At 44.7% G+C, this 62,397-nt stretch overlaps 1 protein-coding gene across 2 annotated transcripts; it reads right to left on the bottom strand.

Moving 5' to 3' along the window:
- Window positions 1-3,593: 3,593 nt before the first annotated feature.
- Window positions 3,594-39,665, bottom strand: LGALS12 (galectin 12). 2 transcript variants are annotated; one of them, XM_073554532.1, is made up of 9 exons: window positions 39,523-39,665; window positions 23,520-23,608; window positions 22,562-22,775; window positions 17,978-18,097; window positions 17,750-17,788; window positions 16,186-16,212; window positions 15,843-15,931; window positions 8,372-8,534; window positions 3,594-4,801 (listed from the first exon to the last, which is right to left on the bottom strand). In XM_073554532.1, exons 1-9 carry the CDS (start codon window positions 39,565-39,567, stop codon window positions 4,655-4,657), a joined length of 933 nt encoding a protein of 310 aa, XP_073410633.1. In that variant the 5' UTR covers window positions 39,568-39,665; the 3' UTR covers window positions 3,594-4,654. The 2 variants fall into 2 exon arrangements, with proteins under 2 accessions (XP_073410633.1, XP_073410632.1); XM_073554531.1 differs by lacking the exon at window positions 39,523-39,665 and adding an exon at window positions 38,890-39,023.
- Between the last annotated feature and the right edge of the window lie 22,732 nt (window positions 39,666-62,397).

The raw sequence follows: 62,397 nt of genomic DNA, 5'->3' as shown, positions 1-62,397 counted from the left end.
GTGTTTCTGCAGCCCAGACAGTCCCAGAAAAATATCCCATCTGTTCCTGCTGGCCTAATATATATAATCTCATTTTTTTCCCCCATCAGAATCTCCAAAAAAGTCAATGCATTTACTAAACGTTTCAGAGTATATATTGGATTAAAATATTAAGTAAATTCAAAAATAAAAACATCTATAGGAAACGACTCAAAAATAAAATTATAGTACAAGAAGCGACATGATACAGATTATCGGTTGACCCTAAAACTGAATGGCGTGGGATGGACAATGGAGTAACGTGACCGCCGCCAAGCAGCTTTACCTTTTCTCTGTAGTCAGCAGAGTGTGGATCCAGCTCTGAGCTGATCGGATGATCTGTGTATGACGCCTGGTAGCCCTGGATCCATTGCGTACCATGGTCATGGTTTTCAAAGAGGTGGTCACTAGTGATGAGCGAATGTTCTCGGATAAGGTGTTATCTGACCATGCTCAGGTGGTAACCGAGTGTCTCCGGCGTGCTCGAAAAATATGTTCGAATCCCCGCGGCTGCATGTCTTGCAGCTGTTCGACAACCGCAATACATGCAGAGATTGCCTAACAGACATATCAGCCATATTTTTGGAAATATGGCTCTTCTCTACATAAAGGCATTATCATTAGTCATTTTAGGTCACTTTGTGAAATTACCAGTTACACTCTTCGATAGTCCAAAAGTTCTACCATGTCTAGGGTTAATCCGAAAGTCCTACCATGTCTAGGGTTAGTCCAAAAGTCCTACCATGTCTAGGGTTAGTCCAAAAGTCCTACCATGTCTAGGGTTAGTCCAAAAGTCCTACCATGTCCTGGGTTAGTCCAAAAGTTCTACCATGTCTAGGGTTAGTCCAAAAGTCCTACCAAGTTTAGGGTTAGTCCAAAAGTCTTACCATGTCCTGGGTTAGTCCAAAAGTCCTACCAAGTCTAGGGTTAGTCCAAAAGTCCTACCATGTCTAGGGTTAGTCCAAAAGTCCTACCATGTCTAGGGTTAGTCCAAAAGTCCTACCATGTCCTGGGTTAGTCCAAAAGTCCTACCATGTCCTGGGTTAGTCCAAAAGTCCTACCATGTCCTGGGTTAGTCCAAAAGTCCTACCATGTCCTGGGTTAGTCCAAAAGTCCTACCATGTCCTGGGTTAGTCCAAAAGTCCTACCATGTCCTGGGTTAGTCCAAAAGTCCTACCATGTCTAGGGTTAGTCCAAAAGTCCTACCATGTCTAGGGTTAGTCCAAAAGTCCTACCATGTCTAGGGTTAGTCCAAAAGTCCTACCATGTCTAGGGTTAGTCCAAAAAAGTTCTACCATGTCCTGGGTTAGTCCAAAAGTCCTACCATGTCCTGGGTTAGTCCAAAAGTCCTACCATGTCTAGGGTTAGTCCAACAGTCCTACCATGTCTAGGGTTAGTCCAAAAGTTCTACCATGTCCTGAGTTAGTCCAAAAGTCCTACCATGTCTAGGGTTAGTCCAAAAGTTCTACCATGTCTAGGGTTAGTCCAAAAGTCCTACCAAGTTTAGGGTTAGTCCAAAAGTCTTACCATGTCCTGGGTTAGTCCAAAAGTCCTACCAAGTCTAGGGTTAGTCCAAACATCCTACCATATCTAGGGTTAGTCCAAAAGTCCTACCATGTCTAGGGTTAGTCCAAAAGTCCTACCATGTCCTGGGTTAGTCCAAAAGTCCTACCATGTCTAGGGTTAGTCTAAAAGTCCTACCATGTCTAGGGTTAGTCCAAAAGTCCTACCATGTCTAGGGTTAGTCCAAAAGTCCTACCATGTCTAGGGTTAGTCCAAAAGTCCTACCATGTCTAGGGTTAGTCCAAAAGTCCTACCATGTCTAGGGTTAGTCCAAAAGTCCTACCATGTCCAGGGTTAGTCCAAAAGTTCTACCATGTCCTGGGTTAGTCCAAAAGTCCTACCATGTCCAGGGTTAGTCCAAAAGTCCTACCATGTCTAGGGTTAGTCCAAAAGTTCTACCATGTCCTGGGTTAGTCCAAAAGTCCTACCATGTCTAGGGTTAGTCCAAAAGTTCTACCATGTCCTGGGTTAGTCCAAAAGTCCTACCATGTCTAGGGTTAGTCCAAAAGTTCTACCATGTCCTGGGTTAGTCCAAAAGTCCTACCATGTCTAGGGTTAGTCCAAAAGTTCTACCATGTCTAGGGTTAGTCCAAAAGTCCTACCAAGTTTAGGGTTAGTCCAAAAGTCTTACCATGTCCAGGGTTAGTCCAAAAGTCCTACCATGTCTAGGGTTAGTCCAAAAGTCCTACCATGTCCTGGGTTAGTCCAAAAGTTCTACCATGTCCTAGGTTATTGAGGTTTTAGACTATTTCATCTCTCGTTGCAGATATGTCTCGTGAACAACTGGAAGGAGTGGTCCGCACAGTTGAGACCCTTTTAAGCGAGGCGGAGGCGCTGAGGGCACGGTGCCAAAAACAGAGCGATGACGTGAGACAACTATGCGAAGACCTGAGGAATGAAAACAGAGAACTCGTAGAACGATTTTCCCAGGCAGAAAGAGACCTGGCGGAGGTGAAACGCTCAGTCAATGAATTAATGGACACAAAGATTGCATTTGAAGCCAGGGAAAGGCAGGTGCGAAAATTGAGCAAGCAACTGTAAAAAAAAAAAATTCTTATCAGACGTGGATTATTCCTCAACGTCTGAATGGGTTAGACATGGGTGAACATAGTTTAATGCCAGCTTGTAAGGATCCATCATCTTCATCAACTCACTTCTACAACGCCAGAGCGGCTCCTCAGACAGAATTTAACTTTTCTTAATAGGATATGAGATTTTCTGGTTGCTTAGGCCTCCGTTATGAGAAACTTGGCAAATTAGAGCAATTTAGTACAGGAAAAAGATATAAGTAAAGTGCAAATAAGTCTTCTTAGTAGTGGCAAAGCTATGAGAAGATTTGCATCACATTCCAACTAGACATGCTTGCTCTACCTCAGTCCCCTTCTAGTGACCGAGGACAAAAAAGTCTAGTCGGCATATCGCATACTTGTGGTTACATGACTGACTGGTCTAGCGGCCAATACCAGAGAATCCTGAAAGCGATCGCAACGCTCACAGTCAGGATTCAGAGGACTGAACTCACATCGAATAACTGTATACTTTAATTCCAAACCTGAACAAGCCCTTTTCAAACTTATGTAAAAAATTTTTTTTTGCATGATGTAAATGCCACTGTTTTCCCAAATCTGACCTTGTTTTTCTTTTGCTCCTGTGCCTCTCCATTCCTGAGATATTGCCCCTTGTTTCTGAATAGAAATCTAATCTTTTTAGCCAACCGGGTGGGTTCCTAGTGGAAACGCCCACAGAGAACAGTTGATGGCCACTCCCACTTTACTAACAAGGCTTACATTTCTATAAAGGGAAGAAAGGGTCATATCTCAGGAACGGAGAGGCGCAGGAATAAAAGAAAAACATTGCCAGATTCAGGAGAACAGCGGCATTTACACCAGGCAAAGAAATGAAATCATTATGGCAAGTGACAGATTCTGTTTATAGACCGAGACACTGAGATTGAAACTGCTTGAGGATTGTTCTGCTAGCAGTGTAGGGATTAAACATGTCTGAAATTTAAGTAGGGATTTTTTTTTAAACTTGTTTATTAACCATTTTTATTTTTTAAAGTACGAACTTTAAGTGAAGGCAAAAAAAAAACATCTAGTAATAGATATGAAGATAAATAAATGGCAGCTATACAGTGTTTGTTAGTCATTAGGTATAGTAGGAACATAACATGACACACAATGACCGTAAAATATAACCAAAAATGCCAAGACTGGTGTGAAAAGCAATTATCCAGCATGATTGCACTGCCACTGCATGGTAGTAACCGCCGTCTTGTGAGGAGCACTGAGCCGATTAAGGACGATTAACTATGAATTTGGGACAGTGTGACAAAGGGGAAAAATACTTAACCAGTTCTTAGCCGATGCACAAGTGAATATATGCACAAAATGTAGGATTTCTTGCTTCTTATTTGTTGCATTTGACTTGTCAAAATTTAAAAAAAATATATCTCTCTAATATTATGTAGGGTTTTCCATGCTGTAGACGTTCGACATTATTTATAAAGACTAGTGGATGATTTTATTTTTTGCAATGAATGTATAATAAATGCAGTGAATTTAGCATATACCGTGTGCACCACTGTCAGAGTCAATTGTCATAAATAGCCAAGAGGAACAATGGAGGAGTTGAGGCGGCTGCTGCGGTTTAGGGTGCAGATACAACTGTCTCGTGATATTTGGCACATGTGTCTTCATATATTTTCTTAGAACGGTAAGTTGTTTGCTTCAGAGAAAAAAAGAATGTAAGAAAATTATTGCAAGCCCTTACACCCAGATATCTTCAGTGAAGGTCCTCTCGGGTGCGGTATCCAGTGACCTAGGACTGCAGAATTACATGGAATGTGGATGAAATTGCCTCCAATGTCTTGGCACGTTACATTAAGCTTCAAACATGGCACATTGTCTGCACCTACAGGACAACGGATGTCCCAAGGTGTGAGATCAAAATTGGTCAAGGCAGCATGGCAGGGTCTACCAGTCCAGATGGGTATTCTTGGTCTTCAGAGGCAAAGTAGAAGCGTCCATGGATCTAGCCACATTTAGATAAGGAAATCCACAGATACTTCAGATTAGCATTTAACAAAGTATACCAGGGCACTACCCTCTATCCGGAGCTCATCAATGGATTGCAGGTCTAGTTCTGGAGGACCAAAGTCACCAAGCGGAGCCCCGTTGATGGCAAGTCTCAACACGCCAGACTCGGGAAGGATTAGTATCTGAATTTAGCATAAAAAATAAAATCAAAATGGTTACTAAAAAAAGAAGCAAACAACACTCAAGAGGTGTCATCTTTTACTTGAACATTGTTTTAGAAGTATAATAAATTATTAAAATAACTTTTTGCATTGCCTACTATTCTATTAGAAGTATTTATCCTCGGAATGTGGCTCCTTCCCATGGCCGCTTAAAAAAAACAAACAAAAAAAAAACACATCAGACGGTCCATTTCTACTATTTGTGTGGCTTTCTGTTGGCCATCTGTGTGCCACGTACTAGAGCAGAGTGCAGAAAAGAAATGAGATAGATAGACAGAATCTGTGGCTTGCATGTGTAGCTTACTGTACATGTATTAACCTAATAAATGAATGAAGAAAATGACGTGGTGTCAACCCCATTTTTGGTAACCAGCAAAGGTAAAACAGACAGCTGTTGGGCTTTTCTTATCAAGCCGAACATGTTCCTGGATATTTTGTGCTTCCCAGCCTAAATACCAGCCCTCAACCTCCCCAGAAGTGGAGCATCATATGATATTGTCCAATTCTGGTGCTTCACCTTCACCAATGCACCTGGACAATCAGAGTAATGAGGTTTGAGGTTGATGTCAGCTGTAAATTGTCCAAAAATTCAGTGGGCATCAAGCCGTGGTGTTAGTAATAGAGAGGTGTCTATACTAACCCAGTAATAAAAAAAAATAAAAAACACATAAAATTCTTTAAATAAACACTCCCTGACACTTTCCCTGGTTCACCACTTTTTAAAAAGAAAAACGAAATGTAGCTCACCGAATCCGACGTAGTCCAGCGAAGTCCACGTTAATGACGTCACCACGGGCTGATATTGTTAGGCTGGGAAGGGCCCAATAATCATGGACCTTTTCAGCCTGATAATATCAGCTCTCAGCTTTACCTTTGCTGGTTATCAAAATTGGGACCTCAATTCATTTTTTACATTTATTTATTTACCTCATACGTAACTATCTTTAACACATAAAAAAATCTTTCATTTCTGTTCCAGTAGGTGTCACACGGACAGCACATGGATGACACACGGACAAGCCCTATAGATTATAATCGGTGTCCGTGTGTACGCGTCTCCAGTACGTGTGAAGATGGAAGACACATGTATCGTAAACACAGACGTGTGAAGGTGGCCCAAATGAGTACACCCCTTTGAATCAATATCTCACCAAATACAAAAACACTTTCAAAACTTTTGACAAAACTGCATTTCATAGCATTTTTTTCAGTCTGTAACAGTTTATACCCATGTAATCTGAGAGCAGCATGATGTAGGGGCAGAGACCCTGATTTCATTGAGGTGTCACTTGATAGAGACAATTTTCTTTGCTGCAGATGGCAGATCTAGCAGAGGTCAGAAAGCTGAGCTGTGTATAACTCCACCCACATGACCAATTGGCAGCTGTGTACACTGTGCATTGACAGAAAGCTGCTAATCAGTGGTGATTGCAGGGTGATACCGAGTAAGAGGACTAGCTGGCACGAGACACCTAGTCCTGTAGTGATGATCTCTTGTTGGTAAAACCATGATATTATTAAAACCACAAAACACAGATCAGTAAGTGACATCACTGGAATCAGGTTCTCAGCCCCTACATCATGGTGCTCTCAGATTACATAGGAACAACCTGCTAACATTTTCTTTAAGGCACATTAAAAAAAAACTATTTTATGTCAAAGGGGTGTGACAAGTTGCAGTCATGGTAAATTTGTTCATAGGAAGCAAAACGCTTAGGCTATATTCACACGTTGCCATTTTTTAGTTTTTTTGTGTGCAAATTTTAAGCTGCGTTTTCCATTACCAGCAAAGTTTATGAGACTTTCAGAAATATCATGCACACACATTGGTTTTATTTCCCTGACCGATTTGGAAAACTGCTGCGTTTTTGAAAACTGCAGCAAGTTACTTCTTTCAGCGGGTTTTTTTCTGCCTATTTGCAGCATTTTTTCATCCATAGGAAACAATGGGTAAGTGTAAAAGCACAGCAAAAAAAACACAGGTATCAGTTGTTGCTGCGTTTTTGGAGCAATAACCTTAAGGAAGTTGCATCATGATTTTTTTTTGGGGGGCACTAAACATTATCAGCATGCACAAGAGACAACAAAAATGCAGCAAAACCTGCTTTTATTGTAAGCAGCTTCGAGTAGGTTTTGCCTGCAGAAAAAAATCAGCAAAAACGCAATGTGTGAACATAGTCTAACTTCCTCTTCAGCTTCTTAGGCCTGTTTCACACTTCCGTTTTTTCAAATCCGTCAAAATCCGTTGTTTTCCGTAAAAAAACGGATCCGCCATTTTTTGCAGGATCCGTTTTTTTTGTCCCATAGACTTCCATTACGGTTACCGCGGATCCGTCAAAAAAACGGATCCGTTTTTTTAAAAACGGATCCGTTTGCATCAGTTTCCGTCAAAAAAACGGAAACGGATCCGTTTGGCGGACACAAAAACGGAAGTGTGAAACAGGCCTTAGGCTAATTTCACACTTGCTTTTTTTTGCAGCGCGTTTTTCCCGCAAAAAAACGCATTGAAAAAACGCATGCAAACGCATACAAATGCTGCGTTTTTTTCAAGCATTTTTATGAGCATGCATGAAAAAAAGCAGCGTTTTTATGCGTTTGTATGCGTTTTTAGTGCGTTTTTACCGCGTTTGCGTTTTTTTCCAACATTAGGTGGCCCCTCACACTAACCCAAACCATGACTTTACTAACCCTAACCCTGACCCTAACCCTAACCCTGACCCTAACCCTGACCCTGACCCTGACCCTAACCCTGACCCTAACCCTGACCCTAACCCTATCCCTTAACCAAACCATACTAACCCTAACCCTGACCCTAACCCTAACCCTGACCCTAACCCTGACCCTAACCCTGACCCTAACCCTAACCCTAAACCAAACCATACTAACCCTAACCCTGACCCTAACCCTTAACCAAACCATACTAACCCTAACCCTGACTCTAAACCCTAGCTAACCCTAACCCTAGCCCTAAACCCCCTTAACTAACCCTAACTCTAACCCAAACCCCTAAATTCCATTGTCCAACTAATGGTAAAAAAAAAAACGCATGCGCAAAAAAACGCATACATAAGCATGCCAATGCGCACATATGCGCATCCATAGACTTATAATGGGTGTCTTGCTGTAAAAAAACGCATTGCGCGCGCATGCGTTTTTTTGAGGCAAGTCGGACACCCAAAAAATGCAACAGGATGCATTTTGTGCGCCCGAGCGCATACCGCAAAAAAAACGCATGCGCGGAAAAAAGGATACAAACGCATGTGTATGCGCACATAAGCGCATCCCATGCAAAGTATAGGAAAAAAAAACGCATGCGTTTTTTAGCGCTAAAATCCCGCGAAAAAAAACGCAAGTGTGAAACCAGCCTAATAGACACTTATTATGAGCTGTAAAAATGATGCGTCAGGCATTACCCCAATTTGTATGTCATGGTGACAGAACTGCTCGCTGATAATTTTGGTAGGTCACAGACTTGTTGTTTGCTGTAAGCATCACAGGTCCACACCCCCATCTCATAGCCAAGGAGCTTACCTCAAAATATTTCTGTGCATGAAACACAAAGAAAGGCGTCTGGATTTGTTGTGGTTCGCCCCATGACTGTCCCATGGAATAATTGTAGCACAAAGATTCATCTTTGAAGCTCGCAGCTAGTTTAAAAGGGATGTTGTTCTTAGATTTCAATGAGAGAGATATCCTACAAGAGAATGCAACAAGCATGTCAGATACTGGTGCAAAACATCAGTGTTATCACCTCCAATACTGATCATATAAAAGGGATAACATTCTCTGTAATAAGGCTAAGTATATTTATTTTATTTATTAATTTTAGTTGACTCATTTATACAGCGCCATTAATTCCACAACGCTATACAGACATTATCGGCACTGTCCCCAATGGGGCTCAAGATCTAGAATCCCTATCAATAAGTCCTTGGAGTGTGGGAGGAAACCAGAGAACCCGGAGGAAACCCACGCAAACACGGGGAGAACATACAAACTCCTTGCAGATGTTGTCCTTGGTGGGAAGTGAATGCAGGACCCCACCGCTGAAAGGCTGCAGTGCTAACCACTGAGCCACTGTGCTGCCCCACTTGTGCATATGTTGTACATGAACTGGAGAGACAACATGGCTCAGTACTGCTGTACGATGTACGAGCTGCCACATCTGTACAATAAAGAGGTAAGGGAGCAAGATTCCCTCATGTCTGTGTTGTCCCGTGTATTGGAGATACCATGGCAGATTGTCTCAGTTGTCTCTGAGCTAGTGAAGACTGTGTAGAGACTTAGCAATAGGAATTGTATTATTCTGAAAAATTATCTGAAAAGTCTAATATGTATGGTTTAAAGAGTAAACGCTCAACATATTTTCTTTTCAGCCATTTTAATTGGATTTAGATCGGTGAGGATCTGTGTCCTGAGATCCCCACCTGTCGCTTACATGAGAAGTGTTCAGCTCAGGAGAGCACAGGGCAGTGCGGAAGCAGTCGAAAGCCATTGACTTTCTATTCTGCTATGTGTGTTCTCGGGCTGGAGAAATGTGCTGTCGTTTCCTGAGCTGAGCACTTCTTAGCGATCTTTTGAGCGATTGGTGGCAGAAGGAAAAGTAGGAATTAGTCCTACCGGTAATGGTATTTCCAGGAGTCCATCATGACAGCACCACCAGGAGGTTGTCCTTCTTATCCTTGATAGGGACAGGAACACAGAAGAGGTTAAATAGCCCCTCCCCACTACACCCTTCAGTCATTTTCTAAGTACCACACCAGGATGGATGCAATGCAATTTTATTGAACTTCCTTCTACACATGTTACATCACATATCAGACTGGAAGTCCAAGGGAGGGTATATAAGGGGTGCTGTCATGATGGACTCCTGGAAATACCATTACCGGTAGGACCAATTCCTACTTTTCAGGACATCCCTCCTGACAGCACCATCAGGAGAATTACCAAATTACTCCAACTAGGGCGGGATTACAGCCTGGAGGACTTTCCTCCCAAAGGCCGTTTGATGACTTGCCGTAACATTCAATTTATAATGTTTACAAAAGGTATTAAATTTAGACCAGGTTGCAGCCTTGCATATCAGGTCCATGGATGCTCCCACGCTCTCTGCCCATGAGGCAGAAACGGCTCTTAGAGAATTGCCCTAAGGTTTTCTGGCGGAGTTTCCCCCGCCAACACATATGCTGCACTGATAGTTGACTTCAACCATCTGGCCAGGGTAGCTTTCGATGCCTTCTTCCCTCTGTTCTTGCCTGCCATTTGGATAAAGAGATTAGAGTCTACTCTGCAGTCTTTTGTGAGATCTAAGTATTGGAGAACGGCTCTTTTAACATCCAAGAGGTGGAGAGAGCATTCTTTCTCGTTGCTGTTATTCTGGCAGAAAGCAGGTAGTACTATTTCTTGACTCCGGTGGAAGTCCGTAACCACCTTGGGAAGAAAGGCGGGATTTAATTTTAAGACGATGCAGTCTTACTGGATCTTTAAATATGGATGTTGTATAGACAGGGCCTGAGTCTCCCCTATGCGTCTCGCAGTAGTTATTGCTACTAGAAAGAGGGCTTTGAATGTCACTGATCTTAAGAGGGCCTGCTCTAGTGGTTTATATGGATCCTTGCGTAGCACATTTAGGACCAAGCTGAGATCCCAAGGTGGTATTGAGCTTTGGATTGTGGGTCTCATACACTGTGTGGCTTTTCTGAACCTCACCTCCCAGGGATGATTGTCCAGTCGAAAATCAAAGTATGAACCTAAGGCTGACACTTGTACTTTCAGCATACTAGGCCTCAGTCCCTTGTAAAAGCCTGCCTGAAGGAAGTCGAGAATATGTGGAATATCTGGACCCTGGGTGACTGATACTGGCACTTTACATTGAGAACAGAATATTTTCCAGATTTTCCGGTATATGGCTGAGGTTACTGGTTTTCTACTGTTTTGCATAGTAGATATTACTGGTTTGGAGAGCCCTTTTGATTTTAGGATCTTCGCCTCAGAATCCAGGCTGATAGCTGTAGCATCTCTGGTCTCTGATGTACTAGGGGTCCCTGAGTTAGAAGGTCTCGTCTCGCTGGTAGTAATATTGGATCTTCCCGTGCCATCCATCTTAGTAGGGAGAACCAGCTTCTTTTGGGCCAGTAAGGAACAATCAATATTACTGATGCACTGCTTTCCTGGATCTTCCTTAAGACCCTTGGTATAAGTGGCGGGATGGCGAAAGCGAGCTCCATGTTCCATTCGTGAGCCAAAGCGTCTACTCCTGTTGGGCTGTCTGTTGGGTTGAGAGAAAATAATTTTCTTGTTTTTGAGTTCCTCTTTGAGGCGAATAAATCGATCTCTGGTGTCCCCCAGCGTCGGGATAGCTGTCTGAAGACTTTCTCTTTTAGTGACCATTCTGAAGGTTGGACCTTCTCTCTGCTTAGGAAGTCTGCTACCTGATTTTTGGATCCTTTCAGGTGGACTGCCATAATTGACTTTATCGTCTGTTCTGCCCAGAGAAAGATTTCGTGAGCTAGGTCCTGCAGGTGACGGTGTCTGAGCCCCCCTTGATGTTGAAGGAAGGCTACTGTAGTTGAATTGTCTGAGAAGATCTTGACATTCTGACCCCTCAGTTATCTTTGGCATGTCTTTAGTGCCTCCCAGACTGCCCTGAGCTCTCTATAATTCGATGTCATGATCCATGCTGGATCAGGACACATAAAAAGCACAGGTAACCTTTTTTTTTTTTTTTCCTAAGCTGTGTTTAGGTTGGTTTTTGCCCCCGGTGGCCATTAGGATTATTGCACTGTGGTGTCGTTTGTTCTAAGTTTGCCCCCGGTGGTGGTGAGCGTCATTGCACTCTAGTTTCTTTAGTTAAGTGCACATGATTATAATGCAGGTGTGATTGCTGGCTCTGCTATAAAAGAGTCACAGGTGTTGCAATCAGTGTTGGTGATAGTGTTCATTTCAACCATCCTTGGTGGAGGAAGGAGCTGGAGAGCGTTCCTTGCAGCACTGTCTTAGCCCTGGTGTGAAAGGAGTCATAGGGGATTTCCTTGTCGCTCTGACAGAGCTTGTTGGCAGCGATTCAGGAGGAGAGCTGCATGCTGGTGGTGGACTCTGTTGCCAGGAGCAAGTGCAACAGAGTAAAGCTAAGTGGTGTTTCCCTGTTTGTGTTTTTCCTTAGTGTGTATTAGTACAGCGGTGGGGCCAGTGCCTGTGCCACCCAGCTCCCTAGCAAGGGATAGGTGTAGGGTGTGCTAGGGCGACAGGTTCCTGATCGGCGCCCGGTGTGGAACCGGCATAGGTAACGTTATGAGCGTTAGGGACACTGACTCAGGGGAGTGGCAGGAGGTCTCCACGTCCCCTTTTCCTATCGCAGGGCCCACCGTTGTAACTGTTTCCCTTCCCTTTGTCTTGTTGTTTTAGTTACCAGCCTGCGAGCCGTGTCACACAGGACAGTATCACGTGCCACGTCCTGTTGTTCTAGTTACCGGCCTGCTGGTCGCATCACACAGGATGGGTCCACGTGACATTCGAGGACCAGTTGCGTATTGATGGGCTCCATGTCCCCTGGAGGTATTGACCTTCCATGTGAGCCTCCCAACCTTTGAGGCTGGCGTCGATAGTGATGTTTACACACGGCAACGCTCCCCAGGGTCTTCCTTTCCAGAGGATTTGTATGTCCGTCCACCAGGAGAGAGCTCTGCAAAGGAATACGTGGATTTAGTCCACGCTGCCCAAATGATGAAATTCCACATATTCCTTTGCAGAGCTCTGTTTCAGATAGTCGGTGACCGACTCGTGGATCTGCAGCAGCCCTTATCTATACATGCTTTAAATACCTACTACCAGGTGAGCAGTTTTTTGTTAAGCCACTTACTTTATTTGTGGGATAAGACCCTATATTGCGCTTGTGTCTCCTTCTTTCCTCACAATACTTGTCCACCAGGATAGGGACAGCTTTCCTTCTTCGGAGACTCTCATGTTTGTGTCTAGTGATGATTCTTTGCTGTCCCAGGCCACCAAAACTTCTTTTTGCAAGATCCTTGAATGAAATTAGCTCCACTATACACTGGAAATGCACAAAGTCATGAGACCCAGGACTCTCATGGCCTTCCTTATGGAGACATACTTGCGCCCCTGGACTTTCTGGACCTCTTGTTTGATTGTCTGCTGTCTGTGCAGGGGAAGGAAGTAACATTCGTTTCCTGAGTTTAGGATGACTCCGAGAAACACTTTCTCTCTTTCTGGTTTGAGCCTTGACTTCTTCCAGTTTATTACCCATCCTAAACTTTGTAGGATTGATACGGTGTATGCAAGGTCCTGCTCCATTAGTTGTGGAGTCTGCCACTAGCAGCAAGTCATCCAAATATGGTATGATGAGGGGATTTCTTTCCCTTAGGCTATGATCTCTGCTCTAAGTTTTGTAAAGACCCGGGGCGTGGAGTCGAGTCAGAATGGTAAGCAACGGAACTGGTAGTGTTGTATCTTGCCGTGATCCTTTATCGCGAACCTGAGGAATTTCTGGTGCGATATATGGATGGGCACGTGGTAGTAGGCATTCTTTAAATCTAGGGTGCTCATCACTGAGTCCATCTTTATTAATGGTATGACTGCTTTTAGAAATTCCATCTTGAATCTCTTGTAGGTCACCCACCGATTTAGTGGTTTCAGATTTATTATCGTTCGATATTCTCCTCCTGTTTTTTTTTATGGAGAATAAAGGTTGATTAGTGCCCTTGAAACCTCTGAGTATGGGGTACCCGAGTTATGGCCCACATCTCTATTAGCTCTCATACGTCTTTTAAAAGTCTTTGGTGGGTCACCTGAGACTGGGTCCGGGTTATGCAGTATCTCCTGGGAGGTCGCATGGTGAACTCGATCTTGTACCCTTCTGCGACCATATTGCGAATCCATGGGATTTGGGTAATGTCCTGCCAGTTCTTATGGAAGTAACGGAGTCTCCCTCCTATCTTCCTGGCGTCATTCTCTATTAGGTCTTGCCTTCTGCTCTTGAGGAGAACTTCTTCCTCTTCCCCCTTTTGGGTAGCTCCACCTGCCGGACTTTCCCTTCCCTTTATATTCCTGTCTGGGGTGGGAGCGGGTCCTCTGAAAAAAAGGCATTCTCTTAGGCTTTTCCTCTGGGAAGCCCTTCTTTTTGTCGGAAGCATTCTCGAGTAGCTCGTCCAATACGGGTCCAAAAACGTGAAGTCCTGAGAATGATATAGAGCACAGTTTGTTCTTTGACTGAGTGTCTCCTGTCCATGACCTCAGCCACAGTGCTCATCTTGCTGCTTAGATAGGGCATTATTTCTTGTGGCGAAGCAGACCGATTCTGCCGAGGCATCCGCCATGAAATCGGTAGCCATTCTCAGGAGAGGTAGTGATTTTAGGATTTCTTCTCTAGAGGTTTTGTCCCCAACTTGATCTTCTAGCTCGCTCATCCATAAGCTCATTGATCTGGCTACCGAGGTGGCTGCTATGTTAGCCTTCATAACGGCTGCCGATGCTTCCCAGGCTTTCTTGAGGAGGTCCTCTGATCTCTTTTCTATCGGATCCTTCAGGCTGGACAAATCTTCGAAGGGAATATCCGTTTTCTTCAATACTCTGGCTAGGGGCATGTTGATCTTTGGGACTGTCTCCCACACTTTTTTCTCTTCTGGATCAAAAGGAAGGCGGTATCTGAAGTCCTTTGGGACTATCAGTTTCCCGTGCGCCGACCTGTCCGGGTCTGAATCCCCACCTCTCCTGATGCCCCCCGATGTACGGGGGGGCCAGAATCCATACGATGCCGGCCTCGGTGGAGTCCCTCCTGCCCCAGGCCGCGTCATGCTGGGTGCCATGTTTCTCGGCCCCGCCCCCGGAAGTCGTCACCGGCGCGCCCTCGATGACATGGCGAGCCGGAAGTCCAGGGCACGAGGCGCCAGCGTCCTGCAGCAGCTACTGCGCAGAGCCCTCTGAGGGGATGCAGCAGTATAGGGAGCAGCCAACTCGACCCCGCGCTGAGGGACCTCCAGCGGCATCAGCGCTGCTGCGGAGTGGGTTCTGGCTCCTGCCTCCTGCACTGAGAAACCTCTGGAGAGGGCACCGTTCTCCCGGGAGCTCCTGCTCCACCGGGTCCCGACATTTCGAACGCCGGCCTAAACCATGTGCCTTAAAGTACCTCTGCGCCTTTCCCTGATAGGGACAGGAAAAACACTAAAGGGTGTAGTGGGGAGGAGCTATTTATCCTCTTCTGTGTTCCTGTCCCTATCAAGGATAAGAAGGACAACCTCCTGGTGGTGCTGTCAGGAGGGATGTCCAGGAAAATAGCAATCGCTCAGGTTATTATGGTAAGACTTTCAATCATAGACCCAAAAGTAGGAACTCTGCAAAGATGTGGACTGACAAATAAGCAGCCCTATGGAACGGAAGAAAAGATACCTGGAGGCTGGAGGCTTCAACCAACCGAAGGTGGGGAAGGAAGCTGTGCCCTTCGGGGGGGGGGGGGTCTTAGCTTAGCCCACTCTTGAGCATTGGCGGATTGAAACCAGTGAACAATGGTATCCCTAGAGGTGATCTGACCTCTGCAAGAGTGTATTGGGAAGACCGATAAGGCATCCAAATGTCTGAACAGAGCTGTGAGGGTTGGGTAGAGCTGCCCAGCTCTGACACTATTCAGTTGGGAGCCAGCTGGCCAGGTGTAGGCTGCACTGGTGGACACAAGATTTAATCTTAGTGTCAGCTTCCAGGTGACCGATGGCTCCTGTGTCCCCCAATGAAGCATCATGGTCTTGGTAAACCATCCATACAGCCTAGATCACCAATAAGGGGTACAGAAGTGGCAGATGCACCCAGGCATGGATGCCTAATCTGAACCAATGGCGACAATGCAACGTTAGAAGGCCCGAGGATCATAAATATAAAATGGTAGGGTGCAAATTTTGCTTTGCGGTCAAACTACTTTTGAGCACAGAGAATATAACAAAATATTTTAGAAATACATGACATAATGAAAAGCAAAATAAAATCATAGTTAACTGACTCTTGTGGGTTTTTAGTCACCAAACCCCGAACTAGGATCACCGGACCTTTTGATAAGCCCATGGGCAACTGCCTGGACAGGGGGAGATTCTGTTTTCAAAGAAAATTAAGGTTATTCAATAAATTATGTCCTAAAATATGAATGTATTGAAAGATGAAATATGAAAAGATTATGTGGACACCAGTCATAGAGCAATAAATCATAGGACTGTACCCTTGTCCTGGTACAGTATAGTCCCAAACATTCAATGGCCGGATGCGCCTTCTCTCGCTGCGGTGGATGCACGTGCTACATTATTTTTAAAGTATTTTCTATACGATCACATATACATACAAGCACTTACCAGATCGGAATTTCCAGGTTTTAAAGGCTTAAAAGAAATAAAAGTAAACACATATTAATTTCAAAATTGTTATATTTAGTTTTGCACATAAAGATATAGCCATGATTGTTTGCAAAGGGGTGGACACAAGACAGCAATTGGTCCCCTTTGTATTAAAGTTAAGGGGGACCCTTAATCCTTATCAGCTAACTTAGGCCAAGTTCAAATGTTCGCATTTTTAGTATGAGTGCGGTCCAAGAAAAAGATCAATATACACAATCGGGCTGCTCAGATGAACTTTTTTATTTTTTTATAAACTTAACCTGGGCAAAAAAAATTTAAAATAATAATAATAAAAAAATAAATAAATCGCAGCATGCACTAGTTTCCTTCGTATGTCAACTATTCAAGTCTATGAGTGCACAAATTAAAACAAAAGCATCCCATACAGATAAATCCAATTTTTATAGATACATTGCAATTTTTTAACTTTGGAAACTGTCTTTGATCTAGTAAATGTTAATGACTGCTGGTGTATAAAAACGAATGCCATATGTATGTTACATGGATAGCGCGCAGATGACAACTGAAATGAAAATTGCCTTTTTTTCCTGGATGAAAAATGAAAATTGGACATTTTTTATACCCTTGTGTGAACGAAGGCCATCAGCGTTTTAGGTGTATAACATTGCGTCCACTCTACGTTTCTCTAGTGTACGACAATCCATTAGTGACTATGCGTCAATCATTGCCACTGTTGGGACATACAGTCTGTAGCACAGATATTCTATGGGCTAAAAACAAAATCTAGTGCCGAAATAATGACCGTCTAAAAATGATCAATCAATATGGTCCCTCAGATCAGAGCACAGTGGTTGGAAAATGAACACAACAGCACCATCATTTCCATAGTGGTCACAGCCAGGTACTGCAGATCCACCTCTATTTAAATTAATAGGGGTGGATCTGCATTACCTGGCCACGGTCACTATAGCTTTGATGGAGTCGCTGTGTTCTGGCAGCATACCAGAACGTCTGACCAGTGCCGGTAACTGCTGATCGTCAGAGATACCGTTTGTCGCCCTCCACCGATCACATACCAAAGATAGGCCATCAATATAAAAAAAAAAAAAAAAAGCAGTAGCCAACCCCTTTAATTCTCGAGTACAATTGCTTTTTGCACCCCCACGATCAGATAGGATCGGTCATAAATACAAAAATAGCGGCCAACCTCTCTTACTCTAGAGTACAAATACTTTTAAAACCCTGAAGATCAGGAACATTCACATTGTATTATCACACAGTGGCTCCATCGCGTGAATAAACTGAAAATTGCATTTTCTTATATTTCATACGAGTCATATGTAAATACTTTATGCCCAAAAAGACAAAAGTATTCTAGGAGAGAAACCTTTATTGGCTAACCAGAAAAATGATATTTTCTTTCTGGGTAGCTAATAAAGGTATCGTTCCTAGAACACATTTGTATATTTGGAGCATAAATGTATTTAGATTTTTCTGGCTAATGTAGCAGCATAAAATGACTTTTTACTATATATCAGAAGGTCAACATTCTATCCAGTACCTGGCAGAGGGGGTAATCCGTCATTTCAGCATGATAAGGCTATTAAAATAAGAAAAAAAATGTTATAACTTATAGAGATATTACATTTCCAATGTATAAAACACGAGTTAATAGAACAACACGGATGGACGCAATAGAGAAATAAGAAGTAAAGATAGTTACAGTAAAAGCCGGATTATAAGGTTTCAAAAAACAAAATGTTAGAATATAAATATCCCTATGACTTACATTAGTGCTCAGAAATGAGATCTCCTTTACAGTGACATCTCCATAAACCCCCAATGTGTCCACATCACGGAGGGGGAGACGATAGGAGAAGTCCAGGAAATGCTGTCCCCCAATGCTGACCTATACACACATACAAATATATACATATATTATTATAGTGCTATATACTGTACACTTACATATATTTGTTTGATATTTGTGGTTAATAATAGTTTCTGACTTCATTACAAATTTTGCATCATTTGCCTCCTATAACCTTCATGTTGGACTGTAATTCTGGCTGCAGAATGAGGCAACTAACAGTCGGTCAGGGAGCTCATTTGAACAGAGGGTTTTAAAGTCTTTTACTTAGCTTCTCTCAGAATATTTAAGTTTCAAACGATCTTTATTGTTTTTCTCAATAGGGGAGGGGAAATACAATACACGTGAGGGATTAAAAACATCCAAGTAACAAGAATAATAGGTCAATAGGAAGGCAGGGCACATGAGAGTTCAGCATTGATGTAGTTTGTGGTGTAAGTCAGCTGATAGGAGATCAGAAAAAGACAGATAAAGAACTTTATTATCTCACTGAAGAACACATATTTGCAAAAACTAAGTACTGGACAGTAGCGTAGATACCGGGGCTGGGGGAGGGTTAGCGGGAGTGATCACCACGGGCCCCGCGCTCAGAGGGGCCCACCCGAAGCTACAGCGCACTGGTATAGCTAAGCCATGTGGTAGTGCGGGGTGACATGATCTCCCTGCATTATCGCTCTCAGTTCTGTAGACCACAGGTCGGTATAAGCCTGTGGTCTACAGAACCGGCTGACACACCGGCAAACGCACAGGTCATCAGAGTCCTGGCGCGGTGACTTCATTACGGCGCACCAGGAGTCGCGTCCTATACGTGACAGCACGTTGGTCCACCTGAGCTTTGCCATAGGACTCGTCAGGATTGTGGATTAGGTGAGTACATGGTGATTTTAACAAAACTTATGGTGTTACTGTAGGGGCATCTGAGTATGGAGACCCCTCTCACATATTATAGGGACTACTGTGGGTGTCCCTTATACATTGTGGGGTCAATCATACAGTGTGGGTGGTAATGTTAGGACTAATATGCAGAGTGTGACCAATTATGGGTGCCATTATATAGCGTTGGAGCCAATGTGGGGCTTTTATACCATTTGTGGGTTAATGTGAGGTCATTAGACAGAGTGGGAACCAATGTGGGAACATTATACCACATGTGGAATAATGTGGGGCAATTATGCAAACTAACGTTGGGGCCATTATATAGTCTGGGGCTACTGTGGGTATCATTATACCGTGCTTTGATGTAGCAGTGGGGACATCAATCTGTATAAGGGAGCTGTGGGGGCATCATAATCTGTACAGGGGAGCTATGGGAACATCATACTGTGTACAGGGGAGCTGTGGGAACATCATACTGCGTATAGGGGAGCTGTGGGAACATCATACTGCGTATAGGGGAGCTGTGGGCCCATCATACTGTGTACAGGGGAGCTGTGGGAACAGCATACTGCGTATAGGGGAGCTGTGGGAACATCATACTGTGTACAGGGGAGCTGTGGGAACAGCATACTGCGTATAGGGGAGCTGTGGGAACATCATACTGCGTATAGGGGAGCTGTGGGCCCATCATACTGTGTATAGGGGAGCTGTGGGAACATCATACTATGTATAGGGTAGCTGTGGGCGCATCATACTGTATACAGGGGAGCTGTGGGCGCATCAGATATATAGGGGAACTGTTGGTCTATCATACTGTGCATAAGGGTGGTATGGGCACAGCATACTGTGTATAGGTATCTACAGTCTCACCACACTTTGTATAGCTGAGCTGTGGGCGCATCATACTGTGCACAGGGGAGGTGTGGGCCCATCATACTGTGTACAGGGGAGCTGTGGGCCCATCATACTGTGTACAGGGGAGCTGTGGGCCCATCATACTGTGTACAGGGGAGCTGTGGGCCCATCATACTGTGTACAGGGGAGCTGTGGGCCCATCATACTGTGTACAGGGGAGCTGTGGGCCCATCATACTGTGTACAGGGGAGCTGTGGGCCCATCATACTGTGTACAGGGGAGCTGTGGGCCCATCATACTGTGTACAGGGGAGCTGTGGGCCCATCATACTGTGTACAGGGGAGCTGTGGGCCCATCATACTGTGTATAAGGAAGGTGCACATGGGGAGGGACTCAGGGGACATTAGTAAATGTTAAGTGGTCAATTAAGTATTAGTGATATAGGGGCTTAGTGGGTACTATGATCATCAAAGGAACACATTTTTACTTTCTAAGGGCATTAATATTTTTTAAAGGACACATTTTCCATCTACAGGGTATAAAAGAGGCATTTTACTTTGTAAGGGGCAAAGTGGTTGGGATTATTATGTATGCGCAAACTAGTGAACATTATTTTGTGGGGCAGTAAGAGGAGCACTGTTAGGCCACTTTCACACATTCAGCATTTGATCAGCATTTTCTATCAGTATTTCTTAGCCAAAGTCAGGAGTGAGCAGTCAGAGGAAAAGTATAATAGAAACTCGTCACCACTTCTGTATTAATCACCCACTCGTGGTTTTGGCTTAGGGTATGTTTCCACGGTTAATTTTGGCAGCACTTTGGACGCAGCTCCGTCCAAAGCGTTGCCCCATCTTGTACGCGCGGTGATTCCGCATGTGTTCATTGTACCATGTGTTCATTGAACCATGTGGAATCATCGCGTCCTGTACATTGGACTGGTGATATGTATCTTGCGGAGACTGAGTGTCTCAACAAGATAAATAGACATGCTGCGGTCTATAAAGAGGCGCCACATGTGCGTCTACGCAGGTCTGCCGGATGCATCCCTGCACGCATAGTGGAGCTGGGATTTCATGAAACCCCCTCCACTATGCTGTAACATCTGGACGCTGCGGGTTGGACGCTGCATCCAATCCACAGCGTTTCCTGACCGTGGAAACATACCCTTATAAATACAGATGTAAAATACTGACCAAATACTGAATGTGTGAATGTAGCCTTACTGTGTTAAACAGCTGGGGCATTAATAGAGACACATGTGACAGCAGCGGCTTAGAATTAGGATGACAGCAGGATGAGCAGTTTGTGCAGGTTGGGAATAGATGGGGACAGTGCTGGAAATGTAAGAAGTCAAATGTGTCTTTGTTGTAATCTATGCAGCAGAGTCCTGGCTGGAGAATTTGACATGTTGGTCTGGGCCGGACGGAAAATTGAATGGCTCCATCAAAAAAAAATGTCATCTGTAAGTCATCCTCTATACCTGTACTATGGCACATTAGTATATGAGAGGGGGAAAACTTTTCAAGATGGGTGGTGACCATGGTGGCCATTTTGAAGTTGGCCATTTTGGATCCAACTTTATTTTTTTTTCAATGGGAAGATGGTAATGTGACACATCAAATGTATTGAGAATTTCACAAGAAAAACAACAGTGAGCTTGGTTTTAACGTAACATTATTCTTTCATGCGTTATTTACAAGTTTATGACCACTTATATAATGTGTTCAAAGTGCTGCCCATTGTGTTGGATTGTCAGTGCAACCCTCTTCTCCCACTCTTTACACACTAGAGAGCATTTGGTTATCCAGAAGAGTAATGGGAGAATGTCATATGGTCTGATGAAACCTAAGTAGAGCTGTTTGGTAGAAAAAAAGCTTGTCATGTTTGGAGGAGACAGAATGCTGAGTTGCATCCAAAGAACACCATACCTACTGTGAAGCATGGGGGTGGCAACATCATGCTTTGGGGCTGTTTATCTGCAAAGGGACCAGGACAACTGATCCGTGTACATGAAATAACGAATTGGGCCATGTATCGTGCGATTCTGAGTGCAAACCTCCTTCCATCAGCAAGGGCATTGAAGATGAAACGTGGATGGGTATTTCAGCATGATAATGATTCCAAGCACACCACCAGGGCAACAAAGGAGTGGCTTCATAAGAAGCAAATGAAGGTCCTGGAGTGACCAAGCCAGTCTCCAGATATCAACCCATAGAAAATCTTTGGTGGGATTTGAAAGTCCGTGTTGCCCAGCGACAGGCCCAAAACATCACTGCTCTAGAGGAGACCTGCATGGAGGAATGGGCCAACATACCAACAACAGTGTGTGCCAACCTTGTGAAGACTTACAGAAAATGCTTGACCTCTGTCATTGCCAACAAAGGATATATAACAAAATATTGAGATGAACTTTTGTTAATGACCAAATACTTATTTTCCACCATAATTTGCAAAATAAATCTTGCCAAATCAGACAAGGTCATTTTCTGGATTTGTTTTCTCATTATGACTCTCATAGTTGTGGTCTACCTATGATGTCAATTACAGGCCTCTCTCATCTTTTTAAGTGGGAGAACTTGCACGATTGGTGGCTGACTAAATACCTTTTTCCCTACTGTATATATAAACATACATACATATACACTGTAAGTAAAAGGAGACTCAGTAGACTCATGGATATACATTGGAGCAGATGAAGTTACGATTTGGGCTGCCATTTCTTTTTTCTGAAATTATGAAGCTTTGGCAGATTACATCCAATCAGTCTCTTACCTTTACTTTGTCGGCAAGAAAAAGAAAAAGAAGCACAAAAGCCTCTCCTTTTCGAAGTGGGAAACCTGAGTATTTCTGCTCATCTTGCCACTGGTCCCTGCGCATGGCATTACAGATAACATGTGCATCCGAAGAAGAAAAGCGTGGATTGAAGTGAAAGGCGACGTCAGAGCGAGGACGAGTGCTGCAGCCGCACTGAAAGTCAATTTGGAATCTGGGAATCATAAGATTTTACCAAAATCACAGTTATACCAAACAAAATGTCAGAAATGAACCGCCCCCAACTCCAGCATGCAGACTTGGACTGGCCAACAGGAGAATGCTTCGGTGGGTGGGCCCCTGATCAAGTGCGGACTGGCCTACAGGAGAATCCTCCGGTGGGCCACCACCCTCTTATATGAGCAGTACTTGGCACTATATACCTGAATCACTATGTAAAGGCAAAGGCGGCATCTTGTTATATAAATTTGTGATTGGGTATAATGTAGCTGAATAGTGGGACCCTGGAGTTGAATACTGGTGGGACCTTGGCACCCCAGTCCGACACTGCCAGCATGTCACCCCGACGACTCATCGAGTTAAGGACTGGAGTACATGTGCAGAAAAATGGTGTTATTTTTTTTTTTTTTAATTTACAATTGATGAATTGACTTCAAAATACCTGGAAAACATAAATCACACCTACAGTGTGATAACAAAAAAAAACAATAAACAAAATAGGCGTCTAAAAAACATCTAATATACTTCAAAAAAGCCTAAAATTAAAAGGCGAAGCTGGCGCAAGTCAAAAACAGGTTAAAAGTGAGAGAAACTAAGCAAAACCAGTCGTAGATACAATAATGAATCAGACCCTGAGAGAGCGAGAGACAATAACTAAATACGATAAAAAGGCAAAACAGGAACATCCTTTAGATAACAGAAAAATGGCAACAGAAGACAAGTGCACCGAGCCACATACCGAGCAGCATCGCTGGCAACACGTCCTTGTATTAGTATCATTCGTCCATGTTGCAGACCCCCAAATATCGTACATGCGTAAGGAACAACCTGTATAACCATAAAGCAAAGTAACACAATCACTACAAAATTGATTGTTTTTACATATTTACTATTAACATTTACAAATAGTTCAAACAAACAAAAGTTTTACATTATATGATGCCAAACGTGTGCTGTCCACTAGAAGAAGCATCAACAATTTTTTTTTTAACTAAACAAAAAAACACAAAACCAAACAACAACAGATCACTGAGACCTTACTTTAAATGCCATTGTAAGGCCACGTTCAGCATTTTGCAAAAATGCTGTGTTCTGCACGGCCCTTCATTTCTAGGGGAAGCACTTCACTTTCTACAAAACTTGTAACCAAAATATTTAGGAGGATTTAGTCTGTGTGCACACTAGGGTACCAAGGAAAAGTGAACTCTGCAAATTGGTAAGTTTTACCCCTCAAATTTGTTCCTTTTGGCATAAGGATTCACCATGTAGAATATGTTGACATTAACTTTAGATTTACCAATTGCTCAAGTATATATATACAGTCATATGTAAAAGTTTGGGCACCCCTATTAATGTTAACCTTTTTTCTTTATAACAATTTTGGTTTTTGCAACAGGTATTTCAGTTTCATATATCTAATAACTGATGGACTCAGTTATATTTCTGGATTCAAATGAGGTTTATTGTACTAACAGAAAATGTGCAATCTGCATTTAAACAAAATTTGACCGGTGCAAAAGTATGGGCACCCTTATCATTTTCTTGATTTGAACACTCCTAACTACTTTTTACTGACTTCCTGAAGCACTAAATTGGTTTTGTAACCTCATTGAGCTTTGAACTTCTTAGCCAGGTGTATCAAATCATGAGAAAAGGTATTTAAAGTGGCCATTTGCAAGTAGTTCTCCTATTTGATTCTCCTATGAAGAGTGGCATCATGGGCTCCTCAAAACAACTCTCAAATGATCTGAAAACAAAGATTATTCAACATAGCTTTTCAGGGGAAGGATACAAAAAGTTGTCTCAGAGATTTAACCTGTCAGTTTCCACTGTGAGGAACATAGTAAGGAAATGGAAGAACACAGGTACAGTTCTTGTTAAGCCCAGAAGTGGCAGGCCAAGAAAAATATCAGAACGGCAGAGAAGAAGAATGGTGAGAACAGTCAAGGACAATCCACAGACCACCTCCAAAGACCTGCAGCATCATCTTGCTGCAGATGGTGTCACTGTGCATCGGTCAACAATACAGCGCATGCATAACGCCTTTTTGTATGACCAAACAACTCAATCTTTGTTTCATCAGTCCACAGGACCTTCTTCCAAAATGTAACTGGCTTGTCCAAATGTGCTTTTGCATACCTCAGGCGACTCTGTTTGTGGCATGCTTGCAGAAACGGCTTCTTTCGCATCACTCTCCCATACAGCTTCTCCTTGTGCAAAGTGCGCTGTATTGTTGACCGATGCACAGTGACACCATCTGCAGCAAGATGATGCTGCAGGTCTTTGGAGGTGGTCTGTGGATTGTCCTTGACTGTTCTCACCATTCTTCTTCTCTGCCTTTCTGATATTTTTCTTGGCCTGCCACTTCTGGGCTTAACAAGAACTGTACCTGTGTTCTTCCATTTCCTTACTATGTTCCTCACAGTGGAAACTGACTGGTTAAATCTCTGAGACAACTTTTTGTATCCTTCCCCTGAAAAGCTATGTTGAATAATCTTTGTTTTCAGATCATTTGAGAGTTGTTTTGAGGAGCCCATGATGCCACTCTTCATAGGAGAATCAAATAGGAGAACTACTTGCAAATGGCCACTTTAAATACCTTTTCTCATGATTTGATACACCTGGCTATGAAGTTCAAAGCTCAATGAGGTTACAAAACCAATTTAGTGCTTCAGGAAGTCAGTAAAAAGTAGTTAGGAGTGTTCAAATCAAGAAAATGATAAGGGTGCCCATACTTTTGCACCGGTCAAATTTTGTTTAAATGCAGATTGCACATTTTCTGTTAGTACAATAAACCTCATTTGAATCCAGAAATATAACTGAGTCCATCAGTTATTAGATATATGAAACTGAAATACCTGTTGCAAAAACCAAAATTGTTATAAAGAAAAAAGGTTAACATTAATAGGGGTGCCCAAACTTTTACATATGACATATATATATATATACACACACACATACATACATACACACACCAATATATGTGGGAGTTGAAGTCGGTGTAAGGGAAATTGAGGAGTCGGAGTCGCAGGTTTGGCTTACCGACTCCACAGTCCTGATACATAGAATACATACATACATATATATCTGTATCTATATCTATTCTTTCTTTGGTGTTTTAACCTGTCAGGAGCATGCTCAGTTAAAAAAAAACACAGATCCGTCGCCGGCATCCGTGACGGATGACGACGGATCCTGCGCCCACAGGCTTTCATTCTAGCAAACGACGGACAGCGACGAATCCGTTGCGGTCTGATTTTTCAACGGACACAAAAAATGTTACTTCGTGCGTAGTGTCCGGCAGGACTGTGGAGTCGGTAAGCCAAACCTGCGACTCCGACTCCTCAATTTCCCTTACACCGGCTCCGACTCCCACTCCCACATATATTGCTTATATTTAAGTGAAAAATTTATTGTAGTACAATGTGAACATCAGACATTTAATCATTTCTATGATCCAATAATCAAGATATTTAGATAGAACATAATATCTATTTATTGGAATACAACTTTAGAACACAAAAAACTGTAATAAATTGTAAATATGTAATACACTGTATAATATCAATTACATATATATAGTACAGACCAAAAGTTTGGACACACCTTCTCATTCAAAGAGTTTTCTTTATTTTCATGACTATGAAAATTGTAGATTCACTCTGAAGGCATCAAAGCTATGAATTACCACATGTGGAATTATATAATTAACAAAAAAGTGTGAAACAACTGAAAATATGTCTTATATTCTAGATTCTTCAAAGTAGCCACCTTTTGCTTTGATTACTGCTTTGCAGACGCTTGGCATTCTCTTGATGAGCTTCAAGAGGTAGTCACCAGAAATGGTCTTCCAACAGTCTTGAAGGAGTTCCCACAGATGCGTAGCACTTGTTGGCACTTTTGCCTTTACTCTGCGGTCCAGCTCACCCCAAACCATCTCGATTGGGTTCAGGTCTGGTAACTGTGGAGGCCAGGTCATCTGGCGTAGCACCCCATCACTCTCCTTCTTGGTCAAATATCCCTTACACAGCCTGGAGGTGTGTTTGGGGTCATTGTCCTGTTGAAAAATAAATGATGGTCCAACTAAACACAAACCGGATGGAATAGCATGCCGCTGCAAGATGCTGTGGTAGCCATGCTGGTTCAGTATGCCTTCAATTTTGAATAAATCCCCAACAGTGTCACCAGCAAAGCACCCCCACACTATCACACCTCCTCCTCCATGCTTCACGGTGGGAACCAGGAATGTAGAGTCCATCCGTTCACCTTTTCTGCGTCGCACAAAGACACGGTGGTTGGAACCAAAGATCTCAAATTTGGACTCATCAGACCAAAGCACAGATTTCCACTGGTCTAATGTCCATTCCTTGTGTTTTTTAGCCCAAACAAGTCTCTTCTGCTTTTCTGCTTGTTGCCTGTCCTTAGTGGTTTCCTAGCAGCTATTTTACCATGAAGGCGTGGTGCTGCACAAAGTCTCCTCTTAACAGTTGTTGTAGAGATGTGTCTGCTGCTAGAACTCTGTGTGGCATTGACCTGGTCTCTAATCTGAGCTGCTGTTAACCTGCGATTTCTGAGGCTGGTGACTCAGATGAACTTATCCTCCGCACCGGAGGAGAGTTGACACTTGGTCTTCCTTTTCTGGGGCGGTCCTCATGTGAGCCAGTTTCTTTGTAGCGCTTGATGTTTTTTGCCACTGCACTTGGGGACACTTTCAAAGTTTTCCCAATTTTTCAGACTGACTGACCTTCATTTCTTAAAGTAATGATGGCCACTCGTTTTTCTTTACTCAGCTGCTTTTTTCTTGCCATAATACAAATTCTAACAGTCTATTCAGTAGGACTATCAGCTGTGTATCCACCAGACTTCTGCACAACACAACTGATGGTCCCAACCCCATTTATAAGGCAAGAAATCCCACTTATTAAACCTGACAGGGCACACCTGTGAAGTGAAAACCATTTCCGGTGACTACCTCTTGAAGCTCATCAAGAGAATGCCAAGAGTGTGCAAAGCAGAAATCAAAGCAAAAGGTGGCTAGTTTGAAGAACCTAGAATATAAGACATACAGTATTTTCAGTTGTTTCACACTTTTTTGTTAATTATATAATTCCACATGTGTTAATTCATAGTTTTGATGCCTTCAGAGTAAATCTACAATTTTCATAGTCATGAAAATAAAGAAAACGCTTTGATTGAGAAGGTGTGTCTTTTGGTCTGTACTGTATATATATATATATATATATATATACATACATACATACACACACACTATGACTTATCTCGGCTAAGATAAAGCCTAGATCATCAGGCTACATTCACACCATGGGCGTAGCCAGGATCAAACCTGGGGGGGGGGTAGAATCTCATACTGTTCAGCAGAATTTCATACTGCACACCTCAGCTGCTGCAGAACCTCATACTGCACACCCCTACACTTGAAAATAAAGCCTGCACCTTAAGAAGATGTGGTGGTGAATGCAGTCTATTTATTCCAACTATCAATTGATGTTGATGTGTTACTGAAGACGAGCAATGCCTGTCCTGGGCGTCCTTTTGGGCAGCTATGAGGTGTACCTGACTGATGCTAAAAAAAGGAGTGTTAGGCTACTTTCACACATCAGTTTTTCGCCGTCAGGCGCGATCCGGCATCGCGCCGGATCCGGTAAATGTTATGGAAAACTGGATGTGTCATCAGACCAAAAACCGGATCCGTCTCATCCGTTTTCCAACGGATTACGCCGGATCCGGTTTTTAAAAACGCCCCTTGGGGGCTTGGAAACGGGATTGGCTGCTGAAATCTATATATACCGTGTTCCTACAGCCCATCTTTGACAGGTTGTAGAGGAGAAACTGCAGGTTGGAGAGAAGAGCAAGTTACTGGCGAAGATGGATGTTGTGATTGCAAATATTTTGAAGAATGTGGTGGATTTTACAGTGGAGGCGAACCGTTTGAGGGTGATTGTTCTGGAGAAGGAGAGAGCGAGACAGCAGCGCATCAGGCATCAGCGACGCCGTTTGTGGATCCACCCATCACAGCCAAGAGAATGAGGCGTGGGGTCTATTCTACACTCTGCATGGACCTTAGACGAAACCCGGAGAAATTTTTTGGATATGTTCGCATGAATATGGAGAATTTTGATTACTTGGTGGAGCGCATTGCACACCTCATAAGAAAATCGGACACCTATTGCCGCTTCTCTGTTTCACCCGCAGAGCGTCTGATGGTGACTTTAAGGTAAGACACATTTATTGGATGTGCTCGCATCAGAGCACACTTTCACTGCAATCTTGTTGGTGGTAGTTTGTATCACCAAGTGTTATAGCTGAGTTTTGGTATGTAATGCTGTGATTTTAAACTAATTTTTTTTTTTTTTTTTAATTCCCCACAGATTTCTTGCAACTGGAGAATCCCTTTCGTCACTGCATTTCCAGTACAGACTCGGGATTTCCACCATATCTGGAATAGTGAAGTACACATGCCGTGCACTGTGGGACTCCTTAGCTGAAGAGTTTTTACCAGAGCCCACAACAGAGAGGTGGATTGAAATTGCTGACAAGTTTCTACAGATATGTCAGTTTCCCAACTGCTTGGGCGCTGTGGACGGGAAACATATCCGCATTGTAAAGCCAGCTGGATCGGGATCGGAATATTTCAATTACAAGAAATATTTTTCAATTGTCCTCATGGCCATCGCTGACACGGAATACAAATTTATTGCTGTTGATATTGGGGCCTATGGTCGCTCAAATGACTCAAGTTTTCAAACTGTCTGCCATGGGGCGTAAACTGTATGGAAACACCTTCCAGTTCCCACCCCCTAGACCGCTGCCGCAAACATCTGGTCCACCTATGCCATTTGTCTGTGTAGGGGATGAAGCATTCCAGCTGTCAGAACACCTTTTAAAACCGTACTGTAGCAGAGGATTGACAAGAACAAAACACATTTTTAATTACCGCCTAACAAGATCAAAAAGAATGGTGGAATGCTCCTTTGGTATTCTGACAGCCAAATGGACGGTCCTATTGACTGCGATCAACCTCAATGCTGAAACTGTGGACGAGGTGATCAAAGCTTGCGTGGTACTCCACAATTTTGTTATGTGCAAGGAACCCATTTCCATTGAGGACACCTCTGAAGAAACCACCTTGCAAGATTACCATGACATTACCACTAGAAGTTTTGTGACGGTGTCACGAATGAGGGACAATTTTGCACAATACTTTATGTCACCTCAAGGCAGAATAGACTGGCAGGATGACAGAATTTGATAAATTTCTGCCCTTAACCAAAGTTGTGTACCTTTTGTTCCAACAGTATATACCTTTTCCAAACAAAGTTGGATATCTTGTCATCTATCTTGTCGTGGTTTAGCTATTTTTACCTTTTGACCACAGTTGTGTACCTGGTTGTGTTTTAGGCAAAGTTTTTCACCTTTTAACAAAAGTTGTGAAATCACCAACAAGATACACAACTTTTGGTAAAAGGTGAAATACTTTGTCTAAAACACAACCAGGAACACAACTGTGGCCAAAAGATAAAATTTATTTACCTTTTACCCACAGTTATGTACCAGGTTTTGTATACCTTTTTACCTTTTGTCTACCCTGTACTTAACCTTGTTTTATACCATAGTTTGCCGCAGAAATAAAAGACAGACAACCAGTGTAAACCAATAATTTAACTTTTATTGAAAAATGTTTGCTTTTAATAAACTGTTAATTGCCCAAAAAAATTTTTCTTTTTTATTTTCATGCACACATTTATAAATTAGTGTAGTGTGGGGTGGAAATACTGCTGGAGGGGCTGCGGGACACTTCGACACTGGGAGTGTGGAGAGAGGACTGGGATCGAGGTGGGGAAGGAACAGTTAGAGGTGAAGGGGTGAAAAAGCAAGAGAATGGGTGGACATGTGGGTGGCAGAACAGGTGGTGGAGAGGAGGGTTGGGCAGGGACTGGAGTAGCAGATGATGTGGTTGAGAAGTGGTACGGGGAAGGTTGTTGGAAGTGGGGAGGTTGCTGGAAGTGGGGAGGTTGCTGGTATGGAATAGGAGGGGGAGGATGGAAAGTGGCTGGAGGGGGTGCAGGTGGAGGAACTACTGTGGTGGGAGGAGGAGGTTGGGAGGTAACGTGCTGGAGAGCACCGTGGCATGAATGCATTACATGCATCTGCTGGGCAGGAGAGAGCGTTTCCATGCGCTCCACAACAGACCTGAAAAAGGTGTGGTTTGGCGAAGATCTTGCTTCTGAATGCATGGTTTGCAGAAGTGTCTTCACCTCCAGAATGCTGGAGTTGATCTGCTGAAAGCCTTCAGAGATTTGCTCTGACAAGACTGAGACAGTTCTGGAAAGATGCATTCAGATGCAAGAACTCTGGGGCATAGCTCTTTTCCTGATCCCTCTGCCGCTGCCGCCCAGTACCCGCAGGTGTACTAGAGGTGGCAGGGGCAGAAGGGTGGGGTAAAGGGAAAGCGATCTCCTCACCAGCAGCTTCATGTAATGTAGGCGGCCACGATGCTCCTGCGCTGGTGAATGGGAGAGATGGATCGAATGTGAGGGAAGGTGCAGATGTGCCGGGGTGCTCGAAGTGTCCCTTCGGTGCCGGTCTCCTCAGGGATCGCTGCAGAAGGGTCCAACAACCGTGCAGGCTCCCGAGTGCTGGTCACCGTGCTGTGGAACAAAGAGAAAAAAACACAATTAATATACTGACATACCATTGGCCCTGGCTGGAAAAAATTTTATACATGTAAACTTTTTTTTATACATGGGATGTTTCATATTTACCTTCTGGTGACCATTGTATCCCGGAGGAACGACAGGGCTCGGGCGTACTTGTACTTGCTCCTGCGTCCTCCAGATCCACTTGGGGCCCGCATCTCTTTATTGAACTCCTTCTTGAAACGATCCCTCACAGACCGCCACAGCTTCACAATTCTCTCCCCTGAAACGAGAAAGCACAAAGTGGTTAGTATACAACATCAGTGTTTCACAAACTCCAGTCCTCGTGGTTCCCAACGGGTCATGTTTTCAGGATTTCCATAGTGTTGCTCAAAAGGAAATCATGAAAACATGACCCGTGGGTACCACGAGGACTTGAGTTCGGGAAACACTGCTTGACATCAAGCAACGGGAACTGTATATACTTATGCTCTTTAATCTGGGCCCGAGCTTCAAGGTCCTCCCAGCGGTCCACAAGGAGCGAACAGATTTCCTCCCAGAACCGTCGGGTCACAATTAGATGAGCATGCCGTCGGTCAGCCATATTCCAAAGCGGCTCCCTTTCTCTAACAAGATCGATGAGGTGGTCGACATCAATCCCTCCATCCTCACCGTCAGAGTCGGGAGCACACTGTGAAGGCTGTTCAAGAAAAAGAGAAAATTAACATAATTAGCCTCCACACTTAAAGAAATGAAATAAAATGTGCAAAAAATTCAAATCAAAATTATTATACTTACACGCTGGTGACCGCCGCGTTGCTGTCGCCGACGACCCTGGGAGGCACTGCGAGGACCTCTTGGCCGAGCACCAGATTGGGAAGACTAGAAAAGAAAAAGCACAAAAATTATGTGGTTGGATATAGGCATATGTGTTTGCTGTGTGATATCTGCGCTACATTGTTTTCTATGTGTTGTGTGTAGTGTGATGTAGTGTTTCTGCGTTTGATGCAGGAAACTTACCAATTGCGAGCCCACTCCAGGTATCTGTCCACCCCTTCCTTCTTCTGGGAGCTCCTCTTCAGCTTGTGATTCCTGTTTCGAAATAAAAGCCAATGAATAGACATATATTACAGAGAAGATGGATTTTGGAAATAAAAACTTACCGTCAAACGCTGACGATGTGAGGGAGGGCTCCCAGAAGAAGATGTGGTGTCCTCCTGCTGGCCAGTCTCCACTCCTGCTGTTGCTGCTGCCGATGCTGCTGCATCTATAGGGCGTCTTCTGCTCGTGAATAAAGAGAAACAAAGGGCCACTGAATATATTGATATTCCATGGCCCTAGTTTTGAGGAATGGGGGATTTGATAATTACCGTCTGTCGTCTGCTGCTGGATTCCCCTCTGCCTGTTCATCAAGGTCCCTTGACTCCATTTGGGGTGGTGCTGGTGGTGCGGTACTCTCCTGGCTTCTCCTGCAGCTGGCTCCTCTCTTGGCTGGCATATTGGCTGTGGCTGAGGGTCATGGATTTATATATGTTTGCTGTGGGCAGAGCTACTGAGCATGCTCAGACCAAAAAAAACGGATCCGGCTTTTGTCGGATCCGGCACATTGCAGCGCTCATAGATTTTCATTGTGTGAAAAAGCTGGAAGCGCCGGATCCGGCGGGTCTGGCTTTTTCGCCGGAGACAAAAAACGTTACAGTTGCCGTTTTTTCCAGACGCCGGATTGCGACACATTGCCGGATCCGGCCAAAACCGGCCGAAACGCATGACCATCCGGCGCTAATGCAAGTCAATGGGGAAAAACCGGATCCGACATTGCATTTCGCCGGATCCGGTTTTCGTAAAAATAGCCGTATCGCACCTGACGGCGAAAAACTGATGTGTGAAAGAGGCCTTAGTCTGTGTGCTATCCGGCTTTTATTTTTTTTTTTGGTACAGATAAGATATGGATAGACAGATATGGATAAATGGATGTATAGATAGAGCAGATTTCTAATCTGCTTTTGCTATTGAAAACATTATCTATGAGCTCAAAAACCTTTCAGGTGATGCGGTTTTTTAAAAAGCTGATCTGCTTTTGCAACTGAAAAACAGATCCTCAAAAAACGCAGGAAAAACGCTGTGTGTGAATGTAGCCTTAGATCAGGAATATAACAGCCATTTATAGGACATTTCATAAATTTCCCAAATTCCTATGAAAAAATATTCAGCACATTCTGCACTGAACTACTGTACCCAATTATATATTTTAGGAGTCGGAGTAGGTCCATTTTATACCGACTCCAACTCCACCAAAATGAGCTCCGACTCCGACTCTAACTCCACAGCCCTGCGGCTGCCGGACAAAAAATTTCCGATGGTTCCGGCGAACAACGGACAAAACGTGAAGCCATCCGTTGCTAATACAAGTCTATGAGACAAAAAAAGGATCCAGTGGCATCAGTCGCCGGATCCGTTTTTTTTGTCAAAGAAAGACGGTGTGACTGATGGCAAAAAACTGATTTGTGAAAGGGGCTTAAGTGCTGGAATTGGTGCATCTTACAGATGCGCCATTTCTGGGGCGGCTGGGGCAGATGTTTATAGCCAGGGGGGCCAATAACCATGGTCCCTTCCTAGGCTATGCATATCTGCCCTCAGTCAACGGCTTTCCCTCTCTGGCGCAGAAAGTTGCGCAGGAGCCCACGCCATTTTTTTTCAAAATTAAACATATTGTCCATTAACCCCTTAAGCCCCAAGGGTGGTTTGCACGTTCATGACCGGGCCAATTTTTACAATTCTGACCACTGTCCCTTTATGAGGTTATAACTCTGAAACGCTTCCATGGATCCCGGTGATTCTGACATTGTTTTCTCGTGACATACTGTACTTCATGTTAGTGGTAAAATTTCATTCATATAACTTGCGTTTATTTGTGAAAAAAATGGAAATTTGGTGAAAATTTTGAAAATTTCGCAATTTTCCAAATTTGAATTTTTAAGCCCTTAAATCACAGAGATACAGCACACAAAAAACTTAATAAATAACATTTCCCACATGTTTACTTTACATCAGCACAATTTTGGAACCAAATTTTTTTTTGTTAGGAAGTTATAAGGGTTAAAAATTGACCAGCGATTTCTCATTTTTGCAACACCATTTTATTTTTACAGACCACATCACATTTGAAGCCACTTTGAGGGGTCTATATGATAGAAAATGCCCAATAGTGACACCATTCTAAAAGCTGCACCCCTTAAGGTGCTCAAAACCACATTCAAGAAGTTTATTAACCCTTTAGGTGCGTCACAGGAATTTTTTGAATATTTTAAAAAAAAATGAACATTTAACTTTTTTTCACAAAAAAAATACTTCAGGTTAAATTTTTCAATTTTTTTTATTTTACCAAGGGTAACAGGAGAAATTGGACTGCAAAAGTTATTGTGCAATTTGTCCTGAGTACGCTGATACCTGATATGTGGGGGGGAACCACTGTTTCGGCGCATGGCAGAGCTCAGAAGGGAAGGAGCGCCGTTTGACTTTTTCAATGCAAAATAGGCTGGAATTCAGATCGGACGCCATGTCGCGTTTGGAGAGCCCCTGATGTACCTAAACAGTGGAAACCCCCCACAAGTGACCCCATTTTGGAATCTAGACCCCCCATGGATCTTATCTAGATATGTGGTGAGAACTTTGAACCTACAAGGGCTTCACAGAAGTTTATAACGTACAGCAGTACAATTAAAAATTCATATTTTTTCCACAAAAATGATCTTTTCACCCCCAATTTTTATTTTTCCAAGGGTAACAGGACCCTAAAAGTTATTGTGCAATTTGTCCTGAGTACGCTGATACCCCATATGTGGGTGTAAATGACTATTTGGGTGCATGGCAGAGCTCGGAAGGGAAGCAGCGCCATTTGACGTTTTTGGCTGGAATTGAGATCGGACACCATGTCGCGATTGGAAAACCCCTGATGCACCAAAACAGTGGAAACCCCCCACAAATGACACCATTTTGGAAACTAGACCCCCCAAGGAACTTATCTAGATGTGTGGTGAGAACTTTGAACCCTTCAAGGGCTTCACCGAAGTTTAGAACATACAGCCACACAATTAAAAAATCATATTTTTTCCACAAAAATGATCTTTTCACCCTCAATTCTTATTTTTCCAAGGGTAACAGGACCCTAAAAGATATTGTGCAATTTGTTCTGAGTGCGCTGATACCCCACATGTGGGGGTAAACCACTATTTGGGCGCATGGCAGAGCTCGGAAGGGAAGCAGCACCATTTGACGTTTTTGGCTGGAATTGAGATCGGACACCATGTCGTGTTTGAAAAGCCCCTGATGTACCAAAACAGTAGAAACCCCCCACAAATGACACCATTTTGGAAACTAGACCCCCTAAGGAACTTATCTAGATGTGTGGTGAGCACTTTGAGCCCCCCAGTGCTTCACAGAAGTTTATAACGACCGGGCGTGAAAATAAAAATATCGTATTTTTTCAACAAACATCATCTTTTAGTCCCCATTTTTTTTTATTTTCCCAAGGGTAACAGGAGAAATTGGACCCCAAAAGTTGTTGTCCAATTTGTCCTGAGTACACTGACACCCCATATGTTGGAGAAAACTACTGTATGGGCACACGTCGGGGCTCGGAAGGGAAGTAGTGACATTTTGGAATGCAGACTTTGATGGAATGGTCTGCAGGTGTCATGTTGCCTTTGGAGAGCCCCTAATGTACCTAAACAGTGGAAACCCCCCACAAATGACCCCATTTTGGAAACTAGACCCCCTAAGGATCTTATCTAGATGTGTGGTGAGCACTTTGAACCCCCAAGGGCTTCACAGAAGTTTATAATGCCCAGGCATGAAAATAAAAAAATCGTATGTTTTCCACAAACATGATCAATTAGTCCCCAATTTTTTTATTTTCCCAAGGATAACAGGAGAAATTGGACCCCAAAAGTTGTTGTCCAATTTGTCCTGAGTACGCTGACACCCCATATGTGGGAGAAAACTACTGTATGGGCACACGTCGGGGCTCGGAAGGGAAGTAGTGATGTTTTGGAATGCAGACTTTGATGGCATGGTCTGCGGGTGTCATGTTGCATTTGGAGAGCCCCTGATGTACCTAAACTATTGAAACTCCCCACAAGTGACCCCATTTTGGAAGCTAGACCCCCCACGGAACTTATCTAGATGTGTGGTGAGCACTTTGAACCCCCAAGTGCTTCACAGAAGTTTATAACGCCTGGGCGTGAAAATAAAAAAATCATTTTTTTCCACAAAAATGATATTTTTGCCCCCAATTTTTTATTTTCCTAAGGGTAACAGGAGAAACTGGACCCCAAAAGTTGTTTTGCAATTTGTCCTGAGTAGGCCGATACCCCATATGTGGGGGTAAAACACTGTTTGGGCGCATGGCAGAGCTTGGAAGGGAAGGAGCACCATTTGACTTTTTCAACGCAGAACTGGCTGGAATTGAGATCAGACACCATGTTGCATTTGGAGAGCACCTGATGTGCCCAAACAGTGGAAACCCCCCAATTCTAACTCCAACCCGAAGCCCAACACACCCCTAACCCTAATCTCAGCCCTAACCCTAGCCCTAACGCTAATGGGAAAATGGAAATAAATACATTTTTTTTTTTTATTATTTTTCCCTAACTAAGGGGGTGATAACGGGGGGTTTGATTTACTATTTATGGCGGTTTTTATGTTTGGCAGCTGTCACACGCTAAAAGACGCTTTTTATTGTAAAAATAGTTTTTGCATCACCACATATTGGGAGCTATAATTTTTCCGTATTTTGACCCACCGAGTCATGTGAGGTCTTATTTTTTGCGGGACGAGTTGACGTTTTTATTGGTACCATTTTCGGGTGCGTGACATTTTTTGATCGCTTTTTATTCCGATTTTTGGGACGCAGAATGAACAAAAACCAGCGTTTCATGAATTTCTTTTGCGTGCGTTTACACCGTTCCGCGTGCGGTAAAATTGATAAAGAGGTTTTATTCTTCGGGTCGGTACGGTTACAGCGATACCTCATTTAGGTCGTTTTTTTATGTTTTGTCGGTTTTATGCAATGAAAACTATTTTATATAAAAAATAATTATTTTTGCATCGCTTTATTCTGCGAGCTATAACTTTTTTATTTTATTGCGGATGACGCTGTATGGCGGCTCGTTTTTTGCGGGACAAGATGACGTTTTCAGCGGTACCATGGATATTTATATGCGTCTTTTTGATTGCGCGTTATTGCACTTTTTGTTCGGTGGTATGATAATAAATCATTATTTTTTGCTTCGTTTTTTTATTTTTATTTTTTAAGGGGTTCATTAAAGGAGTTAACTAATGGGACAGTTTTATAGGGTGGGTCGTTACGGACGCGGCGATACCAAATATGTGTACTTTTATTGTTTTTTTTGTTTTTTTATTTTCAAAATAAGAATTTATTGGGGAATATTTTTTTTTTTTTTTTACTAATTTATTTAGCGATTTTTTTTAAATTATTTTTACTCTTTTTTTTTTTTTTTTTTTTACTTTATTACATTGTCCCAGGTGGGACATCACTGTCCTGTGATAGATCGCTGATCTGTCACATCACAGATCAGAGCGCTTTGCAGGCAGTGAGGAAGTCAGCTCCCTACAGGCCCCCGTCGCCATCTTGGATCTGGGGGGGCCTGTAGGGAAGGAGCCCCCCGCAGCAGCGCTGCACATTGCGCTACCGTGGGGGGCTCAGGGAAGCGCAGAGGGAGCTTCCCTTTAACCCTCGGTACACTGCGATCGTGTTTGATCGCGGTGTACAAGGGGTTAACATGTCGGGGGCGGTCCGTGACCGCCCCTGACACATTGTGCTGGGTGTCAGCTGTGATAATCAGCTGACACCCGGCCGCGATTAGCGGCGCTCACCACGTGGGCGCTGCTGATCGCATTAGACGTACTATCCCGTCCCTGGGAATTAAGTGCCAGGGCACATGGACGGGATAGTACGTCTGATGGCAGTAAGGGGTTAATAAACATCAGCCTTGGTATTATATACGGTATTTATCTATCGAGCTATTATCTGTGTGTGTAAACATTATTCTTCAATGGAGAATGTAAGAGAAGAGGTTGGACAAGGAAATGACATCACAATTCTTTTGTTTTGTTAAATAATAGATCTTTTTTAGCTTTTCAAAAACGGAAACAAATCCGCATCAAATCCGCGCGAATTTTAACCTGCGTTTTCTGCCAAGAGATGCCGAAAATTCTGCAGGCAAATCTGCAACGTGTGCACATACCCTAATGGTTTTTGCTTTCTACATGCCAGGGAATAATAAACACGACGTTTCCTCCAATAACTTGTGACACGCTGGGTGACGTTACGTCTGCACAATGTTTTCTGCCGAAAAATAAAACCAATAAAAAACTAATTTTTCTGCATTCACTAAAATAGAAAAAGCCTCAATACAATAGCTAGGACTCAACTGTGTGAAAGGTTGTCATCCGTGCCGCGCGGATCGGGCAGCAAGAAGTCTCACACCCTACAGAAAGTCTGCCGTCTGCTGCCCTGCGAGGTTGGGGCAGGTCCGCGTGCGCACTGGCAGCGCTGCGCAGAACGCATGGCATGGAGACTGTGCAGGAAAAACAAGTCTGTTATGCAAGTGCCCACCCTCCCCATCGGAGATATCTGCTTCTTGTCAATGCATGAACCTCTCCCCCCCAGGCAGCCATGACGCACCAACATTTTATTGTCAATTTACAGCTGCGATACTTTTGCGATTTCTACTTAACAGGACTTAGATCTCATGTTAAATAGCTGCACTATATGCATCGAAATCATAGCTAAAAGTTGTAAACTTTGCAGCCAGGCAGAGTTATAATTGGTCTCGTTAATCCTCATTAATGTTCTGTTAACCATTTCTTTTCCAGAGTGCATCGTTTAGGGAGTGAGGGGGAGTAGTAAATAGGCCCTCGTTCCTCTCTCACCAACTGCAAGCAATGCGTCTCTGATAGTAAATGATTATTAGCCTTTGGCCGCTGACTTGTTGCACACCTCTACAGACATGACGACATGTGGCGACTTATCACAAGTAACAAGCAGGAGTATCCTGTACACACCGGATAGAAGACAGGCGGCTGTAACAGCAGGGACAGGGGATCCATAGCTGTGTCAGGCAATGGATGAGTCACACACAGGAAAGTTCTCTGAAACCCCGCCTGTTTTTTTTCTCTTAACCCTTCTCCTGCTACACTGAAACAGCTTTGTATAAAAATGTTGCAAGGGCAAGTTTTGGTGTTCTGTGTATGACACACGGGGCCCCCTCTCCTCTGCTCACATGGCCCCACCACAGGATCCTGACGCTTCAGTAAGTTTGAGTGCACACAGTGCGGATTCTGCTGCGGATTTGCAGGTAAAGTGACCTGCAGTTTACCTGCGGATTTGCCCCTGCGTTTTGACACCTATACAATGGAACAGGTGTCAAATTGCTGCAGAATCCGCAGCAAATCCCTGCACAAAAATCCATAGCATTTGCACAGCGGTTTTTAAAATCCATTGGTCATCATTGTACTGTACAATGCCTGCGGAATTGCAGCGGATCCGCAGCAAAATCCGCAGTTTGCACACCACGCTGCGGATTCTGCTACAGATTGATCCGCGCGGATTTTGCAAAATCCGCAGGTAAATCCGCAGGTCAAAAGACCTGCGGTTTATCTGCGGATTATCCTGCGGTTTTCTCACCTCTACAATGGAGGAGATGGTAATCCGCAGAAAGAATTGACATGTCATTACTTTCTGCGGATTGAAAACCGCGGAAAATTCCGCAGCGTCTGCACAGCGGTTTTCAATTCCCATAGGCTATAAAAGGTACTGTACAATGCAGCTAATTCTGCTGCGGATCCGCAGGACCAGAACCGCTGCAGATGCGCAGCAGAATCCGCAGCGTGTGCACACACCCTAACTGAACGCACGATCAGTTAAAATCTGTTGCCGTGCAGGAGATTCCTCACGCACACAACAGTTAATAGCCTCCAGCCAATCACAGGCCGGCAGCTGATGTCAGCCCGCACGTCACCGGCATATGATGTCACTGTCATACGCCGGAACACCGCTGTGCGCCTCAGCTGAATTGGAGAGGAGGACACCGCTGAAGCTCGGCCAGGTTTTATTTTTGTAAAGCCACAGTATGGGGCATATTATACTGGTATGGGGGTGCATTATACTACTATTGGGCATATTTATTTAGATTGTGAGCCCCGTTGGGGACAGTGATGATAATGTGAGCAAACTGTAAAGCGCTGTGGAATATGTTAGCGCTATCTTTCGGTATGGGGGTGCATTATACTACTATGGGGGGGGGAAGAGAAAGGGGAAGCATTATACAGGTATTGGGCTGCATTATACTCCTATGGGGTGCATTATATTATGGGGGTGCATAGCAGTACTATAGTGTGCATTATACTGCTATGGGGGTGTATTATGCTTCCATTGGGGTGCATTATACTACTATGGGGGGTGCGTTATACTACTATGGGTGTGCATCACACTGCTATAGGAGTGCATTATACTGCTGTGGGGGTGCATTATACTATAGGGATGCATTATACTGCTGTGGGGGTGCATTATACTGCTATGGGGATGCATTTTACTATGGGAGTGCATTATACTGCTGTGGGGGGGCATTATGCTGCTATACTGCTATGGGGGTGCATTATACTATAGGGCTGTGGATCATCCTCACCCAGGGTCTCGCCAGGTCGGCGGGGTACTCGGAGCCGGGCCCGGTGGATTTCAATGGGAGTTGTCACGGTAGCTGTGACCCGGTCCGTGGCCCTGGGCATCCATTGTAAAAGGGGGAAAATGTTGAGTGTGCGGATGATGCTTAAAGTTTATTAGTGAATGATGCGTGACGCCACCTGTGGTGTTCGGCAATGAAGATGTTAAGCCGACGCTGCAGACAGATCCTCTGGGACAGATGTGTGGTGCAGCAATGATGTTGTGGCCCTCCACAGGTAGGGCTGTAGTCCCAGGGCAGAGTAGGTGAAGAGATAGGGAGTAGACGGAGATGGTGCGGTGTCAGGCTCAGCGACGTAGCGGTGCTGAGTGTGTTGGCGCAGGAATAAGTGGAGGACACCAGGGCATGTAGTTCCAAAGCTTTTCTCACAGTCTGTTGTGCATACAGGTGCCCGCCTCGGTGCTGTGTCCTCCAGGTCAGAGGCTCAGCCAACCACCAGCCAAGATGAAGTACTCCGTTCCAACACTCCGCCAACATAAGTGCCTTTTCTGAACGTCTCCCTTTTGCGCCTATAGTGAAGTACTCTCAGTACTGAGTTACACTGGAGTTCCTCCTTTCAGATTTTCTTAGAACTCTACTTGTACGGCAGACAGCTGTAGCCTGCTTCGGGGACTCCTTCCTACTAAGTCCCGGCTCACTAACGTTGCTGTTGTGTGGGAATAAAGTGGTGACAACTTCTATTCCTCCGGTGTCTGTCGCAGGACCATTAGTATCCAAACAACCTCGGGGATCGGACCCCGGCCATGCGCTGTGAACTTGAGAAGGGTTCTACCCTAACCCTAATCCTTAGTCCTCCTCTCCTTACGTTCCGTACTAATCCTTCTTTCGTATGGAGAGAGTCAGGCTTTCCATCAATGTCTCTTTCCTGTGCCAGCGGACCCAGGTCACTGAGGTCGGCTGCAGCACTTCGTTCATCCATCCCACTCAGGGGATCTTCACTCTTCCTCTGACTCTGTCAGACTGACCCAATCCTCAACTCTTCCTGCTCTTTTGGTGCCAACTAACTCCACCCGCCTCCCAGCACGCTTCGTGTTCCAAGCAGGGAGCCACCAAAGGGTGCTTTGCTACACTACTATGTTGTGTGGGATGCAGGTGTTGGAGTGTGGTCAGGAGTCTCCACCCTACCTGGATGGTGGGGTACCACACCTCAGGAGGAGGTGCAGAACCTCTGTGGCGACTGAACCCTCAGGGGCGCCACAGGTGCATTATACTGCTATGAGGGTGCATTATACTGTTGTGGGGGTTCATTATACTAGGGGGTGTATTATAGTCCTAAGGGGGTGCATTATACTCCTATGGGGGTGCATAAAAGAACTATAGTGTGCATTATACTGCTATGGGGTGCATTATACTGCTATGGGGTTCATTATACTCCTATGGGGGTGCACTATACTGCTATGGGGCTGCATTATTCTATGGGGGTGCATAGTACTGCTATGGGGGTGCATTGTACTGCTATGGGGGTGCATTATACTACTATTGGGGTGCATTATGGTATGGGGCTGCCTTATACTAGGGGGTGCATAATAGAACTATAGTGTGCATTATACTGCTATGGGGCTGCATTATACTACTATGGGGGTGCATTATAGTACTATAGTGTACATTATACTGCTATGGGGTGTATTATACTATGGGGTGCATTATACTGCTATGGGGTGCATTACACTGCAATGGGGGTGAATTATAATGCTATGGAGGTGCATTATACTACTATGAAGGTGCATTATACGGCTATGGGGCTGCACTATACTGTTTTGGAGGTGCTTTATACTGATATAGAGGTGTATTATACCACTATGGGATGCATTATGCTACTATGGGGTGCATTATACTGCTATGTGGGTGCATTATACTGCTATGGAGGTGCATTATACTGATATGGAGGTGCATTGTACCGCAATGGGGGTGCATTATACCACTATGGGGGTGCATTATACTGCAATGGGGGTGCATTATACTGCTATAGTGGCACATTATGCTGCTATGGGGTGCATTATATTACTATGTTGGTGCATTATACTACTATATATGACTGTGGGGTACATTATACTATTATGGATGACTATGGGGGAAATATGGAGAGACATGAGGCCGAATGGGAGGACATGTGGGGTCCAGAATGGGAGGACACGTGGGGTCCATAGATTGGGAGGACACATGGGGTCCAGAATGTGGGATATTATTACTGTAGGGGCTAATTAAAGGACATCATTTTTGAGGATACTGGTTTCAGTGTGGGGGAGGAGAGGTCCTGTTACTGTGCAGGACAACACGGTCACTTTTTCTTCATCTGGCGTAGTATAAAGGTTGGAGAAAAATTGGGGAATGTGCTCTAAATAACTGTTATTTTCTGCAGAGATGAGTCCTGGCTGGAAGAAGTGATGGCGGTGTGCGCTGGATGAAGATGAAGATGAAGATTAAGTACTTCAACAAGAGACGTCTCCGGTGAATCACTGTGTTACCTGTACACTTACACTATATACAGAGCTCTTGCTTATGATGCTACCGGTGATCACTGTATTGCCTGTACACTATGCCCTATATACAGAGCTCCTGTGTATAATGTCACCGGTGATCACTATATTACCTGTACATGGACACTGTATAAGAAGTACAGATCTCCTGTGTATAATGGCACTTATGGTGATATTAGTATTGTGTTTTTTTATTAATGATCAGTAGAGTTGAGCGACTTTGGTCGGATAGGGTTTCATGAAACAAAATTTGAGTCGGATGAAACTGGTCCGACTAGAGCAAAAAAAAGTCGGAGTTTCGTCCGAAACCCGACCCCAATGCAAGTCAATGGGGAATAAAAGTCGGCATTGAGTGGATGAATGTCATCCGACATTATTACTGGTAGGAGCCAGGAGGGTAACATTATGACTGGCAGGTGCCCAGGATGGAGGACATTATACCAGGAAGTGGCCCAGGTTGGGGGATATTATGCCACAAAGGGGACCAGAATGCGGGACATGCCTCGCTCATCAAACAGAGCTGGCACTGATTTACTGAAAACATGACACATCTGGCTTGGTATAGCTTGGAGAGAGATGCTAGTGATAGAGGTTCCTTGCAAAAGCTTTTCTTTCACTTCCTTCTGCAAAAGCCCAGTGCGAACTCATCTCATCCTATATTCCGGCCGATAATCTCAGCCTGGAGGGATCTCATAAAGCCGACTAAAAATATCAAAAAAGCAGAGCAAATCTCAAAGTTGCCTCTATCTTCATTTGCACTGATGGATGATCTCCCGATAATGGAGGTTTGGGGGAAATCTGGAATTAAAAGGGTGGGGGATGTTTTTAGTGGAGTGGAGTTCCTGAAATTCGGTGAGATCAGGGTTAAATATAATTTACCGTCATCTGAGCTAGTCTTTTACACCGTGTTGAAAGACAGAATTTGGAAATTCATAAAAGGGAAGACTTTGAATTATGAAATGCTATCTTCACTATTGTGCAACCTTAAAAATAAAAACCTCTGGAGTCTGCGTAATTTGTAAAGATCTGTCGTCAAAGACCTAACGAGCCACAAAAACATATACATGAAGAGATGGGAGTCCGATTTTGGTTCTGATATCTGTCTCGAGAACTGGAACGATGCCATTAAAAACAATTACAATTCCAACATATCAATGGGTCTTCATGAGAGTTATTTCAAATTGCTAAATAGGTGGTACTATACCCCGACGAGGTTATCGCATTTTAACACAGAGCTATCTTCCTTGTGCTGGAGAGATTGTGGACACCAAGGGAACCTCTACCATATTTTCTAGGGTTGTTCAAAAATCAAAAACCTCTGGCTTCAAGTCACACAGCACATTAACCTCATTGCTAAGGACTTCACAATTACACCCGAAAGAGCACTTCTTTCATTAGACATGGAACAATTTGATGATTCGGTAAGACACATTATCATACACATCCTCTTAGTGACTAAGACCATGTTAGCACAATCGTGGAAGAAAGCAGAGGTTCCCAAGTTTTCAGACATACTTGACAAGATAGGCCAACACAGCGATTTAGAACGCAGATTTGCGATTAACAACAATCACATCCACAAATACTCAAAAAAATGGAAGACCTGGAACAACAAATTTCATATCAAATAGACTTAACAAGAGGCACTATATTTTGATGTTTAAACCTGGGCACTTTAGTACTGGGATGCTGTATCTCCTTCCAAGAATGTTACCCCATAATAAGGATTGTCGATTTTTTTTTTTCTTTTATGTTGTTATTTGAAATATGTTATTCTATGCCTATTTGTGGGTTCTCTAGTTTTTAAATTTTTTTTCTGTACGTGTACAAGGTTGTTTATTCCCCACTCCCCTCCCTCCCTTCCTACCTTCCTTTCCCTACCCTGTTTATTTCTAAAAAAACAATAAAATTATTTGAAAACAGAATGGGGGATATTATTACAGGAAGGAGACAAGACTATTACATGGGTTACAAATACAAATGTTTTATAAATTCTAGAATGCTCCAAGGGCCTATACAGCTGATCATCTTGTATGTGGGGTCCCAAGTTGAAATTTTGCATCGGGGCCCATGGGACTTTTTTATGTCTCTGCATGTTCACCATGTACCAAGAGAGCTTGATTATTGTTGCTGTTTGTCTACCCCAACATTTTTCTTCTCCAACAGTATGCATTGTATATCCCATGTAGTCAGAAAAGAAGACACTAAATGTCATCTCCTATCTCAGTAATGGGGAAATCTGTATTCACTAAAGACAGATTTTACACGTGAATTGAGAATTAAAGGGATAGTCCCATCTACAAGAGCCTATCCCAATATGTAGTAGGTGTAATAATAATATTAGCAAATATTTCCAATTAGAAATGTAGTATAGTTTTTCTGATTTGCTATGTCTCTTTACTCATGTGCAGGCATTGCAGGACCTTAGGTATCCATGGTTATGACCACTAGCAACTAGATAACTGTCACTATATCAGTGGATGTCACCATGGATACCTAACGTCTTGCAATGCCCTGCACATGAGGAATGAGATATAGCGAAGCAGAAGGACTATACTACATTTCTGATTGGAGGTATTTGCTAATATTATTCTTACACCTACTACATTTTGGGATAGGATCTTGGAGATGGGAATACCCCTTTGATGCTCAGTTCTGATGGAGAAAAAAGCAGATTTCTCTGATTACATATATCAGAAAGTTTTATTTCCAGGACGTCCCTCCTGACAGCACCACCAGGAGGTTGTCCATCTTATCTTTGATAGGGAAAGGAACACAGAAGAGGTTAAATAGCCCCTCATCACTACATCTCAAATGCGACTCCAAGGTCTGGTTTGTTCTCTCCGTCTGCCCATTGGTCTGAGGGTGAAAAGCAGAGGAGAAAGACAACTGAATTCCCAGCTTGGAACACAAAGTCCTCCAAAATCTAGACACAAACTGAACTCCTCTGTCAGATACAATGTTCTCAGGAATCCCGTGCAAGCGAACCACCTGTTGCAAAAACAGGGGCACAAACTCAGAGGAAGATGGCAACTTAGGGAGTGGTACAAGATGAACCATCTTAGAGAACCTATCACAAATCACCCAAATAACAGTCATTCTCTGAGAGACAGGCATATCAGAGATGAAATCCATTGAAATATGGGTCCATGGCCTCCTGGGAACCGGCAAAGGCATCAACAACCCACTAGAGCGAGAACAAGGTTTAGACCGGGAGCAAGTCCCACAGGACTGCACAAAATTCCTGACATCACGAGACAAGGCGGGCCACCAAAAAGACCGACTCACCAGATCTCTAGTACCAAAAATACCTGGATGACCAGCCAATGCAGATCAATGAACTTCAGACATCACTCTCTTCTTCCACTGGTCAGGAACATACAACTTTCCTCTGGGACAACGCTCAGGTTTGTCCTCCTGGAACTCTTCCAGAGCACGTCTCAAATCGGGCGAGATGGCAGAAAGAACTACCCCTTCGCCTAAAATGGTAGCAGGCTTGGTCACCACAGGAGAATCAGCAAAGAAGCTCCTAGAGAGAGCGTCAGCCTTGACATTCTTAGTGCCAGGAAGAAAAGAGACCACAAAATCAAAACGTGTAAAAAAACAAGGCCCACCTAGCCTGTCTAGGGTTCAAGCGTTTGGCCGACTCCAGGTAAATCAAATTCTTGTGGTCAGTGAGGACCACGACTTGATGCTTATCTCCCTCCAACGAATGTCTCCACTCCTCAAATGCCCATTTCATGGCTAACAGTTCCCGATTCCCCACATCATAGTTACGTTCAGATGGAGAGAACTTTCGGGAAAAGAAAGCACAGGGATTCATTTTAGATGTTACAGGATCCTTTTGGGACAAAACAGCTCCTGCACCAATCTCAGAAGCGTCCACCTCTACCTGGAACGGGAGTGAGACATCAGGTTGCCGCAAAACCGGGGCAGAAGTGAATCTTCGCTTCAGCTCCTGAAAGGAAGAAACAGCCTCCGGAGACCAATTCAACACATCAGCACCCTTCTTAGTCAGATCAGTCAATGACTTGGCAATACTAGAAAATTTTGCTATAAATTTCCGATAAAAATTAGCAAAACCCAAAAACTTCTGGAGGGCCTTCAAAGAAGTGGGCTGAACCCAATCATAAATGGCCTGTACCTTGGCCGGGTCCATTTCAATAGTTGACGGAGACAAAATAAATCCCAAAAAAGAAATCCTCTGTACCCCAAAAAGGCATTTCGATCCTTTGACATACAGGGAATTCTCCCTCAAGATCCGAAACACAGTCCGAACATGTTCCACATGAGAATCCCAATCCTTGGAGAAGATCAAAATATCATCCAGATAGATAATCAAAAATTTATCCACAAAGTCTCGGAAAATATCGTTCATGAAGCACTAGAAGACAGAAGGGGCATTAGTGAGCCCAAAAGGCATCACCAGTATTAAACGCCATCTTCCATTCATCCCCATGCTTAATGCGGATAAGATTATACGCCCCCCTGAGGTCAAGCTTGGTAAACAAGCAAGCACCTTTAACTCTGGAGAATAGTTCCGAAATCAGGGGTAACGGATACTGATATTTAATAGTAATTTTGTTGAGGGCACGATAATCAATACAAGGCCTTAATGAACCATCCTTTTTGGCCACGAAAAAAACCCCAGCACCTAAGGGTGAAGAGGATGGTCTAATATGACCCTTCTCCAACGCCTCCTTAATATAGGATCGCATAGCCTCGTGCTCGGGTACAGATAAATTGAAGAGCCGACCCTTGGGAAATTTACACCCCGGGCTCAGTTCAATTGCACAGTCATAACTCCTTTGAAGAGGCAAAGACGCAGACTCATTCTCACTAAATACATCATAAAAATCCGCCAAATAGTCAGGAATAGAGTTGAGCGACTTTTGTTTTTTTAGGGTCGCGTTTCGTTTCGTGAAACCCGACTTTTCTAAAAGTCGGGTCGAGCAAGATCGTCCGATTATAGGGAAAAGTCGGGGTCGTCCCGAAACACGAAACCCAATGTAAGTCAATGGGGAATAAAAGTCGGCAGTGAGAGGAGGACAGGAAACACACCTACAGTGCCCATTTGAATGCCAAAAGCATCAATTCTTCTTACTTAAGCTTGTCAACCTTAATTAACTTCATAATACAAGTTACGCACTGAAAAATGGGGGTTATTTGGCTAAAGTTGTGGGGGGGGAGGGCTGGCTGCAGGTTTTCATGTGCCCTGGGCGAAAGAGCGCCCCTTTAACACATACCACAACTCATCATGCTTCGATACGGCAGAGAAATAGCGGTATAGTACAATGAAAAATACCTCACTTTTTACATCTCATGACGAGGCCCATCTATTTCTCCATACAGAATCATTGGTCCCATATAATGTTTGAAACAGTATATGATGAGCTCCACATAATGCTACAGTATATGTTGGTCCCCATGGATGAAGCTCCACTGTCTTATGGGCCCAAATAATGCTCCAAACATAATGGGCCCCATTTCTAATGCTCTAGTGTATAATGGGCCCTGTAAATGCTGCTCCAGTGTCTGATGTCCACCTTTGGAATGTTCCAGTGTATGGTGGGCCCCATCTATCATTCTCCAGAGTATAGTGCTCCCCAAAAATTGCTGTCCCAACATTGAAAACAATCAAATAAGTCTCCTCGCTAGGGAATCCCTGTACTTCTCTGGATTCCTCGTCGTCCCCATCTTCCATCTCACTGCACAGTATTTCAACTTTGCAAGTGCTGTGATCCTGGGCAAGCAGGGGGGGCCCACTCGTTGGCAACGGCACTGGCACAGGGCCCATGATAGTACGGTGGTGTGTCTGATGGCGGGTGGGCCGAACCTGCACTTTCATCTGCAGCTTCCTCTTTGTCACCGTGTAAGATGGAACTGTATATGGGAAGGGTAACCTGAGTTTCATCAGGGTCAGATTCAGGCCGTGTAGCGTGCGAGGGGAATGTAGTGGTCTGGGTCAATGTACCAGCAGATTCATCGAGCAGTGGCTGGGCATCAGTGCACTTGTGTCGCCCCCAGGAGTACGGTCGCCACAGTGGCATTACCTTCCTCCTAGGGAGTGTGATGTCATGCTTGGGAGCAACGAAGGATCTCTCTAGCAGGTTAACTGATTGGGCGGCGTTATTCCCACGAGTCATGACCCTCCAAACAGCGTTCATGAAGGGAAAGTGTTTGTTTTACGTGGGCAGTATGGTTGCAAAGCTGAACCTTAAAGGAATGTCCAGAAGGGCACCACCAGGAGTGGAGCCTACGGTTAAATTCGACTCCACCTGGGAAACCTCAACCATGCCAGCTACAGAAAAGATGCACACATTGCAAGCTTAATTCCGTTAACGAACGAGACTCCGTCATGCCCCGCGGTCCGAGTCCGGCTTACTAGAGGGACACGTGAGGCTCTGGCACATGAGATTGGCCAATAACTGGTGTGTCATGCCCTTACATGTCCATGGCTGCATGTGCGCTACACTGAAAAGGCCAGCGTTTGTCGCTTACAGGTGCAGATAACCCGCTGAACAACATTAGTGATGGGGATCACTGATTACAATTATTACCCACGAACGATGATTTCCCAGTAAGTGCAGGTCAACCGCAGTTCCGGAATTAGGCCTAACCGTCATTCCTGAAAAAATGAAAAACTTACGTGTGCAAACCACAGGTGCTGTAGCTTGCTTAACAGCTCGCCAGCCGTTCTCACGCCCAGTATGGATTACACGTGATTGCACAAAGGTGAGAAAGGGTACCGTATCCCCAGATAACATGTATGGATAGCGTACACATTCAAAATATATGTCTATACATCAGGAGGCAGGCTCAGACGGTGTTAGGCCCAGTATGGATTGCACGTGATTGCACAAAGGTTAGAAAGGGTACCGTATCCCCGGATAACATGTATGGATAGCGTACACATTCAAAATATATGTCTTAGGAGGCAGGCTCAGACGGTGTTAGGCCCAGTATGGATTGCACGTGATTGCACAAAGGTTAGAAAGGGTACCGTATCCCCAGATAACATGTATGGATAGCGTACACATTCAAAATATATGTCTCAGGAGGCAGGCTCAGACGGTGTTAGGCCCAGTATGGATTGCACGTGATTGCACAAAGGTTAGAAAGGGTACCGTATCCCCAGATAACATGTATGGATAGCGTACACATTCAAAATATATGTCTCAGGAGGCAGGCTCAGACGGTGTCAGGCACAGTATGGATTTGACGGCCCAGATTACACAGCGGAGGAGCAGGGAGAGGTAAAGATTGCAAATGCTGGGGCCCTGCCCAAGCAAGGGGGGCCCACTCGTGGGCGTCGGTACTGGCACTGGGCCCCTCATAGTACAGCGGTGTGTCTGACGGCGGGTGTGCACCACCACCGTCAGAGACACTTGATTGCACTATGAGGGACCCTGTGCCAGTGCCCGCGCCCAAGAGTCGGCATACCCACCTGTCCAGGGCAACGGCACTCGCACGGTGTCGTGCGCTAGGTGGTGACCCCGGCCATGGGGGGGGAGGCAGCACAGTTAGGGAGTTTTAGAAAGTGGCATATGTTGATGTTGGACATTCAGCTGATGCAAAAGGCGAAATAGGTCAAGTCCCAGGAAGAGGTGGACCAAAGCAAGCCATTTTTCTGTCACCCTATGTGTCATCAGGGGAAGGTGGGACAAAATCCTTGGAAACCCATGCGTGGTTCATTTTAATGAAGGTTAGATCATCCACATTTTGGGTTGACAGACGGGTCCTTTTTTCTGTCAGGATTGATCCAGCTGCACTGAAGACTCTTTCCGATAGCACACTTGCAGCTGGGCAAGCGAGCTCCTGTAAGGCATATTGGGCCAATTCAGGCCAGGTGTCCAGTTTAGCGGCCCAATAGTCAAAGGGGAATGACCTGTGTGGGAGAACATCGATATGGGAGGAAAAGTAGTTTGTTACCATAGTTGACAACTGCTGTCTCCTGTCACTTTCCATCGATGCAGTATTACCAGTTGTGTGAGCGGTATTTGAAAAATCAGTCCACAACATTGTCATGAAACCCCTGTCTCCATCGCCACTTCTGCTGTGTGCACCACGAACACCTCTGCCAAGCTGCCCCCGGCCCGTACGGCTCGTGTGAGAACCATCACCGCTGCTGTGTGCTGGGAATGCCTCAAGCAACCGATTTACCAGAGTTGCTTGTTTATTAGCCAATATTAGGTCAAGGTTCTCCTGTGGCATGATGTTTTGTAATTTGCCTTTATAGCGTGGATCCAGGATGCTGGCCAACCAGTAGTCGTCATCGTTCATCATTTTGGCAATGCGGGGGTCCCTTTTTAGGATCTGCAAGGCATAATCTGACATGTGGGCCAATGTTCCCGGTGTCAATGATGCACTGCGAGTGCTGGGTGGAGGAGCACTTTCTGGCAAATCCACATCCCTCCAGTCACGCACAAACCCTGTACCAGACCTTCCCACGCCAACATTTTCACTTGCCCCACGAGATGCATCCTCCTCCCCTAAGTAATCATCCCCATCATCATCCTCCTCCTCCTCTTCTTCCTCCACCTCGTCCAGGAGAGGTCCCTGAGCAGACAATGGCTGAATGTCATCAAGGATTCCCTCCTCCTCTTCCTCCTCATCAACATTGGCTGCAGACGCCTGCTCCTTAAGGTGCGTCAAAGTTTGCATGAGCAGACGCATAAGTGGGATGCTCATGCTTAGGATGGCGTCGTCTGCGCTTACCAGCCGTGTGCATTCCTCAAAACACTGAAGGACTTTACAAAGGTCTTTCAGCTTCGACCACTGCACACCTGTCAACTCCATGTCTGCTCTCAAAGTGCCTGGCCGTGTATCCTCCCACAAATGCATTATGGCCTGCCTCTGCTCGCACAGCCGCTCCACCATGTGCAGGGTGGAGTTCCACCTTGTTGCAATGTCGATAATGAGGCGGTGGTTGGGAAGGTGGAGCAATCGCTGCAGCTTCTGCATACGAACGGAGTGTACAGGCGACCGGCGGATGTGCGCGCACAGTCTTCGCACCTTCTGGAGCAGGGCTGTTAACGCCAGATAATTTTTGAGGAAGCACTGCACCACCAGGTTCAAGGTGTGAGCCAAGCAAGGTATGTGGCTGAGTTTTGAAAGGGCTATGGCTGCCACAAAATTACGGCCGTTATCACTAACTACCTTGCCTGCCTCAAGATGTACACTGCCCAGCCATGACTCAGTTTGTCGCTTCAAGTACTCGGCCAGCACCTCGGCGGTGTGTCTGTCACCCAAACACATCATCTGCAACACAGCCTGCTGACGCTTTCCACTAGCTGCTCGATAGGGGGACACATCGTGTGCAACAGTGGCAGCTGCAGATGGAGTGCTCGTACGACTGCGCTCTGTGGACAAGCTTTCGCTTCTGGAGGAGGAGGAGGGTCGAACGCCTACAGCCAACTGTTTCCTATACCGTGGGCTAGGCAGCACTGTCCCACCACCGCTGTCCCCTGTGGACCCTGCATCCACCACATTAACCCAGTGCGCAGTGATGGACACGTAACGGCCCTGGCCATGCCGACTGGACCATGCATCAGTTGTGAGGTGCACCTTTCCGCTCACTGACTGCTTGAGTGCATGGACAATGCGGTCTTTCACATGATGGTGGAGGGCTGGGATGGCTTTGCGAGAGAAGAAGTGGCGACTGGGTAAGTCATAGCGTGGTACTGCATAGGCCATGAGTTCGCGGAAAGCTGTGCTTTCCACCAACCGAAAGGGCATCATCTCAAACGAGATTAGTTTGGCAATGTGGGCGTTCAAACCCAGTGTACGCGGATGAGAGACTGAGTACTTTCTTGACCTACTCATAGTGTCTGGGAGGGTGAGCTGGACTTGAGAGCTGCATATGGTGGAAGTAGCGGTGGACAGGGCGGACTGAGAGAGGGTTGATGATGGTGATGGAGTTGGTGTTCTTTCTGATGGCCTAGAATCAGTCTTTCGTTGATATAACAGTGGGATTCCCTGACTGCTGTGGCCTTGCAACGACACCTCAACATTTGCTGCTGTGCTAACCGGTGGGCTTACAGTGGGGGAAACAATGTAGCGTTGCTGACTACCTTCGTTGTGATCAGTTGCACATGTGGCACTTGAGGTTTGGTGTTGTGTCCACGCTTGCAAGTGCATGCTGGTTAAATGTCTAAGCATGCAACTGGTATTCAAATTTTTCAGATTTTTCCCTCGGCTAAAGGTCTTTGCGCACTTCTTACAGATAACCTTGGCCTGATCATGAGGATTTTGTTCAAAAAAGTGCCACACTGCACTCTTCCTACTTTGGCAGACATTTTGCGGCCTAGCACGCTGTGATCTTTTGACCCTCTGGACAAGCTGTCCAGCAACTCTTTTTATGTTTGGAACCTGTCTTTGGAGTGCTACGGGCCTGCCAGATAACAGCTGTTGCGATGTCGATGTCTGCTGTGGATGCTCCTCATCTGAGCTATTGGAAGCAGCACCCTCTTCCCCCAATGGATGCCAATCTGGGTCAACAACTGGGTCATCCATCACCTCCTCTTCTATGTCATGTGCACCTTCCTCTGTGTCACCGTGTATGGTGGTATAGTGTGCGGGAAGGGGCACCTGAGTCTCATCAGGGTCAGAATCTGGCTCTGTACACTGCGAGGACAATGTAGTGCTCTGAGTAAATGTACCAGCAGAATCATCCATCAGCGGCTGTGCATCAGTGCACTCCATGTCAGATTCATCTTGGCCTGGGTAATTCACCATTTGACTTGATAATCCAGGCATGGTATGTGAAAACAGCTCCATGGAGTAATCAGTAGTATGGCCTGCGTCATCCTTCAATCTTGGTTGGGGTGAAGGACACAAGGAAAGGTGTGGTTCATGAACATGAGCCTCCAATGACGACTCAGTGCTTTTACTTTTTACAACTGAAGAAGAGGAGGCGATAGAGCTGGAGGCTGTCAGCAATGTAAGACAAAACTTTTTCCTGATGCTCTGGCTTTAAAAGTGGTTTGCAAACTCCTAGAAAACTAAGCGTTCGAGGCCTTATGTAGCCAGACGATGACGCAGGCTCAACACCTCCTGCATTCGGTCCTATTTTGCTCTTGCCATTACCATCAGATCCACCACCAACACCATCATTACCAGCTGCCAACCCCCGCCCAATTCCACGGCCTCTTCCACCAGCCTTCCTCATTTTTGGTAGAAATGTAGACAAAATCCAACAAACTATATAGTAATGTAAAACAAGGTACAAGGTGTCTATAGGACAGGGGAGATTTTGAATTTCTGCACACACTTTTGGACACTGGACACTTGTGGATTGTGTGAGGCCCAATGAATATCTGAGCGCTATGTGACAGGCTCGATGGCACAGCTGTGACCAAAGTGACGAGAGGATAAGGGAGATTTTGAATCTCTGCACACACTTTTGGACACTGGACACTTGTGGATTGTGTGAGGCCCAATGAATATCTGAGCGCTATGTGACAGGCTCGATGGCACAGCTGTGACCAAAGTGACGAGAGGATAAGGGAGATTTTGAATCTCTGCACACACTTTTGGACACTGGACACTTGTGGATTGTATGAGGCCCAATGAATATCTGAGCGCTATGTGACAGGCTCGATGGCACAGCTGTGACCAAAGTGACGAGAGGATAAGGGAGATTTTGAATCTCTGCACACACTTTTGGACACTGGACACTTGTGGATTGTGTGAGGCCCAATGAATATCTGAGCGCTATGTGACAGGCTCGATGGCACAGCTGTGACCAAAGTGACGAGAGGATAAGGGAGATTTTGAATCTCTGCACACACTTTTGGACACTGGACACTTGTGGATTGTGTGAGGCCCAATGAATATCTGAGCGCTATGTGACAGGCTCGATGGCACAGCTGTGACCAAAGTGACGAGAGGATAAGGGAGATTTTGAATCTCTGCACACACTTTTGGACACTGGACACTTGTGGATTGTGTGAGGCCCAATGAATATCTGAGCGCTATGTGACAGGCTCGATGGCACAGCTGTGACCAAAGTGACGAGAGGATAAGGGAGATTTTGAATCTCTGCACACACTTTTGGACACTGGACACTTGTGGATTGTGTGAGGCCAAATGAATATCTGAGCGCTATGTGACAGGCTCGATGGCACAGCTGTGACCAAAGTGACGAGAGGATAAGGGAGATTTTGAATCTCTGCACACACTTTTGGACACTGGACACTTGTGGATTGTGTGAGGACCAATGAATATCTGAGCGCTATGTGACAGGCTCGATGGCACAGCTGTGACCAAAGTGACGAGAAAATAAGGGAGATTTTGAATCTCTGCACACACTTTTGGACACTGGACACTTGTGGATTGTGTGAGGCCCAATGAATATCTGAGCGCTATGTGACAGGCTCGATGGCACAGCTTTGACCAAAGTGACGAGAGGATAAGGGAGATTTTGAATCTCTGCACACACTTTTGGACACTGGACACTTGTGGATTGTGTGAGGCCCAATGAATATCTGAGCGCTATGTGACAGGCTCGATGGCACAGCTGTGACCAAAGTGACGAGAGGATAAGGGAGATTTTGAATCTCTGCACACACTTTTGGACACTGGACACTTGTGGATTGTGTGAGGCCCAATGAATATCTGAGCGCTATGTGACAGGCTCGATGGCACAGCTGTGACCAAAGTGACGAGAGGATAAGGGAGATTTTGAATCTCTGCACACACTTTTGGACACTGGACACTTGTGGATTGTGTGAGGCCCAATGAATATCTGAGCGCTATGTGACAGGCTCGATGGCACAGCTGTGACCAAAGTGACGAGAGGATAAGGGAGATTTTGAATCTCTGCACACACTTTTGGACACTGGACACTTGTGGATTGTGTGAGGCCCAATGAATATCTGAGCGCTATGTGACAGGCTCGATGGCACAGCTGTGACCAAAGTGACGAGAGGATAAGGGAGATTTTGAATCTCTGCACACACTTTTGGACACTGGACACTTGTGGATTGTGTGAGGCCCAATGAATATCTGAGCGCTATGTGACAGGCTCGATGGCACAGCTGTGACCAAAGTGACGAGAGGATAAGGGAGATTTTGAATCTCTGCACACACTTTTGGACACTTGTGGATTGTGTGAGGCCCAATGAATATCTGAGCGCTATGTGACAGGCTCGATGGCACAGCTGTGACCAAAGTGACGAGAGGATAAGGGAGATTTTGAATCTCTGCACACACTTTTGGACACTGGACACTTGTGGATTGTGTGAGGCCCAATGAATATCTGAGCGCTATGTGACAGGCTCGATGGCACAGCTGTGACCAAAGTGACGAGAGGATAAGGGAGATTTTGAATCTCTGCACACACTTTTGGACACTGGACACTTGTGGATTGTGTGAGGCCCAATGAATGTCTGAGCGCTATGTGACAGGCTCGATGGCACAGCTGTGACCAAAGTGACGAGAGGATAAGGGAGATTTTGAATCTCTGCACACACTTTTGGACACTGGACACTTGTGGATTGTGTGAGGCCCAATGAATATCTGAGCGCTATGTGACAGGCTCGATGGCACAGCTGTGACCAAAGTGACGAGAGGATAAGGGAGATTTTGAATCTCTGCACACACTTTTGGACACTGGACACTTGTGGATTTTGTGAGGCCCAATGAATATCTGAGCGCTATGTGACAGGCTCGATGGCACAGCTGTGACCAAAGTGACGAGAGGATAAGGGAGATTTTGAATCTCTGCACACACTTTTGGACACTGGACACTTGTGGATTGTGTGAGGCCCAATGAATATCTGAGCGCTATGTGACAGGCTCAATGGCACAGCTGTGACCAAAGTGACGAGAGGATAAGGGAGATTTTGAATCTCTGCACACACTTTTGGACACTGGACACTTGTGGATTGTGTGAGGCCCAATGAATATCTGAGCGCTATGTGACAGGCTCGATGGCACAGCTGTGACCAAAGTGACGAGAGGATAAGGGAGATTTTGAATCTCTGCACACACTTTTGGACACTGGACACTTGTGGATTGTGTGAGGCCCAATGAATATCTGAGCGCTATGTGACAGGCTCGATGGCACAGCTGTGACCAAAGTGACGAGAGGATAAGGGAGATTTTGAATCTCTGCACACACTTTTGGACACTGGACACTTGTGGATTGTGTGAGGCCCAATGAATATCTGAGCGCTATGTGACAGGCTCGATGGCACAGCTGTGACCAAAGTGACGAGAGGATAAGGGAGATTTTGAATCTCTGCACACACTTTTGGACACTGGACACTTGTGTATTGTGTGAGGCCCAATGAATATCTGAGCGCTATGTGACAGGCTCGATGGCACAGCTGTGACCAAAGTGACGAGAGGATAAGGGAGATTTTGAATCTCTGCACACACTTTTGGACACTGGACACTTGTGGATTGTGTGAGGCCCAATGAATATCTGAGCGCTATGTGACAGGCTCGATGGCACAGCTGTGACCAAAGTGACGAGAGGATAAGGGAGATTTTGAATCTCTGCACACACTTTTGGACACTGGACACTTGTGGATTGTGTGAGGCCCAATGAATATCTGAGCGCTATGTGACAGGCTCGATGGCACAGCTGCCTGTGACCAAAGTGACGAGAGGATAAGGGAGATTTTGAATCTCTGCACACACTTTTGGACACTGGACACTTGTGGATTGTGTGAGGCCCAATGAATATCTGAGCGCTATGTGACAGGCTCGATGGCACAGCTGTGACCAAAGTGACGAGACGATAAGGGAGATTTTGAATCTCTGCACACACTTTTGGACACTGGACACTTGTGGATTGTGTGAGGCCCAATGAATATCTGAGCGCTATGTGACAGGCTCGATGGCACAGCTGTGACCAAAGTGACGAGAGGATAAGGGAGATTTTGAATCTCTGCACACACTTTTGGACACTGGACACTTGTGGATTGTGTGAGGCCCAATGAATATCTGAGCGCTATGTGACAGGCTCGATGACACAGCTGTGACCAAAGTGACGAGAGGATAAGGGAGATTTTGAATCTCTGCACACACTTTTGGACACTGGACACTTGTGGATTGTGTGAGGCCCAATGAATATCTGAGCGCTATGTGACAGGCTCGATGGCACAGCTGTGACCAAAGTGACGAGAGGATAAGGGAGATTTTGAATCTCTGCACACACTTTTGGACACTGGACACTTGTGGATTGTGTGAGGCCCAATGAATATCTGAGCGCTATGTAACAGGCTCGATGGCACAGCTGTGACCAAAGTGACGAGAGGATAAGGGAGATTTTGAATCTCTGCACACACTTTTGGACACTGGACACTTGTGGATTGTGTGAGGCCCAATGAATATCTGAGCGCTATGTGACAGGCTCGATGGCACAGCTGTGACCAAAGTGACGAGAGGATAAGGGAGATTTTGAATCTCTGCACACACTTTTGGACACTGGACACTTGTGGATTGTGTGAGGCCCAATGAATATCTGAGCGCTATGTGACAGGCTCGATGGCACAGCTGTGACCAAAGTGACGAGAGGATAAGGGAGATTTTGAATCTCTGCACACACTTTTGGACACTGGACACTTGTGGATTGTGTGAGGCCCAATGAATATCTGAGCGCTATGTGACAGGCTCGATGGCACAGCTGTGACCAAAGTGACGAGAGGATAAGGGAGATTTTGAATCTCTGCACACACTTTTGGACACTGGACACTTGTGGATTGTGTGAGGCCCAATGAATATCTGAGCGCTATGTGACAGGCTCGATGGCACAGCTGTGACCAAAGTGACGAGAGGATAAGGGAGATTTTGAATCTCTGCACACACTTTTGGACACTGGACACTTGTGGATTGTGTGAGGCCCAATGAATATCTGAGCGCTATGTGACAGGCTCGATGGCACAGCTGTGACCAAAGTGACGAGAGGATAAGGGAGATTTTGAATCTCTGCACACACTTTTGGACACTGGACACTTGTGTATTGTGTGAGGCCCAATGAATATCTGAGCGCTATGTGACAGGCTCGATGGCACAGCTGTGACCAAAGTGACGAGAGGATAAGGGAGATTTTGAATCTCTGCACACACTTTTGGACACTGGACACTTGTGGATTGTGTGAGGCCCAATGAATATCTGAGCGCTATGTGACAGGCTCGATGGCACAGCTGTGACCAAAGTGACGAGAGGATAAGGGAGATTTTGAATCTCTGCACACACTTTTGGACACTGGACACTTATGGATTGTGTGAGGCCCAATGAATATCTGAGCGCTATGTGACAGGCTCGATGGCACAGCTGTGACCAAAGTGACGAGAGGATAAGGGAGATTTTGAATCTCTGCACACACTTTTGGACACTGGACACTTGTGGATTGTGTGAGGCCCAATGAATATCTGAGCGCTATGTGACAGGCTCGATGGCACAGCTGTGACCAAAGTGACGAGAGGATAAGGGAGATTTTGAATCTCTGCACACACTTTTGGACACTGGACACTTGTGGATTGTGTGAGGCCCAATGAATATCTGAGCGCTATGTGACAGGCTCGATGGCACAGCTGTGACCAAAGTGACGAGAGGATAAGGGAGATTTTGAATCTCTGCGCACACTTTTGGACACTGGACACTTGTGGATTGTGTGAGGCCCAATGAATATCTGAGCGCTATGTGACAGGCTCGATGGCACAGCTGTGACTAGTGTTGAGCATTCCGATACCGCAAGTATCGGGTATCGGCCGATACTTGCTGTATCGGAATTCCGATACCGACTTCCGATATTTTTTCAATATCGGAATTCGGCATCGGAATCGGAAGTTCAGTTGATTGACGGCCTGACGTCATCATGATGCGCGGTGTGTGCGCATCATGATGCGCCGTCATTTCGGGCCTTCCGGGGGTCTCTGCCGGCCTGCCGGGGGGCTGTGCCGGCCTGCCGGGGGGCTGTGTGGACTGCCCGGGGTCTGTACCGGCCTGCCGGGGGGCTGTGCCGGCCTGCCGGTGGTCTGTGCACCCTGTGGGGGTCTGTACCGGCCTGCCGGGGGGCTGTGCCGGCCTGCCGGGGGGCTGTGCTGATGTCCGGGGGTCTGTGCAAGCATCGTCCGATGGGACTACAAGTCCCATCGGGCGATGCCTGCTACCATGACAGTGATTGACACATTAGCCAATGATGGGACAGTAGTAGTCCCATCATCCGGCTAATGTGTTAAATGTTAAAAAAAAAAAAAAAAAAAAAAAATACTACATACATACTACATGCATGCTACATACATACTACATGCTACATACATACTACATGCTACATACATACATACTACATATATACTACATACATGCTACATACATACTGCATGCTACATACATACTACATACATACTACATACATACTACATGCATGCTACATACATACTACATATATACTACATGCATGCTACATACATACTACATGCTACATACATACTACATATATACTACATACATACTACATACATGCTACATACATACTGCATGCTACATACATACTACATACATACTACATACATACTACATGCATGCTACATACATACTGCATGCTACATACATACTACATACATACTACATGCTACATACATACTACATATATACTACATGCATGCTACATACATACTACATATATACTACATACATGCTACATACATACTGCATGCTACATACATACTACATACATACTACATACATACTACATGCTACATACATACTACATATATACTACATGCATGCTACATACATACTACATATATACTACATACATACTACATACATGCTACATACATACTGCATGCTACATACATACTACATACATACTACATACATACTACATGCATGCTACATACATACCACATACATACTACATACATACTACATGCTACATACATACTACATATATACTACATGCATGCTACATACATACTACATGCTACATACATACCACATACATACTACATACATGCTACATATATACTACATGCATGCTACATACATACTACATATATACTACATGCATGCTACATACATACTACATGCTACATGCATGCTACATACATACTACATACATACTACATGCTACATGCATGCTACATACATACTACATACATACTACATGCTACATACATACCACATATATACTACATACATACAATACATTCATACAATACATACATAGACATACAGTACATATAACATAGAGTAACATACTTACCAATACTTGTCACATTGTTCCCCGAAGCCATTGTCTTTTCCAGAATAAATATTAACATAACAAACCACAAAAATACTCACCCACGATCCGAAGCAGTCCACGAGTGTGTCCCACGACGATCTTGGGTAGAGAACTGCAGCATCAGATGATGCTGCCGTTCTCTACGGGCTGCAGGAATCCAATGACGGAAGGTAGGTATCCTTCCGCACTGTATTCCTCCGTCACTTAAAAAAAAAAAGTCCCTAGTCTCACTTTATGCCATTGCTGTGTGGGAATTTCCCACACAGCAATGGCATAAAGTGAGACTAGGGACTTTTTTTTTTTTAAGTGGCGGAGGAATACAGTGCGGAAGGATACCTACCTTCCGTCATTGGATTCCTGCAGCCCATAGAGAACGGCAGCAACAGCTGATGCTGCAGTTCTCTACCCAAGATCGTCGTGGGACACACTCGTGGACTGCTTCGGATCGTGGGTGAGTATTTTTGTGGTTTGTTATGTT

This window comes from Dendrobates tinctorius, unplaced genomic scaffold, assembly GCF_039654945.1.
Source record: "Dendrobates tinctorius isolate UK_male_01 unplaced genomic scaffold, ASM3965494v1 ptg000211l, whole genome shotgun sequence".
Taxonomy (NCBI): Eukaryota; Metazoa; Chordata; class Amphibia; order Anura; family Dendrobatidae; genus Dendrobates; species Dendrobates tinctorius.
This window is presented reverse-complemented; position numbering and strand designations above follow the sequence as displayed.

What these genes read in the sequence shown, in the direction of transcription:
- LGALS12 (XM_073554532.1), bottom strand. Translation starts at nt 39,567, where the DNA reads ATGGATCCCCTGTCCCTGCTGTTACAGCCGCCTGTCTTCTATCCG. An exon ending in TCTCATTTCTGAGCACTAAT is followed by an intron (nt 17,789 to 17,977) that starts GTAAGTCATAGG and finishes TTATTTTAATAG; the next exon opens with CCTTATCATGCTGAAATGAC. An exon ending in CGGATTACCCCCTCTGCCAG is followed by an intron (nt 16,213 to 17,749) that starts GTACTGGATAGA and finishes ATTTCTTTTAAG; the next exon opens with CCTTTAAAACCTGGAAATTC.